Source organism: Gopherus flavomarginatus, chromosome 8 (assembly GCF_025201925.1).
Source record: "Gopherus flavomarginatus isolate rGopFla2 chromosome 8, rGopFla2.mat.asm, whole genome shotgun sequence".
Lineage (NCBI taxonomy): Eukaryota > Metazoa > Chordata > Testudines > Testudinidae > Gopherus > Gopherus flavomarginatus.
Window position 1 is genome coordinate 84,454,668 of NC_066624.1, and position 72,089 is coordinate 84,526,756.

General features: G+C 41.7%; 1 protein-coding gene across 4 annotated transcripts; it reads right to left on the reverse strand.

Annotated features, from left to right (window-relative positions):
- Positions 1-8,273: 8,273 nt before the first annotated feature.
- On the reverse strand, positions 8,274-44,825 carry PLSCR5 (phospholipid scramblase family member 5). 4 transcript variants are annotated; one of them, XM_050966156.1, is made up of 9 exons: positions 44,748-44,825; positions 35,852-36,008; positions 30,070-30,221; positions 26,678-26,720; positions 25,460-25,680; positions 23,667-23,828; positions 20,677-20,838; positions 19,409-19,491; positions 8,274-8,589 (listed from the first exon to the last, which is right to left on the reverse strand). In XM_050966156.1, exons 2-8 carry the CDS (start codon positions 35,862-35,864, stop codon positions 19,453-19,455), a joined length of 792 nt encoding a protein of 263 aa, XP_050822113.1. In that variant the 5' UTR covers positions 35,865-36,008; positions 44,748-44,825; the 3' UTR covers positions 8,274-8,589; positions 19,409-19,452. The 4 variants fall into 4 exon arrangements, with proteins under 4 accessions (XP_050822113.1, XP_050822112.1, XP_050822114.1 ...); XM_050966155.1 differs by lacking the exon at positions 8,274-8,589 and adding an exon at positions 17,134-17,239; XM_050966157.1 differs by lacking the exons at positions 8,274-8,589; positions 20,677-20,838 and adding an exon at positions 17,134-17,239.
- Between the last annotated feature and the right edge of the window lie 27,264 nt (positions 44,826-72,089).

Sequence of the window (72,089 nt, forward strand, 5' to 3'; positions counted from 1 at the left end):
TTTTAGAAGGTCTCTTTCTATAAGTCTATAATATATAACTAAACTATTGTTGTATGCAGGGGTGGCTCTAGGCATCAGCAAAGCAAGCAACTGCTTGGGGCAGCCCACTTGCAGAGGCAGCAGCTAGCAAGGATCCAGCCTGGGAGCTGAGAACCAGCAGGGGGTCCTGGGAGTCGTAGTTCCTTGGTTATCTCCCTGCCTATAGAACTAGCCTTGGGGCAGGGAAAGAACTACATTTCCCAGCATTCCCTTGGCCACTACCAACAGGAAAATGGGGGGAGAGAGTATGGCAGCTGAAACCTCATGCTGCAGCTTGCGCTCACTGCTAGAGCGGGATGGCACTTTGAATGGGGAACAAGTGTGACCAAGGAGTAGAAGGCTTTGGCCCAGATGTCCCCTTCAGAAGACATCCCCGGACTGGCTTGGGGATACTAGTGTGACCTCATCTTGCAGCCCCCAAAGAAGGAATTGGGTGGACTATAAAGACAGTGCCCCTCTCTAACTGAAGCCTAGCAAGGGAGGTATGTGGATCCTACTAGAATTTAAAATGAAAAGTATGGAAGGAGAGGCTCTGTTGGACCTGGGCAGCTTCAGATACAGTACCAGGCACTTAAGAGGATTTCCACTTCTGAGCCATGGAAGCAGAAATTGACTTTTCCTTTCCAGATTTAGCTAATATTCAGAAAGGGAATCTAGCACCTGTCTTCCAGATTTGAACACCTCAAAATTCAGAAGTGCTCAAGCTCAATTTGGGCAACTGTTACTTCATGTCTCCAAAACCAAATAGACTGATCCACTGTAATTTGCTGTAGAAAAAGTAGATAAAATTGAGCAAGAAATGCTTCCCAGTGGTTTTTAGGGCTGGAATTGCTATTTTCAACAGCCATTGCTTTTTTTTCTTTTTTTTTAGTTGTTTAAAAGGAAGACAGCGATATTGCATTGGCAAATTCCCCATAGAAACAAAGAGTGGAACAAAAGAATAATAAAGGCACCTTGACTTTTTCTCATTTATGGAGGAGAGTCTTATAATATGCATCCAGGTATCCTCCAATCACACAAGCTGAAAATTGTTGCACTTTACTGCAGTTCTGTAACCATATGGGAACCAATCTTGTCTGTGTTCTATGCACATCCAAAATTTCTGCTGAATGACCCGCCCTGGGAGCAAGTCACCAGTGACCCAGGGCTGGGGCAGAAGGAGGGTGCAGGTGAGGGTGGAGGGGGCAGAGCCCAGGGCTGGAGTGGCGGGGGGAGGGGGCACTGGTGGAGGGAAAGAGGGATACCCAGAGCTGGTGCAGCACGGGGTGTGTGTGAGCCTATGCCTAGGGTGCCAGAGGGTGCAGGTGCGGGGGGGAGCCCAGGGCTGTGGTGGGGGCAGCCAAATTTTATTTTGCTTGGGGCGGCAAAAAACCTAGAGCTGACCCTGGTTGTATGTAAAGTAAATAAGATTTTAAAAATGTTTAAGAAGCTTCATTTAAAATTAAATTAAAATGAAGAGCCCCCCGGACCAGTAGCCAGGGCCCGGGCAATGTGAGTGCTGCTGAAAATCAGCATGCATGCCTCCTTCGGCACGTGTGCCATAGGTTACCTACCCCTGGTCTAGATCGATGTAATCAATTTACCTCCATAACATAGATGGAAGTTGCCTGAACTACTTCACCCATGAAACTGGTTCCTTCATACACTTAGCCATAGCCTGAGTTTGTCAGATTTCAGGCCAAAATGAAGATGCAATTACTGTCCCCTTAACTACAAATTTTATTTATTACAGAAGAGAAGGAATGATAGGTCAAAACAGCTATTCCCTATAGGATATTTTTTCGGCCTGCCTAATAGGCAGTTTTATTGTTTATGCATTTGTTTATGTTTGAATTACTATTTAATTGTTGTAATGCCTCAGGGCCTTAGTTATGAACCAGGACCACATTGTGCTTGGCACTGTACAAATACAGAACAAAAAGATGGTCTCTGCCCTAAGAAGCTTACACTCTAGGGCTACACTAGAAAGTTTTATCAGCAGCGTTTCTGCTGACATTTAACAGTCAACAATGCAATTTTGTTAGCGCACATGCACATTTGAATACATTTGGCTGGTGCAGCACATCCTCACAGCAAGAGATTGTATCGGCAATGGACACCCTGCATTATGGGTGGGCATAGCAGGGTATCCCACATCACTGTCCAGTGCACTATCTTCTAGGATATTTTGAAAGTGCATTGTGGGATACTAGCACTCCTTTTGGGGAATTTAGAGAGCCTAGGGTCAGTTTTCCACAATTCTCTCTCTTCCATCCAATGATCATCCCCTTTCACACATTTTTTGTTTTAATTCCCACAGTTCCTGATGCTGGTTTTCAATCTCTCTGTCATCTCACTGACAGAAGCATGGATGTGAAGCAGATCAACAGAGTTCTTGTGTCTGTGTTAGAGACCGGCAGAATTTCTGTATTTGCTGTACTTCACCAACTACCACAGCACCTGGTCCTGCCGCAGTGAAGAAACAGAGGAGAAGAATATGATGCAGACAGTGAATGATGGTTGCCAGCCAGTGCAGGCATTCATTGACTAGCTCCCACAGTGTTTCTGGGCCTGTGAAATGAGCACCAAGTGATGGGGGATCTATGCATGGAGCTTGCCCCACCCTCTAGCACTGAAACATCAAAATGAGAGGTGCTTTGACAGTGGAGAAACAAGTGGCAATTGTACTGTGGAAGCCTACAATTCCAGATTTCTATTAGTCAGTGGGCAATTAGTTTGGTATTGGATAATCTATAGTGCAGGTGGTCATCATCCAGGAGTGCAAGGCCGTTAAGTCTATCCTGCTGCACAAGATTGTGACTCTGGGGCACTGGCAGGAACTAGCTGATGGATTCAATGAAATGGGTTTTTGTCACTGTGGTGGGGTGACAGGTGGGATTAATATCCCGATCCTGTCCCCTCCCCGTCTTGCTTCTAGTACATAAAATGAACAGGGGTCTTTTCTATGGTTATGCAAACACTGGTGGATCACTGAGGACATTTCACTGATATTAACATAGGTTGAGTGAAGAAAGGTGTATGATGCTTGCATTTTTAGGAACACAGGACTATTTGAAAAGCCTCATGCTGGGACATTTTTCCTGACTGATACATTCATATTAGTGAGAATGCAATCCCGATTATGATTCTTCGGGACTCAGCCTATCCTTTGCTTCCCTGGCTCATGAAGCCATACACCAGGTATGCAGCAAGGGGAGATTTAACTATCACCTAAGCAGGTGCAGGATGACTGTTGAAGGTGTGTTTGGTAGATTGAAATGATGTTGGAGATATGACTAGGTTGGATCTCAGTGAGCCAAACATTTCTACTGTTCTTTCTGCATGTTGTTTCCCCCTTTGCTTTGCGAATAAGCAAAACACATTACTGCCAGGATGGAGGAGGGGAAGTGGAAAGACTGGCTTCTGTTTATGAACAAACAAACACAAGAACAAGAACAAAAGGAAGCTAAGGCACTGTACAGCTGTGGGAGGCCTTGAGAGCCCATCATGACAGTATACAGTAGTCAGTGTACTGCTCTGTATTAATTTGTGTCACTTCATGATTAAACTGCAGGTGGCGTGTTATGAATGTATTTTTAATGTATTTTATTAATCTAGTGATGTATCCAGCCTCCCACCCACCCCACCTTAGGGTGAGACATGTATAACCTTGTACTCATGGAAGGTCAGCAGTATAGGTCAAAGCACGGATGTCTCAAGAGTTTACTCCTTCTGAGGTTATTAAAGGTCCTCCAGAAAGGAGGGAGGAAACAAAACAAAACAGCAGTCCCTTCAAGGAGGATCCAGCAGGTTGTAGTCTCATTCAATGCCCTTTGTCCAATCAGTACACAAAACAAATCTTTACTGAGCAGTAATAGCAATAAAAATATTTCTACAGAACATTTAAAGTCAATTAAGAAGGTACAAGGTGTTGACTGTTTATGCATGACTCACAGCTCAGTGTAAGTATCGTCAGAGCTAGTCTCCATATTTTCCATGGGATTGGCAGGGATAGAATGACATGTTCTTCTGGTGATTTGGTGGGGTGAGGGCTGGAGTGTGCATGGGCCAAGCCACAGAAACACAAAATTATCCATGTAGTGCAATGGCTGCCGAGGTGCAATGTTTTGCATCTGTGTTTGCCAGCTCAGGAGCTGTATAATGTTTTGGTGGATTTCCCTATGCATCTTCTGGTCCTTCCATCTCTCCTTCAGCCCTTACTCCCTTGTTTCGTGGGCCCTGGACTCTGAGCTCCTGAGGAGAGCTGAGAAAATATTCTTGTCTGTTTCTTCTTTCTCTTGAGCAAGGTCAGTCTTTCAGCAGGTGCATATGGGGGGGCCTTTCAAGGATACCCAAACTGAGGCCACTGATAAACAATAAGATGGGCAGGGATTGTTAGATTTAAAGGGTTAGTGGACAGGAAAAGATAAATGAAAAAAGTCCCTAAAAATATACCATAAGGATATTCATAAAAGTATGAACTGGGTTAGACTTGCTTCAGGACTGCTTGCTTTTGGACAGTTCAACTGCTCTTAGCGTGGTCAATAGATATGGGCAATTTTTCAAAATCTGTAGCCATGAGGAATGGGTGGTGGTTTGGCCTGTGTCCCAGATAAGTGGAGTGATTAGCAATGTTTCCTGCACTAACTTATTACATCAGTGATGATTCATAAGGGTGGCAAAGGTCCAGAGAACGTAACTGTTCCATGCGGCTGGAGGCCTCATTTCTCAATATGTGGCAACTTCTTTCATAGTGATAGTACTGCTGGACCTCGTTGGGGAGTGGTGTGGGAAAGTTTCCTATCATGGCGGAAGAAACAAAGCAGCCCTCCTGAGAAATGTTCAGGCAAAAATTAAAGAACATCTGCTGACAGACTTTATCAAGATTGTGGCAGATGACAAACGGGAGCGTTGTGCCAAAATCAACTCTGAAAGAGAATGAGGCTGCTCACCACTGCCAAGCCTTGCAAGCTAATTCAAAGCGAAGCCCCCTGAGCCAGCAACAGACCATCTCTATCTCTTTCTACCCCTGAATCCAAGCATAGCATGCGAGCTATTTGCTTTGGACTTGCATTTTCGGACTGAAAAATCAAAGCACTGCATTTTTTTGGTGTTTATATAATACATGTTGATTACATTACAATTTGAGCCATAAAATAATAACGAAGATTGAATGACCACTTACTGGATTGCTTGGAATGATTATTTTAAATTTTCTATGTATTTTATCTGAATGCTCACTTTTGTTTTCACTGTGTTTCTTTTTCTGCTTCTAGTGCATCTCTTTATGTTTGCTAGAAATTCACACACAACATTTTTTTCAAAATGGCCAACGGCACCAAACTTTGATGCCAGCGTCATTTTCTCTCTCTCTCTTTTTGATTCCACCGTGTGCTGTCTATCTTTGCCCTTTGCAAAGTGGGCTTCTCTTTTTTTTTTAAACCTACACTGGTATTGAATAGTTTCAATGCATTTGTACTCACTTTTTTTCCCTGTGCTTACCAAACAGGCTCTGCCTTAGTAAATTCCCTTTATAAACAATTTTTCTGCCTCCTCCTTGTAACAACAATCCTAACAGGTCATGTTTTCTAGACCTTTAATCATTTTTGTTTGTCTTATCTGGACTTTCTTCAATTCGTCCACATCTTTCCTGAAATGTGCCACCCAGAACTGGACACAATACTCTAGTTCAGGTCTAATCAGCGCAGAGGAAAGCATAAGAATTACTTCTTGTGTCTTGTTTACAAAACTCCTGCTAATACACCCCTGAATAAGGTTGGTTTGTTTTTGCAATAGTGTTACACTGTTGACTCATATTTACCTTGTGATCCACTAAAACCCCCAGATCACTTTTTGCACTTCTCCTTTCTAGGCAGTCATTTCCCATTTTGTATATGTGCAACTGATTGTTCCTTCTTAAGTGGAGTACTTTTCATTTAGAGTACTTTGCATCTGAGATGCAGTCTCAAATCATGGTACAAGTACAAACAAATAATTATAATTCTAAATAGCTGCAGTGCTGCTTTTTCTCTTTCTGAAGAAGAGCACCCCAACAACGCTTATGGCCTATGGCATATCTCAGTGCAATACACATCAGGTCAGATACTCCTGCCCCTTTACATTACTCTGGTGGCATAAAGAAACTGGAAAATCTACTGAAATATCCCCTGGGAAATACCCCTGGTGTAAGAGGGCTGCTGCGTGGTGTAAAGCTGCTAGAATAGCTTCACAGTACCTCCTCCTTCACATCCTTGAGATAGGGGACTAAGGAAGTATGACCAGAATGCTGCTGGGAATGGCTTCTTTGGGGCCACTGCTGGTTAGTGTAAGTAACAGCACCACCAAGGTATCTTAAACCAGGAGTCATGCAGCTCAATGGCAGAGCTGTAAATATGTGAGGCTTAAACAGGAGCAGCGCCAGGGTTTTTGGCGCCCTAGGCGGTGGCCCTTCCGCACTCCCGGTCGTTGGCAGAAATTCTGTGGCAGGGGGGTCCTTCTGCACTCCCGGTCTTTGGGGCACTTCAGCGGCAGGTCCCGGAGCAAGTGAAGGACCCGCTGCAGAATTGCTGCCAAAGACCCAGAGCGCAGCAGGACCCCCCCGCCGCCAAATTGCCGCCGAGGGCCACAAAATGCCACCCTCCCAAATCCTAAATGGAAGCGTCAGCCCTGGGCTTAAAGCCACCTCTATCCGTTCCTGTGGCAATCGTAGCTCTGGAGGAATGGAGACTCTGGCCCAACTTCCTTGGGATGTTCCAAATACATGCTACTCTGTACCTATGATATGTTCTGTTGTTCTGATTCTGTCATGTGGCCCTTGGGTTTTTGGTATGCCATGTCTATTATTTATTTATTTGTTTCACCCAGCAGCCCAAACTAAGAGCGAGATCCCATTGTGTTGGAAATGGTACAAATTACCAGTAAAAGATTGTTCATTCTTACTGTCTAATCCATGACATGATGTGACACATAACAGAGGAAGGGGGGAGGTTCTCTTGCTGAAGACACGCTCTCTGACTGCAGTGATAGAGTTCACATGGGAGCTACGTAACCTCATTTAAATATGGCACACAGAATGTGGTACTTGTAGGTATGCAGCTGACATTAAGACTTTGTTTTTCTACTTATTGCACCATTATATTTCCAAGGAGTCTGCCTGTCTGCAGGGTCAGCTGCCATTATGTGAGGCAGAGCTGATGCAGCATGTTACAAAGGGGAGAAATGCTGTGCTTTCCAATGGAGACTTCACTTTTGTTCTTTCTTGCTTCATTGCTCACTCTTGCAGGTATCTTTTTCTTCACTCAGAAGCAGCAACACTTCAAGCCCCCAGAACGATTTTTTTCTCTCTTTTTGACACTATATTTCACGCTGTCTCTATTACATGTTTGCCCTCATAATAACTAGTCACTCTTGCAACAAGTCTATCCATGCCTCCATCACTATGTTACCTAATCCATGCCTCTGGTTGTCTTCTGTCGCTTAATGCAGACCTCTAGTAGCATAGTCACTTCAGCATTTTACAATACCGGTCCCAAATGTTATAACATGCACTACAGTTTTGGGAATGTAGAATACTTTTGAGATTTTTTTTTTTAATGCAAGACCCATACCAGCTACTATCAACAGTAATTCCAGTGCTGGTCAAATTGTTTTGCACTAACAGTTTTGTTTTTTTTTAAAAAAGAACTTTTTCACAATTCTTGACCTTTGAATTTTTTTCAGTTTCTCTATGAAATTGAAGCAAACAATTTAGCTTAGCTGTTGTTTTCAACTTTTCAGTTTTTCTCTCTTTCTGTTTCCCTTCAGCTTTTTTCTTTCAGAATCCTGCTTTTCTTTACTGGTATTTTGTCTAAAATCATATTTTTTTATTTTGAAAATATAAGGAATTTTTTTGAAAAAAATTTCAAGAAACTTTTCTGGGGAAAAAATACATAGGGGTCTGTTTTGAACCTCATAAAATGTAGACGATGTACCAATTTTGAAATTTTTCACAAAACTTTTTTTTTAACGGGATCTAACTATTTCCACGTGTATTCGTGAATAGTCCCCTTTGTTTTAGAGCAATACCAGATTTTATGGGTGCCTCTAAAACATGATCTTTGTGCTCTCGAAAGACAAGTGTACTAGTGCAGGGTTCTGTGTATTCATTGGTATGATAATTATTAACTTTTATACTTGTGTAATATAATAATCTATTATGGAAAGCTGATTACAACATCTGACCCTTGTGGGTTAGTTTTTATTTTTCTATACAGCTATGTCTGTTTAACTTCCTGAGTGCCACTCGTTTTATATGTAGAGCATGAACAGCATTGCACAACACTTGAAAGACATGGGCATTCTATTCCAGAGAGCTATATTGCTGACATTATTTTAGATACTTGTCTATCCAAATAACACAAATGGCCTAATTTAAAGTTAAAGGAAAGACTTCTGTTGACTTCAATGGGCTTTGAATCAGGCTGTAAGGCTTCAATCTTGCATTATATTGCTGGACCACTTTGTGTGGGTCAGCTTGCAGGATCAGAGCCTGGTGGCACTCAGATGTCATGGTGATGGATGCAATAGAAGACCCTGAAAAGAACAAACCCATAGTCAAGGAAATGCATGGCTGCATGACACTGTACAGTACTGTGTATAGCAGGATCATTTGAAGGTCTTTGGGACAAATCTAAGTCTTTGCTACATATTATTTCAGAGTAGCACTAACTCACAGAACCGAGATGATAAGATGGCCTATGTATTCTGCACTGCTGCTTAAAATAATCATTAAAAGCCAACCATTAAGAGTCCAAGTACACAACAAAAAACAAGTAGTACCTTTTGAGTTGCCATTGAACCCAGAAACCTAGTATTTGAGACAGGGGAACCCCAAAAGCTCTGATTAATTTTGATAGAGAGTCACACCAAAAAAGGTTTTGATTAAATAATTATTTAAATTTAACACCTATGACTCACATGTGGTGTATTTTGCACATGAGTTAAATTTGTGGGTGAAAGCTGTGACTAATAGGCCTGTAATACAAAAAAAACCTCACAAGTTTTATCCCTTTCATGCAAGGAATTACTTGATTTCACCTTCCTACACTTCCCATTCCTCCCCCGTGCCCCGACCTCCACATCTTTTTCATGCAATGGAGTTCAAAAACATTTTTTTTACTGTTGAATGGTCTGCAATACTAAGTGCATCACAAAAATAATCAAATATAGATTCATAGACTCTAGGAGTGGAAGGGACCTTGAGAGGTCATCCAGTCCAATCCCCTGCCCTCATGGCAGGACCAAATACTGTCTAGACCATCCCTGATAGACCTGTTCTTAAATAGCTCCAGAGATGGAGATTCCACAACCTCCCTAGGCAGTTTATTCCTGTGTTTAACCACCCTGACAGTTAGGAACTTTTTCCTAATGTCCAACCTAAACCTCCCTTGCTGCAGTTTAAGCCCATTGCTTCTTGTTCTATCCTTAGAGGCAAAGGTGAACAAGTTTTCTCCCACCTCCTTATGACACCCTTTTAGATACCTGAAAACTGCTATCATGTCCCCTCTCAGTCTTCTCTTTTCCAAACTAAACAAACCCAATTCTTTCAGTCTTCCTTCATAGGTCATGTTCTCTATGCAATAATTAAATACATAGTGTCAAGTATGTCAGTGCTGTTCACATGCCTTTAGTTTACCTTCATTTTCCATTAAAACTACTTCTTTTAAAAAAATGTAATGGTCCCATAAAGCAAATAAAAACTAATGGAGCAGTATAGCTTAAATGTACTGCCAGTGTTTACATGACATTGTGGCATCCCTAAGTAAATTTGTACTGTATATAGGTTCATAATACTCTTCATTCCACTGAGCACATATTTGTGCATGAGCCCTGCAAACTTTAGTTACTAGAAACTGTTGTGCCTCACAGCCACATTTATAATCAGCTGTCTTAGGGTATGTCTACACTACGGGATTATTCTGATTTTTCATAAACCAGTTTTGTAAAACAGATTGTATAAAGTCGAGTGCAGGGGACTGGACTCAATGACCTCTCGAGGTCCCTTCCAGTCCTAGAGTCTATGAGTCTATGAGTCTATGAGTGCACGCGGCCACACTAAGCACATTAATTCGGTGGTGTGCGTCCATGTACCGAGGCTAGCGTTGATTTCTGGAGCATTGCACTGTGGGTAGCTATCCCATAGCTATCCCATAGTTCCTGCAGTCTGCCCCACCCATTGGAATTGTGGGTTGAGATCCCAATGCATGATGGTGCAAAAACAGTGTCGTGGGTGATTCTGGGTAAATGTCGTCATTCAATCCTTCCTCTGTGAAAGCAATGGCAGACAATCATTTTGCACCCTTTTCCCCCTGGATTGCCCTGGCAGATGCCATAGCATGGTAACCATGGAGCCTGTTTTGCCTTTTGTCACTGTCACCGTATGTGTACTGGATGCTGCTGACAGAGGCGGTACTGCAGTCTACACAGCAGCATTCATTTGCCTTTGCAAGGTAGCAGAGATGGTTACCATCCCTATTGCACCGTCTGCCATTGTAAATTGGCAATGAGATAATGGTTATCAATCATTTTATACTGTTTGCAATTGGAAATTGACGATGATGGTTATCAATCATTTTGTACCATCTGCTGCTGTCATGGGTGGTCCTGGCTGGCCTTGCTGAGGTCGGCTGGGGGCGCATGGACAAAAATGGGAATGACTCCGTGGGTCATTCCCTTCTTTATGTTTTGTCTAAAAATAGTCAGTCCTGCCTAGAATATTGAGCAAGTCTACTAGAGAGCCAGAGATCATGGCCTCTCCAGGTCAGAGCCCTAGAGATCCTGCAGAAATGATGAGCTGCATGCCATTCTAGGGGGTGCCCCTGCAACAACCCCACCTGTTGCTTTCCTCCTCCTCCTACCCTCCTGGGCTACCATTGCAATGTCCCCCCATTTGTGTGATGAAGTAATAAAGAATGCAGGAATAAGAAACACTGACTTTTTAGCGAGATAAAATGAGGGGGAGGCAGCCTTCAGGTGCTATGATAGTCCAGGCAGGACGTTAAAGGGTGGGGGAGAGAGGAGTGCAGCCTCTTGCTGCTTTGATAGTCCAGGGAGTACAGAATCTTTTCTTTAGATACGAAGGGGGAGAGAGGGCTAATGGAGCGCAGGCTCCAGCTGCTATAATGAGACAGTTACCAAGCATTTTGTACTGTCTGCCAGGAATGACAGGGAGTCATTCCCATTTGTACCCAGGCACCCCCCGGCCGACCTCACCGAGGCCAGCCAGGAGCACTCACGGGATGATGATGGTTTTCCACCATTTTGTACCATCTGCCATCAGGGAAGGAAGGGGAGGGGATGCTGCTGTCCAGCGCTGCAGCATCGCGTCTACCAGCAGCATGCAGTAGACATACAGTGACGTTGAAAAATGGCAAGAAACGATTTTTTTCCCTTTTCTTTCATGGGGGGGGGAGGAGGGGTAAATTGATGAGATATACCCTGAACCACCCCGGACAATGCGTTTGACCCTACAGGCATTGGGAGCTCAGCCAAGAATGCAAATGCTTTTCGGAGACTGCGGGGACTGTGGGATAGCTCGAGTCCTCAGTCCCCCCTCCCTCCCTCCATGAGCGTTCATTTGATTCTTTGGCTTTCCGTTACGCTTGTCACACAGCACTGTGTTGAGTCCGTGCTGTGGCCTCTGTCTATCATAGCCTGGAGATTTTTTCAAATGCTTTGTCATTTCGTCTTTTGTAACGGAGCTCTGATAGAACAGATTTGTCTCCCCATACAGCGATCAGATCCAGTATCTCTTGTATGGTCCATGCTGGAGCTCTTTTTGGATTTGGGACTGCATGACCACCCATGCTGATCAGAGCTCCACATTGGGCAAATAGGAAATGAAATTCAAAAGTTTGCGGGACTTTTCCTGTCTACCTGGCCAGTGCATCTGAGTGCAGATTGCTTTCCAGAGCGGTCGCAATGGTGCACTGTGGGATACCGCCCGGAGGCCAATACCGTTGATTTGCGGCCACACTAACCCTAATCCGACATGACAATACTGATTTCAGCGCTACTCCTCTCCTCGGGGAGGAGTACAGAAATCGTTTTAAAAAGCCCTTTGTATCGATATAAAGGGCCTCATTGTGTGGATGGGTGCAGGGTTAAATCGGTTTAACACTGCTAAATTTGGTTTAAACGCGTAGTGTAGACCAGGCCTTAGTGCTGAGCAGATTTTACTTTCCTTTGAGCAGTCCAGGCAATATCCTGCATGGTACGGATAGAGCCCCTGAAGTGGAGTTTTGAAATATGCTCTCCCTGTATCTGTAACAATGCATTCATGGGCAACCAAGTGCAACTTCAAACTGGACCCTCACCACTACTTTTAAGCACCCCTATTTCCATGCCCTGTCTCTTTTCTTATCAGCACAGTCACCCTGTGGCTCTGCAGTCAATCTCCATAATTAATCTCCACTCTTCCCCTTTCCTTTGAGCCCAAAGAAACACAAAACCCCTCTCCTCTCCTCAATAAACACCTCTTCCAATGATCACAATGTAACTCTTCTTGATCACGAGTAAAACGGTCCATGTTGCAATTAAAATATAAGGCTTCACTTTGACTTCAACAGGAGTTAGTCATATCCAGTGGGAGAGAATTGGGCCTCAGGACTTTACTAGGAAAGAAATTATGCTTATGCTGTTTCCTTAAATTATATAATCTAAAGTCAGGTCACATATATACTTTTTGGTTATTTTTATCATGAAATTCGAAATCATTTCTAGATCACAACTACTAATCTCAAAGGCCTTGTCTATACTAACCTTATTTCCAAAAAGCTCCCTACAATTCCTAACACTGGTGGAGCTCTGCTAGGCATAGCAATGACAGGATTGCCAGCCAGAGCCGGCTGGGTTTTCGCTGCCCCAAGCGGTGGGGGAAAAAAAAACCATCGATTGCGATCAGCGGCAGCCCCACCGCACTGCTTTCTTCTTCAGCGGCACTTCGCTGGCAGGTCTTTCCCTCCGAGAGGGACTGAGGGACCCGCCTCCGAATTGCTGCCGAAAAGCCGGACCTGCCACCCCTTCCCCTTGGCCACCCCAAGCACCTGCTTGCTGCACTGGTGCCTCGTGCCAGCCCTGTTGCCAGCATAGACAAGCTCTGACTGGCCCGTGGTGTATTAACCAAGTTCTGAGACCTGATTTGAGCAGGCTTAGATGACACCATAGATAAAATATCAGCAGCTTCTGCACTAGTGGAAATCTTTCAGAAAAAATAATTTAGTGTAGAAACAGGGAAAAGTTTCAAAGAACCGATTAACTTTGGAGAAGTATCCAGTAACCTCAATGTTTATGCACAGGTACACTGGCAATGTAGAACAAATGGCCTTTCATGTAGCACCTTGGTACATTTGGTTCTGGATCAGTGGTTTTCAATCTTTTTTCATTTGTGGACCCTTACAAAATTTTAAATGGAGGTGTGGACCCCTTTGTAAATCTTAGACATAGTCTGTGGACCCCACCGGGGTCCATGAACTACAGGTTGAAAACCACTGTTCTAGATGAAACCCAGGGGGAAAGAAACTTTTCCAGATGTTTCAAAAGGTTCAGTTTGAGTTCTGTCTATAAATGCATGAAGGCTTTATGTCATATGTGCTGGGACGTCAGATATTTTTTCCGATGCTGACTTCCTCATTCTTGTGTACAGCTGACATTTAGAAAGAGAGTTATCAAGGCTGCTCGGTACTAAATTTGACCTGATGTTTTTCTTATATCGGTTTGCAAAGTCAGTGTAATTCTTCATATCTGAGGCCTGGTCTACACTACGCTGTTAAACTGATTTTAACAGCATTAAATCGATTTAACGCTGCACCCGTCCACACTACACTGCTCTTTATATCGATTTAAAGGGCTCTTTAAATCGATTTCTGTACTCCTACAAAATGAGAGGAGTAACGCTAAAATCGATATTACTATATCATATTAGGGTTAGTGTGGATGCAAATAGACGTTATTGGCCTCATTATTTTACAGTAGCTACCCACAGTGCACTGCTCCAGAAATCGACGCTAGCCTCAGACCCTGGACGCACACCACCGAATTAATGTGCCTAGTGTGGACGCGCACAATCAACTTTATAATATCTGTTTTATAAAATCGGTTTAAGCTAATTTGAATTTATCTTGTAGTGTAGACGTAGCCTGAGATAGGCATCAAATGACAGTAATAAAATAATAATCATTGTAATCATTCACTTTGGTTTTTTTTCTTTCTTTATATAGAGCTGTGCCATAGAATGACCAGACAGCAAGTGTGAAAAAACAGGACAAGGTGAGGGGAGTAATAGGTGCCTATATAAGAAAAAGCCCCAAAAATCAGGACTGTCCCTATACAATCAGGACATCTGGTCACCCTACTGTGCCAGTGGCTCATGAGCAAATCCTATGATGAAAGAAAGAAATTCAGGAATCAATACTGCAGATGGACTTTCCATTATATTTGCTAATTTGAAAATACAGTGAAACACAGTTTCCAAGTATCATTTGTCAGTACAAGCAAGGAGCAGCAGTCACCTGCAGAATCCATTTGGGAATGTGAGAATAATTTAATGCAACTACAAGTTACATAGCCAGTGTATCTTGTGCAAAACTAAACAGGAACTAAAATAACTCTAGAGTAATTTTAATTTTAAACAAATAAAGATATGGAAGCCAGATACTACTATCAGGAAGAACCTTCCATAATTCTGTCTTGAAAACATAAGCATTCAGTGCATTTACCATTGTTTAAGTCCTGGAAACTAATACATACTGTAGATGAGAGACAAAAAGTTCAGATACATTGATGGATGCACTCTGTTATACATAAAGTGTGTGTGTGAGAGAGAGAAAGAGAGAGAGGGAGAGTATTTATAACTGTTTAACCAATAGAGCTATTATTAGGGCCCTACCAAATTCAGAGTCCATTTTGGTCAATTTCACAGTCATAGGATTTTAAAAATAATAAATTTCATTGTTTCAGGTATTTAAATCTGAAACTTCATGGTGTTGGAACCACAGGTCCTGACCCAAAGAGGGGTCATGGGGAAAATCTGCAAGGCTATCTTGGGAGGGGGCATGGTATTTTCCCCTTACTTCTGTGCTGCAGCAGGTGGCAGTGCTGCCTTCAGCACTGGGGCAGCCGTAGAGCAGTGGCTGCTGGCCGGGCACCCAGCTATAAAGGCAGTGCCACTGCCAGCAACAGTGCTGAAGTGAGGGTGGCACGGTATGGTATTGCCATGCTCACATGTGCACTGCTACTCATGGGTACACACAAGTGAGGGTGGCAATACCATACCATGCCTCCCTCACTTCTCTGCTGCTGCTGGTAGCAGTGCTACTTTCAGAGCAGGGCTCTCAGCCAGCAGCCAAATAGCTTTCTGCATCTGGGGAAGGTTCCTGGAGGTCAGGGCTGGCTCCAGGCACCAGCGCAGTAAGCTGGTGCATGGGGCAGCCCTTGGAAGGGGGCAGCACATCTGGGTCTTCAGAGGCAATTTGAAGGTGAGTCCCTCAGTCCCTCTGGGAGGGAAGGAGCAGCTTCTGAATTGCTGTTGAAGAACGAAGCGGCACGGTAGAGCAGCCACAGAAGTGCCGCCGATTGTGGCTTTTTTTTTTCCTCTTCACCGCTTGGGGTGGCAAAAAAGCTGGAGCCAGCCCTGCTGGAGGTGGGTCTGAATCAGCCCCAGGAGTGGCCCCTGCAGAGGAAGAGGAAGTCTCATTGCTTCCCAACCTGGCCGGGACTAGCAGCTGGCACCCGGCATATGGTAGGAGCCCCCAGCCCTGCCCCTCCACTACACTAGCCAGATTTCATGAGATCTGGTTTTCTAGGGGAGATCAGATATCATGGGTCCATGATGTGTTTTTCATGGCTGTGAATTTATTAGGCCCTAGCTATGATAGCATAATCTACTGTTTGAACTGTTTAAAAAAACAGTTATATTCTCACAGTATGCCACCCTGTGGTATGCTAAGGTTATTTCTCATTACCCATTTTTCTATGACACTCCCCCTGCCCTCAGATTGAGCCTGATCTTCAAACCTTTAATCACGTGAGGAATCTCACATAAGCAGTGTTCATGAAGGCAACAGGACCACTCAATGAGCCAGGACAGTCCACTTGATAAAGATTTTGCAGGATCAGTTGATGAGTTCCTGTTGGCATAGCTCCTCTTCTCAATCGCTTGGTTGCTCAGGGCTCAATTCTGCATGTTGCTGAGCTCTCTGGCCTTGATACACATACATACACCCCAAACTTTAAGCATGTGAATAACCTCAATTCTGACATGCTTAAAATTAATCAGATGTTTACGAGCTAAGCCTTAGGGCCAGAGTGCTAAGCAGAACTGTGCAACTACGAACAGATTTCTGCAGAAGTAGGAGATGTGGGAGGCAGCACATGAAGCTGGCACTTTTTCTCTTCCCTGCCAGTCAGACCCTCAGGCTAGATCTGAACTGGATACCCTCCACTTATGGAATCAGTACGGATAGTCAGGGGCCATCCTAGGTACTTCCAGGCTTGATCAGAAAAGCTCACCGTATGGCAGCGGTGGCCAACCTGAGCCTGAGAAGGAGCCATAATTTACCAATGAACATTGCCAAAGAGCCACAGTAATACACCAGCAGCCCACCATCAGCTCCCCCACCCCACTTCCAGTGCCTCCCACCTACCAGCAGCCCTGCTGATCAGCATCTCTCACGCCCTCCCTGCGCCTCCCAATCAGCTGTTTCGTGGTGTGCACGAAACAGCTGATCTGTGGGGGGGACGAATGAAGGCATGGCAGGCTCTGGGGAGGGGGCGGGAAGGGGTGGAGTAGGGGCAGGGCCTGTGGCAGAGCCAGGGGTTAAGCAGTGAGCACCGCCTGGCACATTGGAAAGTTGGCGCCTGTAGCCCTAGCCCCGGAGTCGGTGCCTATACAAGGAGCTGCGTATTAACTTCTGAAGAGCCGTGTGTGGCTCCAGAGCCATAGGTTGGCCACCCCTGCCCTATGGTATGCCAAATTTTCCCCAATGGATGTGAGAGCAAAGAGCTACAAGTTTCAGTTAGAACTTCCCCAGTTACTGAGAGTTCAGCGGCAACTTGCAAACAGTAAAACAATTCCAACATCTTGTGTCAAAGGTTTAATATCAAACAGCAAACAAAGTAAAACCGTTCTCTTCAAAAGGCTAGAAATCAATTGCAGGTTGAAGCTGTCCCTGGTGAAGATCATGCTCTGTGGAAAATATATATTGAATAATGAAGTGTTGCTGCCACCTACCGAACATACGTAGCACAGTTTTACTATTTGTACAGTGGTTGGTAGTGAAACTAGTCACCTTACTAGATAGTCTAAGATGTGTTAGCTATTTGCCAGCCTGTCCATTTCATGCAAACAAATCTCAGCCAATGGATGTTTTGTAAACTATTCACTCAGACTGAGAATTCTGTTATTTTTTGTGTGTGATTTGTCACCTATATTACATGGCATTGTTTCTGTTGCCTGAATGGATCACTGAAATATTTAAGCAAGAGTATTATGTTTAACAATTGACAAATAGCAAATAATGTTCAATGAATGTTATTTTTTTTTGCACAAACACTCTTGCTTGCATATAAATATACCCATATCTAAATATAAATATGGTTATGTCAGCAAGGCTGGATATTCCCCAAACAATTAAAAAAGCAAAAGCCTGAGAATGTGAATGTTCATGAACAATAAGTAGTAATGTATATGAACATGGTACAAATGAACAACCATTCAAAATCTGAAAAAGTGGTATTGAACACTCTTAGCAGGATGTGACTACCTCCAGCCTTAAGATATATTTCTACATTGCAATTTACGCCTGTATCTGAAGTGCAGCTAGAAAGCTTCTATTGCACAGTAATATCACAGAAAATATCTGAGTCTGCCTGATGCTTTGGTTTATTTCGTTGGTGTTTGGCTTCAGACAAATGCAGGCTTGAATTAAAAAGTTAACTGTATTAGATGTGGATAAAAGCAAAGGATCTTTTCCACAACAAGGTGGGAGAGTTGTTAGAGAGAAAAAGAGAGAGAAACTCATAAGTTTCAGAGTGGTAGCCATGCTAGTCTGTATCAGCAAAAACAAAAAGGAATCCTTGTGGCACCTTAGAGACCAACACATTTATTTGGGCATAAGCTTTCGTGGACACAAAAGCTTATGCCCAAATAAATGTGTAAGGCCATGTCTACATTTACAGTTTTGCTGTAGTTACAGCTGTGTTCGTACAGCTGTGTAGGGCCAGCGCTGCAGTGTGGCCACACTGACAGCTACCAATGCTGCAGTGAACTCCGAGCTCTCCCTTTCTTCCGGTTTGTTGTGGACAGGAATTCTGGGATACCTCCTTATACCCCAGAGGTCAATAAAAGCGCTGGTGGGCGTCCACACTTGCTGACCAGCGCTGGATCACCAGCGCTGGAATCCCTACACCCGAGGCTCAACCAGGTGTACAGCCAGCGCTGCAACCAGGGAGTTGCAGCGCTGGCCGTGCTTTGCAAGTGTGGCCACATCCTAAGTTGCAGCGCTGTAACCCCCTCACCAGCGCTGCAACTCTCTAGTGTAGCCATGGCCTTAGTCTCTAAGGTGTCATAAGGACTCCTCATTGTTTTTTCTCTCTGTAATGTGGCCAAGAAACTCAAATATGCTTGCCTGACTTCAGTGAAAACTCTGGATGCTCCAATCTTTTGAAAATAGGTCACTTGTTTATGTGACTAATTAGGGACTTCGAAACAACTTGGACTTCCATTTTTGAAAAATCTTTGTCATAAAATCACGTGATTTATAAACCTTAGCTGTGTTAAATCTCTCTTAAACCCAAACAGGAAGTTCCATCACCTCCACTGTCCCCACACAAACACATATACATCTTAAACTTCCCCACTGGGAAATGCCAGTACATTATTACTGTTATATTCAGCTTGTTACTGTTAATTAATAGTAGATCTGAAAGCTACTTCTGAAATAATGGAAAGTCCCACCTTATTCGGTTAATAACTAGCACCATCACTTGCAAAACTTCAAAAGATTCTCTAAACATAGACTTTTCATCAGTGATGCTGCAAGTAAGTTCTAATCTTTCATGCTTCACATGCAAAAACATGAAAGAGGAAAAAGAGAATAGCAGTTTCCAAAGCAACATCACTCTGTCTCAAAACTGTATGTTTAGCAATACATGCAATTCAAATGGGGAAATTATTATTTACATAAGAGATGTTTTAATAAATAGTATCATTAACTTTTTTCCTAAAAAAAAAATTGTGCAGCAAAATATGTCCAAAGCTCAAGGGATTTGTAGAAGAAAATGAAAAAGAATCAGAAAGTGTCTTATGTAGAAGCCTTGAAAGGAAGAAGATCAATTTATATTCTCTCTTACTTACTGAAACACATTCTGCATATTTTATTGTTTCTGTCATCTTGCTTGTTATAATCCATCCAATGAGTTCTCAAAGAACATTAAATCCTACAAATAAATAAACTGTGAATGTTAAGGAAGATACAAAAAGGCAACAATTAATATCAAAAGCCAGATTTGAAGGCTCTTATTAAATAAAATAAGTATATTAGGCAATGACTGTCTGCCACTGAGCAATGAGAGTTATGTAGGAGGAAATCTGAAAATCTTAAGTATCATGAGAATTATATTTCTAAGCTTGTTGCAGCCAAGAACTAGAATAAAATATCAGAATCACTGTTGTGTTTTTTTTCAGAAGTACAGTTAAAATAGCTTTGCCTGTCTTCCTGTCTCCTCTGATCAGAGGATCCAAACAGTTTTTTGAAATCATTCTGTGGCCATCATTGATGTACCAATGTGTAGCATATTAGATATAATGCATAGGGAGAAATAAATCAAGCAAGAACAGACAAAGATGCTGATTTGCCATGATTGTTGTGCACCTCAAATCTATGCACAGCCCTCTTTGCCCCTGTTCTTGAAATGTTTTAAGATTCAATGTTGGACAATAGAATCTGTGAAGGAAGAAGAATACGGGCTAGGGAAAATATTATGACCCACTGGGCAGAAATATAGATAATGCTGAATAAAATGAGTAGCTGTGGATAAAGCAAAGGATTCACCTTTTCACAGCCCTATTCTGCTCCTCAAGATACACATAAAACTCTCCTGTGAAATCAATGGGAGTTATTTATATCCTGCAAGAGGCAAATCAGGCCCAGGACCTTGAAACACTAATAAAGAATCAGTGTAATTGCTCTTCTCTCTTAGTTCACAGACAGGGTAACAAGTTCAAATTCAACAGTTTTTCTCATTGCCTCAGATTACCCAGGGTTCTATTAGGTTCTGTGAGGATCTTTTGTGATACAGGACAACACATGAAAATATCATTCAAACTGACAGGATGTTGGATGTGGTGTAACTTTTTGATAAAATGATGCAAATTTTAAAGAATTCCATATCAGTAAATGATAAAAGAAAAACCCATTAAAGTTACAGGTTTCCCAGCTAATAATCTTTTAGGTATTGACAATTTTAGGTTGGGTCCCAATCCTGCAACAGGTTCTGAACATACCCAAGGGTCCAGTCATGTGGATCCTGTTGTAGGACTGGGGTCTTACCATAGATTGTGGGTGTTTTGGCTTCACTTTACCTAGCTTGTGATGGCTTTTCCCTCTGGTTTTGTGTACTTACTATGAGGAAACAAGCTCCAATCATTATAGCCTTGATTTTCACGTCAAGATCTACAGGAACCTGGATCCCAAAGTTAGCAGCATTGGTAAAAACATCGTTTACAAACCCAGACCAATATTTGGAAATCTTGCCAACTGTTGACATTTCATTAAGAGTTTTTACCTACACAAGAGAAAAGAGGGATTAAAAATAGCCACACTAACGTATAGCCCCCTCCAATCTCTCCCTCCAAACAATAATTTATTGGATTTGTTATAATCAGTGCTCTGTAACAGACAAGAAAGTATTCTATTCTTAGTGGGCCAAATCTCAGTTGGTGTAAATCAGAATAGTTCATTGATTCCATTGGTGCTTTTCCAGTTTACACAAACTGAGGATTTGGCCTAGAAGGTGAAATGAAATCCACTCCCATGTAGGTAGCCAGAACCATTAATGTCCATGCTTACTAGACTTTATTATTATAATCAAAAGACAAAAATGTTTACTATTTTGAATAGTTTTACAACCTCTGCATTTTACTTTTCTGGGAAATTTTGGGAAGCCTCTTCTCCTTGTCGCAGGGGGAAAGGTTATTCAAAGTATGAGAATATGGGACACACCATCCTATTATTTTTATTGTTACTCCACCTCTCCCATCTTCACCTTGACTTGCTTGTCTCATGCAGTTATGTCTTGTCTTTCAGACTTTAAGCTCTTTGGGGAAGGAACTGTCATCTTCTATGTTGGTACGGTGCCTAACACAAGGGGTCCTAGCCTTTGGAGGCCTCATGATGCGATCACAATATAAAAAAACAGATGAAGAATAAAGCCACCTTTCCTTGACACTTCCTGCCTATGAAATTTCAAGTTGTCACAGAGAGAGGATCCATGTTCTGTCTGAGGTGTTTTAAATGTAATTCCAGAAAAAAATCAGTTTCTGACATGTGAAAAGCAGGCTATGTGACCAACAGCATCACCATGTATTACATTTGCCCCATTGTCTGAGATTATGATCCCAGAGGACAGAGAGAGGAGCTGGTCAACCATTCCCATCATCTCACCTCCCTCCATTTGTACACTGAATTGTGCAGTTTCTAATTGTGGAAACTGCACATGCACAGCATTTCACCCTAACGTTGCCCCTGCAGAATGGATACCCTTCTCTACACCTAAGTAACCCTCCCAAAAGCTGTCCCAATGGCTATTCACAATCAGGCTGATTCTATTCCCATTGGTAATCAGGGGCAAAATATCCATTAACTTCAATGGGACTGGTTCCACTGTTCCAGTGAATTGACAACTGGCATAGGTCCTCATGTGATTAAAGCTGGGACCAAAGCAAAAGAGCACATCTGAACATCCACAAATGTTGGATGTGAATTCAAATTTTGTGGCTTAGGCTCCTCTTTCATTTTGTTTGGATGTAAATTACTTTCTCAGACTTTTCCCATGGTCAGCATTTTTGTCAGTTTGGCATTAAACAATAGCTTTGCAGGGCATGTGCTGAAATTCAGTTTATGGCAGGCATGCTGGACACCCATCTGCAGCATCACACCACAACGAAGACCTGCAGCATTGACAACATCAGAAAAGCAGACAAAATTCAATTTGAAAATATATGTGCAATTGCACAAACAGAGCAGCTGCTGCCACAGCAGCAGATACAGTGGCAGCAGTTAGACACCTTCCTTTCATACCCCTATCCTCAAGCAGGATGTCATAAGATCATTTAATGTAGCCTATTCTCTGTACACAAAGAGTCAGAGGACTCTTGCTTCAGCCATGCTGCTGCTGAGAAGTATTGTGTCACTAGTGATGATGAAACAATGGAAAGAAAAGAGACAGCGGCAGCAGCTACAATAGATTCCGCAATAATAGCTTAGATGCATAAGACACTGACGCAGTTGCCTCTGACCAATGGAGTTACTTGCTCTGACATAAAATACTGAGACCTGGAATACTGAGAAATGAGATGGATTCCCTTCTATCTCTTAGCTTCCCCTAGCCACTGACTTCGGATTGCCACTAATCAGTACCCTCATGTTTGTCATCACTTATATGCTCTGGGGCATCATGCTTATCTTTAGCCATGTGAAATGACACACCAGAAAAATACTTTTTTAGAGATTTGGGATCAGCAGCAACACTGGAGCTGACTGGAAATCAGGGAAAAGAAATCGTGAAGATGTACACAATTCTCCCCTTTCACAAGGAAATTTCACGTTGACAAAAAAATTATTGACTAGCTGTAAATAGTAGTAGCATCATGTCTCGGGACCAATGCCCCCCTAACTTCTAGCTCAGAGAAAAGTGTCCCTGATTGTGTGGTCATCACAGTTATTGGTAAGATAAACCTACATTTGTGGGCAGAATCTCACTGAAGTCTTTTGGTATGGCTGTTTAGGAGGTAGCCAGTGTAGAAGGTTGCTATGATCCCTTAATCTTGCTAAAACAGAGAGAAAGTGAGAAATCCAAAGCACTGTGATTGTCATCGCAAATTTTGTGCATATTTTGCTCTCCCAAACCCCTCAAATCTACTGCTTCTAAGACTTAACTGTCCTTTTGTAGAAGCAGCAAAGTGGCTTTTCAATGGCAATACTACTCTTAGAATAGGTCTAAGGGTATTGAAGTCAGTGGAAAGCATCCCACTGAATTTAGTGGACTTTGGATCAGAACTTCACTGAAGGAGACTGAGATGTGATCCTGGCTCTATTCAAGTAGATGGCAACACTCTCATTGATTTCATGGGGTCCAGGATTTCACCCAGGAGAACGTTTTTTCCTGCATCTATTGTCACTCCTATCCAGGAAATGCATGTGGTAGACTCAACTTCCAGCCTAAGTTCTGAGGTTAGAAATATGAACTTTGATTTGTCACTCCGTGTTCTGTTGACATCTGGTTCCTACATTACAGTAGTTTTTTTTTTTAAATTTAAAACCTTCATTGAATGTGTCAGTCAAAATATTATATTACTTTTAAACAATGGGCGTTCTCTAATGTATGAAACATACCTCAAAGTCTACATCTCCAAAACAGCTGCACGTTGCATAGGGGCCAATTATTTTCAATACATCTTCTTTGCTCTCATTCAGTATAGTGAATTTAGGCAGCAGAGGGTCCCAGTTCTGGACAACGTAGCCGACTATTGTACCAGGAGGGGACTGAACTTCTAACTATTAGACAAAAGTGGCATACAATAATGTGTAAATTTACAAGATTAATTGCCCTATTTTTAAATGCAAAATTTTAAACCATAAACATGGTATGAAAAGACTTCATAGGATAGTTTTAAATACATTGAACAATATTAACTTAATAACTGCTGCTAAAGAATAAAGTTTTGTATAACATGAAAAACCATATGTATACTGAAGCTAATGTATTTACAGTAATTAGTTAAAATACCCAGGCCTATTTATATAGAGATGTTGATACTTCTGTACATCGATCTGCATCTCTAGTGTAAATCATAATGCACCACTGAGAAAGTACATGGGCGAGTACATAAAGCATAAAATGATTAAATCAACATGCTGGACTAGAATATTCACTTTTCATAGCCAACGCATCTCAGAGTCAGATGCTTTATAGTAATTAGTGGTGCAATACAGAAAGAAAGTATCTGTGTTCTTATTCAAATGGAACACGCTCTTAACACAAGATTGTGGATCCTGTGAAACTGTATAGGAGTGGTATTAAGACTTTCTGTAGCAGAATCCAGGGCAGTGCAATCTAAGTTAGACTGACTCACATTAATTGAGGACCTATCTTTCCATGTACTTTACTGTCACGCTATGTGATTTGCACTGTAAAGTTACTGTTAGTCTGTGACAAGTAAAATTATATTTATTGTGCTAATTGTTCCTATAGGATTGTGTTAAAAATGCACAAAAGCAAGTTATTCAAACTATACACACACACACACACATATCTCATAGGATTTATCAGGACTAATATGGACATTTTTGTACTAAGCATAGCAAATAGCAAGTAAACCGCCACCAAAAAGGGGTGAAATCTTGACCCCATTTGAAGTTAGGTATTGCCCTTGATTTCACCCATGTTTAATTTCTCATAAATATCAAAATGAGTGTTATGTAATCTGTAAGAAACGATAGTACTTTTACTATTCAGCTTGAAATTATGATACAATGTCTTGCATCAAACTGAAACTGAAACATACTACAAAAACACATACACTTCAAACAAAGCATGGCTCATGTGCACCAGTCATTGTATAAATTATTGCCCCAATCCTGCACTGAGGACTGACCTCTACATGGGCTTCATTGTAGCATTGGGGCTTATCTGAGCAGTGTTGAGTGCATGTTCTCTAATCATTTTGTGGGTCTGGACTTGCAGAGTCTAATCAGATCACTCAAACCCTCTATGTAAACATGGCAAAAACCCTATGGAACTTGCCATTCTGCTAGTCTGCATCATACCCGTAATCTGAATGAAGGCGAAAGTCAGACCTTCCTTGCCTGCCATAGGCTACCTGTAATTAATGGTCTTATTCATCATTAAGGAAGTATGTTCCTTGCCAGTTACTTGTCTTGACAATTACTATTTTTATGGATTTTTTTTTTAAAAGAGGAACTCTGGTCTAGCAGCCAGAGCCCAGCCTTCTGGTCTCTATGTCTCACCAGATGAAGATGGACAAAACACAGTCCTTTCTGTGCATTTTACCCATCTGGAAAGTGGGTATACTGCCAAACTGAGAGCGGCCTCATGAGGCTTAATGAAAGTTGGTAAATAATTTGAGATACATAAATGAAAGATGCTGTTGTTATTATTCACTGACCTCTTGCATGTAGCAAGGGAACCAGCAGCTGTTACATCTCAAGGGTCTATTCACTGTGATCACCTCTCGACCGGTGTTATCAGTAATCCTTATCGTGAAAGATCGTATAGGTGAACAGAAGTTACGATCAAAGCAACCATTTTCTTCCATTGCAAAGTAAACTCTTTGTCCCAAATGGTTTTTTATCTCATATTTGCTGCAGGTCTCTGTACCAAGTATGACTAATAAAGCAAAACAGTTAGCAAGTTATTTAGTATAATACATTAGAATTAAAGGTGGCCCAAAAACACCTGATCCAAGTTCACAGTCCAACCTCTGTCTCTAATGTATATTGTAAGCTCTTTGGAACAGGGACCATTTCAAAATTCCTTTAAAGTAATGAAACTATGCAATTATGCAACACTAATCAGACATTGGATTGAACCTGAACACCATGGAATCTGGAAAAATTCAGATCTATATTTTAAACCAAATTAGAGACTGCTCAGATCAGACTTTGGTTTGACTCACTATAGAATTATGAAGTTCAGATCTGGATCCAGACTTGATATCCAGAGTTCTGGTTTGGACTCATCACTAACTTAAATAGGTGAAAAGTAATTACATGATCCCGTTCAGTTTTGCTCAGTGGCAAAACTCCTATTCATGTCATTGAGGCAGGATCAGGCCCTATGCCAATCTGCAGTGAAAAAAAAATATCAAGAAACATGACATTTCATTTGTAGCAGTTAATGTTTCTAGAGTGCTTTGCAATATGAAAGCACTGTATACATGCAAAGTATCGTGCATTATTGTATCACTTACAGATATCTTCTGTTTCTTTAACTCATCTGATTAGAGAGCATTGCATTATTTGGTAGCATGTGAATAATTGCTAAAGAGAACAACATCTTCCCAATCCCGGAAACACTTATAAACATAAGTAGCGTTATGCATGTGAGCAATCCCACTGAACTCATTGATGAAGAAACTTCTATGGCTGGAGTAGAGACTCATTGACTTTTTCCTCTCCTTTTATTGTGGTAGAACTGCTATAAACAAAATGAACTTTCAGCATTAAACCTATCAGTGCATGGAGGACCTGATCAAATACCCATTAAGGTCAATGGGCGTGTTTTCATTGACTTCAATGGGAAAAGGTCAGGGCATAATTAATGTTACATTTACAAAGGTATCTACATGCTGGCATTGTAAAGATGAAACTCATAGACATGGTACCTTCAAGAAGCTCCACCTGCTGGTGAATGATTATCTGGTCCAGCTGTTAAAAAAATGAAAATAAATGAAAGTACATGGTGGCACTCTTATAATTTTAAAGAGATTTGGAGTTGCCACAGTAATCACTCTCGTATACCTGTCAAGGATACCATATGTTCCAGCAGACCTACATTTCCTTGCTCCCAGGCCAGCAGGGGCTGAGTACATTGGGGAGCATCCTGTGTCACTGTAGTCATCTTCTTGTTAATTCAGAGGAGTCTCAACCTGCTCAAGAGGGAGCTGGTTCTACTCCATGCCAGCTGGAGGAATATGATATAAGCTGTGATGTATTGTATGCATCCATTTGAAAGCAGTGACCCAAATGAGTTCCACTGGGGTCATGATGAGGCCAGCTGTAATTGAGGGAAATGTACAAAGGATGCAGAACCTGATTCTCTCTCCCACTCTGTCTCCTTTGTGCTGTTCTGATTATGCAAAGGTGTCAGGCCCTTTTTCCCCTGTTGAAGATTCACCTGATATGAATGAGTCATCAGAAGGCACAGACAAGGACTTGTTGGGGACAGGGAGGAGGCATGGCCAGTGCACACTGTGCTTAAAGTTATGCCGTAAAAAACCTGGAGATTCAGAAATGGTGGACATCACATGGCATTCTAGGATGCCAAAATGAGCCAAAAAAAAAATACTTCTCTATAAAGCCAACTTGTTGACCAAGGAGAAATGATCATATGATTGACAGATTAGAAACCCAATGATAAACAGTGAATATTTGCCATGTATTTCTGAATCTCCTCCCCAGAGCTGCTGTAATGGTTTATTATTGTCTCTCAGGTATTCTCTCTGTTTTAAGAAGGGGGTGCTAGTGCTGTAAAACTGACTGGCTATCACTTCAATGTCATTTTGACTGTAGGTCACCATACTAACAATTTAGCCTTTGGTCATTTCTTTCCCTTAAATATCTGATGGCCATCAAACATTTGGTACAAGATTTTCTCATTACTCATGGCTGAAGAAAGAAAACATGGGATGACCACATGGGATCATCGTGCCACAGCCCCCCACTATATATCACTTCTATATTTGGCAAACCTTGTGTAATACATATTCAGAACAAGTTGCAGCCATTTAGTTTGAGTCACTCTTGCAGCTCATCCAGTTTGCAAACAGAAGCTAGTGAGTTAGCCTCCATAGCCTGACACTTATCTCTGAAGTACATATGCAAATAAATGATTTCTGAATAAGGCCTTTCAACTTACAAACATTTTCTTAAGCACTTATGCTACTTGCAGCTTAAACTTCAGTAGGCATAACAAGAACCTCTTGCATCTGAAGGGAGTTTAGTATAGAGCTTTAGTATAGGTTGCCAAACATCTTGAACATTGCAGAAATGTCCCAATGTGTGAACATTGGTTTTGTACTCCAATTTGATCTTTCACAAGACAAAACATATTGAGTGATGTTAAGCTGGTAAAGCCTAGAGCTATTTTAATTTATAAATTAATTTATTATCAAATAAAAATATATCTAAGTTTGGAGAGGGCAGTAAGGATAGCAACATGTCATGCTTTTTTGTTTTATTGGATTCTGTAAGAATTCTCACATTGCATCTCAAAGTATTTTACACCCTAAGATTTATAAAGGTCTATGCAACTCGCTTGACCTTAGTCCTTTTAGCAGGTTAATTATCTTTTTTATTGTTGTTGTTGTTGTTAACGGCGGCAGTTTTGGCTGTATAACGTAAATATATCTCCGCTATAAAGGTACTGGCCCAACTTTGAAGGTATAAATGTTTGCAAGACACACTCTTTTCCTACACTTTCTTCTCTTTTGGGTACTGTCCTGTATATCTCCATAGGCTGTGAGCTCCTGGGGCAGCACAGCTGCAGAGCCCGGCCTGACCCGGTGCTCTGTGCTGTGTGGTGGCCCATCTCCAGCTGCGTGGTGCGGCCGTAGCACCGCCAGCTACCAGCATGGTAAGGGGGCAGGGAGCAGGGGGGATTGGATAGAGGGCAGGGGAGTTTGGGGTTGTGGTCAGGGGGCAGGGATGTGGATGGTGGTGGTGAGGGGGAACAGGGAGTTGAATGGGGGCAGGGGTCCCGAGGGACAGTCAGAAAGGGAAGGGTGGATGGGGGGCAGGGGGCAGTCAGGGGCAGGGGCTCCGGGGGCAGTCAGGAGAGAAGGGGTGGTTGGATGGGGCAGGGGTTCCAGGCCACGACCCCCTCCCTTAACTGGCTCTCCATACAATTTACAAAACCCAGTCCAGCTCTCAGGCCAAAAAGTTTGCCTGCCCCTGCTCTAAAATAAAGAACAGTTTCTGAATGGGGTGAAAAACAATTGCTATTCCCTTTAGGTGCCCAATTTCATTAGCAATCTAATACTGACAGTGTTTTCAATAACAAATAGATACTACACGGTAATTTAGGCTGCAAATGTAAAATAAATTTTTCCTAATGCGGATAGAAATAGTCTCATGTATTTATTTCAATTAAAGCCTTTATGGATTGAAACATTCCTTAGCTCTGTTACAATGTTGGAAGCCAAACTCAACATCTGTCTAGTGCATGAGACTTAGAGCTGCACATTCTAAATGATCAGACTAGTTTCACTGTCAGAACAGGGCCTGGTTCTTTCCTCCTCCCACATGCTACTGAGTGGGAATAACTGTGGAGTAAAGTACTACATGGTTTGAATAATGGTGGCAAAAGCAGGCCTTAAGTGAAGTGCAAACAGTACTCAAACAGCATATGTGGCAAGGTGATCAGACTTTAAAATGCTTTCATTCCGAATAGTCTCAAGTGTTCCTGGGAACACAGCTGAGAATGTTTTTTGTCAAATAGACTCTTTCGTTTGAAGTGGCCTCATGGCTATGATGTTTAAAAGATAAAAAACAATTCACAATCATTGAAGCCTATTATGCCAATTATTTTACAAACCACAATTTGCTAGAGACAAGGATGGCTTTGGACACAGTCTGTATAGGTAGCTATCTAAGATGCCATATACAGGGATATTTATGGCTCTGGGAAAAGTACAACTGTGGGCAGAAATCATCTGGCTAAAAGACCTTTGTGCTCTCAAAATGTGGGCTCCATTTTAGAGCCTTGTTTTTCTCTCTATGAAGTCAATGGGAATTTTGGTAATGATTTCCATGGGAGTAGGACCGGGCTCTTAATGAGCTGGAGGGAGATTGGGGAAAAGAAAAGAGAGGTAAGGCATGACAAGGAGAGGGGAAAGAGACCCGCTTTATTGAGTCATTGAGGAATGAAAGTGAAGGCAGAAGTAACCATCTTGCTCTTCCTGCAAGTCTAAATTAATTTCAAAGTTTTGTTTCATTTCAACACAAACATAAGCTATTGAGGAAACAAAATGTTATTAAAGTTGAGAGACAACAGGACCTGGCTCAGGTATTCCAGACCAGGAGGCAAGCTGTGAGGAGGTTGTACATGTTTCCAGGCTTCTGTAGGTTCAATAGGTTTACTTTGGCTAGGAAGGTCTGGAGAACCCGGAAGATAATCCTGAAATATTTTGTTAATTTGTCCTTGAGGATCTGCAAGAAGGAAAAAAAGACTTAATTAAGATTTAGATTATATAATTAGGATATGATATTGCTTCCTAGCTAACTTAACTGTTTACTTTTGTATCATTTTTATGTAGCTGTATCTATCAATGAGTGTCAGAATTTTGCAGGAATGGGATTTCTATCAACTTTGTGGTAGAATGTGGATGCTGATACACAGAGACACAAAGAGAGCAAGACCATGTACATGTACCCTATATTATGCTGGGAGCTGAGTGATACCTCACTGGTGGGGCAATAGCTGCCCCTCATTCTGGGTAAATATAACACACACACACAAGACTGATCAGAAACCTGAGTTATGTGGGCAGAAGAGTTTCACCAAGGGCTGAATGCAAAGGAAGGGGGATAGCTATTGTTTGAGAGAGCTGTGTGACACAGAGAAGGAGCAGAAGCACCATAGCTAAAGAAGGCAGCATCAGAGACAATCTGAGAAGTGCTTGTCATGTGACCCTGTGAGAAAGATATGAGAGAGCACTTTTGGGTAGAGTCCTGGTTGGAAAGGGGCTTGGAACTCTGAGCAGAGAAACTGTCTTCCGATCTTTGATTCCTGTGTGCAGGGAATCTGGACTTCATAGTCATTTTTTCTGTAAACAAACGGGATTGCATCAAAGAAATACCTATCATTAATTTCTCCTCCTAATGGAAACAACCCCACAATACTGCTTGGGTCAAATGGGATAACAGTTTATATAGTGCCTGTGCAGTATCCTCTTCAATGTTTATGGTTTTATTAGTGCATGATAGTTTCTTTCAGATTAAGCCTCTCTAGAAAGTAAATGACTTGTCTGGGATCTGTGGTTCCCAAAGCTGGCTTTTTTAAAAGGATATCAATGGCTGTATTCTTGTTACAATGGTTGGGCCTGATTCTCCACACTGACAAAATGGTTTTAACCAATGTAATTCCATTGATTTAAATGGTATTACACCAGGGTGAAATTAGAATATTAGAAGATGAGGCTTTATCAGTCTGTGTACTTAGGGATTGATCCTGAAAACACACACTATTACTATATACTGTTACTCACACCTTCTTGTCAACTGTTTGAAATGGGCCATCCTGATTATCACTACAAACGTTTTTTTCTCCTGCTGGTAATAGCCCACCTTAATCAATTAGTCTCAGAGTTGATATGGCAACACTCATTTTTTCATGTTCTCTGTGTGTGTGTATGTGTATGTGTATCTTCCTACTGTATTTTCCATTGCATGCATCTGATGAAGTGGGCTTTAGCCCATGTAGAAGGGCCGAGTCACCCCTGCAGCACCTCCTGCTGGTCGTCCTCAGGAATTCGCTTAATTTACAGCCTGGCGCGCCCTCTGCAGGCCAGTGATCTGACTGTCCTCTGGCCCCAAGTCCCTCCCTGGACCCCGGTGCCCTTTTACATGGGGTTCTGCTCCCTGGTAGTAACCCCTCAGTCTTAGGGTCTCCCCTGCCGGGGAATCCTCACCCACTATCCGCACCTCGCCAGTCATTGTCTAGCCCCACGCCCTGGGGCAGACTGCAGTATGTGGCAACGTTGGGTTTGGACCTGCTGCTGCCTTGGCCTACCCCTGGGCTGCCTTCTGCAGCCCCCAGTACCTGCTAGCCCAATGCTAGGCCACAGCCTGGGGCTTTCCAAGCTGGAGCTCCCCAGCTCCTCAGCCTTTCCCCAGCCCTGCTTCACTTAGGTACCTTGTGTCTAACTCCCTGCAGCCAGGCCCTTCTCACTCTACAGCTAGAGAGAGACTAACTGGCTTCTGGCTTCCTTGGCCTTCTTATAAGGCCCTGTTGCTCAGTTTGAGGCATGTCCCCAGCTGCAGCCACTTCCCCCAATCAGCCCAGCCTAAAGGCTGCTTTCTCCAGCCACAGCCTCTTCCCAGGCTGTTTTTAACCCCTTCAGGGCAGGAGCAGGGGACCACCCTGCTACACCCACGAAACCAACTGGTCCTGTCCATGCTCTGGTACTGGCTCAACACCCTGGTCCCGGCCCCGGGTTTCCTGGCCGACCTCCGGAAGGTGGTTCTGGAGTTCTTTTGGCCAGGACTGCACTGGGTCCCTGCAGGGGTACTCCACCTGCCCCTGGAGGAGGGAGGACAGGGCCTGAAGTGCCTGCGCACTCAGGTCCACGTCTTCCGCCTCCAGGCACTGCAGAGGCTCCTTTATGGCGTGGGTAGTCCAGCGTGGAGAGCCCTGGCGCACGCCTTCCTGCGCCGCTTCCAAGGGCTCCGATACGACCGGCAGTTCCTTTATCTCGAACCGAGGGGTCTTCCGCGAGATCTCTCTGGGCTGCCGATCTTCTACCAGGACCTCCTCCAGACCTGGAAGCTATTCTCTGTGACCAGGTCCGTGGCGGCCACCGAGGGGGCCGACCTCCTCGTGGAGCCCCTGCTACACAATCCCCAGCTCCGTGTGCAGGTGGCGGAGTCCCCCGCGATGCGCCAGAGGCTGGTCCTGGCGGGAGCCGCCAGGGTCGGAGACCTCCTGGAGTACGACCGGGGAGGCTGGCTGGATCCCCTGACGCTCGCTCACCGCATGGGGCTCTCCAGACCTTGCACTCCCCGGCGCGTACTGCAGGAGGTGGAGGCCGCTTTGCCACCCACTGCTCGGGCCTACCTCGAGCGGGTCCTGCGGGAGGGCACGCCCCGCCCACCCCCCACCCCAAGCCCTCCGGACCTTTTCATTGGGCCTCTGCCCCGTAGGCCCGACTGGCCCCCCCGTCCCTTGTCCGCAAGCCGGCTGCACGACCTGCAGCCGGTCCGTTTCCAAACCGCGCCACGGAAACAGCTCTACACGCTCGTGCTCCACACCCTTCACTTCCTCACCCTCGTGTCCCGCCCCGATACGAAGTGGCGGGACCTCTTGCCACCTCTGGAGGGTGAGGAGCCCCGGTGGGCCAGCCTCTACTCCACCCTGGTCCCAAGGCCCACTGGGGATATCAGTTGGCGGCTCCTCCATGGGGCCGTGAGCACGGGCGTGTACTTGGCGCGGTTTACCCCTGTCCCGGACACCTGCCCCTTCTGCGGCGTGAGGGAGACCCTGGCGCATGTTTACTTAGAGTGCGCCAGGTTGCAGCCCCTACACCGGCTCCTCACAGCCATCCTCTTACGTTTCTGGTTACACTTTTCCCCTCACCTCCTTTTGTATGCACTCCCTATCCGTGGCCCCACGAAGTCCCGGGACCTCCTGGTCAACCTCCTCCTCGCCCTGGCGAAAAAGGCCATCCACGCGACCAGGGAGGGGAGGTTGGCCGATGGAGACTCCGGTGACTGTGGGGCTTGCTTCCGCTCCATGGTCCGATCACGCATCCGGGCGGAGTTCCTCTGGGCGGCGTCCACTGGCTCCCTTGACGCCTTCGAGGAGCGGTGGGCGCTGTCCAGGGTTCTCTGCTCGGTGTCCCCGTTAGGTTCTCTCCTTCTGACCCTTTGACCTCACTCCTGTCCCTGTTCTTTTATTAGTTGTCCCCCGCACTCAGTGGGTTCTGTGGCCCTGTGGTTCCTCCCCTTAGGCTGGGGGAGGATCCTTTAGCAGTGGGCGGGCTTCGCCCGCCCACTTCCCAGACACCCAATAGATACACCCACAAAAGCTTATGCTCAAATAAATTTGTTAGTCTCTAAGGTACCACAAGTACTCCTCGTTCTTTTTATTACACACACAGTGTTTGTTACCTTGGGTAGTCCCATTTAAGGTAATGATACTACTTATACTTGAAATGGCTGTACGATTGGGCCCTATCTTACATCGCCAAACGCCACCAAAGTCAATAAGTGTGCATGTATATAACAGAAAGAAAAATCTATCTTATGAGCCCAATTTGGATCTCACACTGGTTTTACCACTGATTTCAGTGAGCTAAATTAGTTATACTGGCATAAATGAAAGCAATGCTAGGCCTATTGTGTTTAAATAACACAGCATTTTATTAAACTGAGCCTCCACACTTAGATACTGTGAGTGTCCCCAAACAAATCGTTTCTATCAAGTGTGCTACAATACTTATGCAGAACGAGGGTTTTAGCACCAGAAGGAGCTGTGGCTTTAAAGTTTTCCTTTGCTGTTATGGGTTTAAATGAGATCCTTCAGCATTATTTGAACATAGTGTAGCTGATTCATTGTTTAATCATATTTTGATCTTAATTTATCTTTGCAGCTACTGCTTTCTTTCAAAGTCTGAGACCACAGGACAAAGAAGGAAGCCCTTTGAATTTCTATCTGGCTTTTAAAAATGTATAACTGGGTTATGAATATTTTATAGGTGCTTCTGCATCATTTCACCTCACAGGCTACTGTTGTTGCTCTAACTCTTGTTACATGAAATGCCATGAAGTCTTATTGGCCAAGTGCTAGTGTCTTTCTTGAATAGTAATAAGAAATAAAATGACAAACTGCAGTTTTGTCCATCACATTTAAGTTATCAAAAAATCAAACAGCATACACATTAAATATTGATGGAAATCTAAAATACTTTGAAGCTTTGTCTATTTTTGTGCTTATTTTGTGAAGGTATTTTTCTATTTCACTTATGGTAAGTGAACATTTAAGATAAACAAACAGATTGGACAGTATAATCATAATTTGTAGAATTACTGGCCACTGTCTAGAAGTGTATTATCATGTTTCTTTACTGTGGAAACTCTAGGCTAGAAGGCTACATTATTCAGCTGTTTCTGCTAACTACTGTACATTAAAAATATACATTACAAATTCCCCATTATAACTTCAATAGAAATATGCAAGTCTTCACACTCCAAAAGAACAATATTTCAAAGCATGCAGCAATAATGCTATAAAAACTACTTGGTACCCAAGAACATCCTTAGTGTTAAGTAGCATTGCATTTACAAAGTTCTAGCAAAAAGATAGCCAAAAACTGACAATCCTATATAGCAAATTGTTGGAACTCTGCTAGACCCCCAAATCCTGCTCCCACTGCACCTGTACAACTCCATGGGGTATCTTCAGTGGAGTTGTATTGACATAAAGGAGATCTGAATCTTGGCTCTTTCTGTTCAGTAATATCATTTGATAGTATGTGCAAATGAACTTAGAAGGATTTTATGATTGACTGACTGCAATTTTCACTTGCCGTTCTGAGGAGTCAACTGGCTCCAGCTACAGACAATACATGTCAAGAATGAACCCAAATATAGCTAATCTGACTAAATGCAATTAATCTTCAAAGATTTCCTTTGTTATTTGGTAGCAGGACTGTGACCCATCTTGAAAATGAGCATCATCTGCTAACACACTATTTTCAAAGTAGACTATGGAAGAAGTGTGTGCAAAATATGTTAACCTTGGATCAGTGCATACCCTTTCCACATATTCAATGCCAACTATACAAGCACTGGTACACATAAAAATATGAACAAACACCTCACAGGTTACATGCAAATGCTACTTTTTATTTCATATATTTTATTCAATTAACATTTTATTATCAATTTTACTCTCCTTAGGAGCATCTCATATTCTGAAAAACAAAAAAGGTGAAACAATCATGCTTTGGATGATGTGGCTTTACTCTGAACCCCTCTCATTTAATAAAATTGCTGGAAATTTAAAAGACTGCAGTTTTCTGTAAACATGATATAAAAATACAGGCTATATATGCACTTACCTTGAGAGGCCATGAAGCTGCCTGAGTCACTTCTTCAAAGGAAGCCAGGTTAAAAGAAAAGGCTTTTCTTGTTGCAGCAAGGGGGGTGGAGGAGAAGAAGCACAGCATGCACAAAACTTCAGAGGGTCTGTCTACTTCATGTCAGCTTACAAAAGAACTGGAAGGAAATGTTATCACCTTTCTTATGTTCCAGGACTATGCATTTTATGTGGATGGACAACAGGGGGAGATGGTGCTAGCAAATAAGAAAAATATTACTCATTTTAAAGTCATTTTGAATCAATGACAACAAGAAAGGGGCATCACCAGTACAAAGAAGTAAACTTTACGTGCCCACTGGTTAATTTAAACACATGGATAAGACCTAAGATTCTCCTTTACACTGTACTGTGTCTGTTTAGGTATTTGTATTCTAAGACTAGACACTTCAGAGAGTTGGCTGCCCAACTCCCACTGACACTTTTAAAAATGGTTACAGAGGGTTAATTCACACCCAGACACCACAATAAAAATCACTTTTGCCTGTATGCAAAACCAGCTTTATTTCATCAACCAAATATACATAGAGCTATTTGGATTTTTTTTCTACAAAAGCTTTTGGAAACTCATCTAGTAAAGAAAGAAAAGATTTCCTTAAACTCCCCCCTCCCACCTCAAATGAAAAAACAAAAACCTTGACTCTAAAGCAAGAGGAAAGAAATATCATGGACAGTTGTTTCAAGCAGCTAAAATGCATTTAAGAAAAGATAAAAATACATGACATTTTTGGATTAAAATTATAACAAAACAGTCTCTATTAAAATGTAATCTACAATGTGGTCAAAGGGAAAGCTGACTAGGAACTGAAGGAGCAGCTGGACCTACAATGAAGAAATATGAGATGCCAGAACAGCTCACTTTCCAGCCACAGCAGTACCGAACCCAGGTACAGCATGCCTGTAATGTGCTCAGGAATCTCACCGTAATTTATCTCCTTGGATGTATGAGTGAGTGATGATGCTCTCCAATGGCTGGCTCACAGAGTGGATATGAGACTGTTAGCACTACTAGCTAAAGGAACTTTTCAGCTTGAGACCAATGTTTTAAGAGCTTGAGGATCAGCTCTCCATATGTGCTTTCTATAGTGATTGTTTCTGTCTGCAACACATGGACATTAGAGACAAGGTAGGTGATGTAATATCTTTTATTGGACCAACTTCTGTTGGTGAGAGAGATAAGTTTTTGAGCTACAGAGAGCTTTTCTTCAGATCTGGGAAAGGAATTCTGAATGTCCCAGTTAAATGCAAGGTGGAACACTTGTTTGGCATAAATATTTAGCACATATTCTAAGCTGTGTGTGATCTGAAAGTTTCTCTCTCTCACAAACAGAAGTTGGTCCAATAAAAGATACTACCTTGCCTGGTTTGTCCCTCTAATATCCTGGGACAGACTTGGCTACAACAACATGCAACGCATGGACTTGTCACAGTGAAACTTTGTAGTGTGAACAAATAGTCCAACTGGGCCAATTTTAGCCCCTGCCCAATCATCCATATGCCCTTGTGGCAGTGTATAGGGTGCTGTTCAGGAACTCTGAGGGTCTATGAGAGAATTACTAGGTGCAGGAGCAGCCTGGAGCCAATGTAAGTTTCCTAGATTCTCTCCACCACCTCCTCCTCTGCCAAGCCTTGGAGGAGACATGCTGAGAGGAAGCCGGGGGCAGAAGACTAGGGGACCGGCTTGTAGTTCTCTGCAAGATTCTTTGGAGATTCTGGGCTGCTCTGAAGCCCACAGGCAGAGCTGGGAAGGCTGTCATTAGTTGGAGCTCCCCAGGAGTTCCTCTCACTTGTGCTGGAGGCTGTTTCAGCACCTGAGGCAGCCCAGAATCCAACCAGCTCAAAGGTGGTGTAAAGTCACCTTTGCCTGTCTTCCCCACTCCTACTGGTACTACAAGTTTTGTGCAGGTGCAGCACAGAATCCAGCTCATTAACTCCAGGTGCAATGATTTTACTCCTGTGTTTATAGGAACAGGCCTCTGGATCAGTATGTATTTATTTCTCTTTCAATCATTTCGTATGAGGATTAGCTAAAGTAGTGCCCTCTTCAGTGTTTACTTATGGAACCTTTATCTGTTCTGCAGTAATTCCTCTGCCAGAAGTGGAGGCAAGAAATAAGTATAGACAGAGTCAGGAAATAATGGCCTTGACTTGCATTAAAAATGGTTCAGTTGCATGCATACAATCTACAGACGTCAGAAGGGAGGAGTCATTTTCATTACTGTTATTTCTAAAGTACTGTTGGTGTGGATGGTGCTTTGAGAGTCATAAAATAATATGTCCTTGCCACAAAGAGCTTGCAATCTACACTTCTGCTTCTGGTGTAATTTCTAAATACTTACCTCTTAGCATTTTCTAAAAGTTCTAAAACTGGGTACTTTGTTGGTTTAAAGCAGATCTTATTAGTTTGCTCTCTTCTTTCACAGATTTACCCATTTTTCTATGCTCACCCTTTGTCCTGTTTTGTTTCCCGTTGTTTTATTCTGCTGCCATCTTTCTAGTAAGTTTGGCTACTTGTTTTCTGTATTCACATTGGTTTTTTTGTTTACATAGTTCCTTTCATTCCAAAGAATGTTAATTTTTTTTCCAGACGCTAGGTGGGATTTTCAAAAGCACTCAGGCATTGGTCTGAATCTGCTCCTACTGAAGGGAATAAGATTTTCACCATTAACTTCAGTAGCAGCAAACTGAAGGCAATGCTAAGTGCTTTTGAAACCACCCCACATATATAGCAGCTGTTTTACCCAGCCATGAAATGCAGTCATTTCTGGGTGGAATGAGGCTTGGTCAGATTAGTTAATTGTTTAGAACTGTCACTCCCTTTTCCTTTTAAAATGGAAAATAATGTAAAATTGAAATCCAGGCTGGAAGCTAAGCAGATTTTAAAGTATTTAATTTTTCACTTTTTAACCTTTGATTGTTTTGTATTCATTTTAATGGAGGAAGGTGTCAGAGTCACACATCTATTCTTTCTACATCATCATTTTTCTGTTCCCCATCCACATGCCTCAGTGACACATATTTTTGGCTGGAGCATGGGAAAAGAATGATTATAATGCTGTTAAATGGTTTGAACAGCAAAGGGCATTATGGCTACAAAGAAATCTCCCCATAGGAGCCTACTTATAGTTTGAGTATTTCTACTAAATTTCACCCAGTTTTCTTTCTCGAAGGGCACTGATTATCTGTACTCTAATCAAAAACTGGGTTGCCAATATTTAAAAAGGGCTCTAGAGGTGATCCCGGCAATTACAGACCGGTAAGTCTAACATCAGTACCGGGCAAATTAGTCGAAACAATAGTAAAGAATAAAATTGTCAGATACATAGAAGAACATAAATTGTTGGGCAAAAGTCAACATGGTTTCTGTAAAGGGAAATCATGTCCTATTAATCTATTAGAGTTCTTTGAAGGGTCAACAAACATGTGGACAAGGAGAACCCAGTGGACGTAGTGTACCTAGATTTCCAGAAAGCCTTCGACAAGGTCCCTCACCAAAGGCTCTTACGTAAATTAAGTTGTCATGGGATAACAGGGAAGATCCTTTCATGGATTCACAACTGGTTAAAAGACAGGGAACAAAGGGTAGGGGAATAAATGGTAAATTTTCAGATAAATTTATGGAGGTTAAGTCCATTAATGGCTATTAGCCAGGACAGGGAAGAAATGGTGTCCCTAGCCTCTGTTTGTCAGAGGGTGGTGATGGATGACAAGAGAGCAATCACTTAATAATTGCGTTTTAGGTTAACTCCCTCTGGGGCACCTGGTATTGGCCATTGTCAGCAGACAGGATGCTGGGCTGGATGGACCCTTGGTCTGACCTGGTGTGGCCATTCTTATGTTCTTAACTCACTGAACAACTACCTCCAACATGCAAAGGCAAAGTCTTCTACTAAGTACTTGTCACACTCTTCACCTACAGCTAGACAGTGCACATGTGATGGCTGCCTTGTTGGCTGACACACCAGGGATTCAGCCAGGGACCTTCAGAGCTAAAAGCATGAGTTGCTACAACTTGAGCTAGAATTCCAAGGCTTTTTAACTGAGGCTTGTACCTGACTCATGTCCTCTGAGAATCAGCCACAGAAGGGAACCCGTACTTCATTCACCAATAGACTACATGTGAACATCCACAGGTTCTGCAATGGAAGCCTATGGTGGAATTCTGGTAGATTCATATTCTCTAATACAGGGGGATGTTGTTTATAGGAAGGTAAAATCTAAATACTGATCTGTTTCAGTGTATCTATCTCACTGTCCTAACTGTAATTTCACTTACAGTGAAACTTTGCTTAGAGTGAATGTCTGAAAAAAATGTTTCTTTTGAAAAGGCAGGCCCTGTTATCAGTGGGATGTGAAGGTTTGAAGCTGCAGGCCAGAAGCAGCTTTGTGGAGCTAGGACTTCTTTGTTGTTGCTTTCAAAGAAGGAAGAATGTTTTGGGATCATACATTTAACAAGCACTTAGAGCAGTCACTTTCTGTGCTCCACCTTACATTGCTCCCCTCCTAGGGAATAAAATAATGACAAAACCATGACAAATATACACAGCTTGTATAGATCGGATCAGCTGATACACAGGCTTTGTCTGAAAAATTATGGTCTCTGAACATGATCCCATGCTCCTGATGTAAGCACAATTCTCATTAACCACACAGGGAGTTTACCTGACTAGCAAGTGCATAACTCAGTAAATTGTAGACAGCTATGTCAAAACTCCCTTGCTTAGAAACACCAATATAGTCCGCAGTATCATTTAGAATCACAGTCATGTCTTCTTAGAACATTCCTGCCTGGAATTACTCATGTTCAAAATATAACTATGTTAATATGTTAAAATCTGTAGAAAAGATTTTTTAAATTATTAATTCTATAAGAAATTATATTGTGTTTGTTTAATGTGACATCCTGCCCTGCTCTAATCCCCAAGAAGATGTCAATAACAAATCAAACCTAATTTTAAAAAATCCACAGTAATACAACACTAAAACTTGATCTATAAAAAGCTTATGTGAACCTATAAGAAACTAGCTGATCTCCTTAAGTGTTGGCTCTTATAGAGTGCTGTGATGAGTTGAGGAACAAAGGGATTATGGAAGCTGGAAAGAAGCATAGAATCATAGAACTGGAAGATACTTCTAGAAGTCATCTAGTCCAGTCCCCTGCACTCAAGGCAGGACTAAGTATTATTGAGATCATCCCTGACAGGAATTTGTCCAACCTGCTCTAAAAAACCCCAATGATGGAGATTCCACAACCTCCCTAGCCAATTTATTCCAGTGCTTAACTTCTCTGACAGTTAGGAATTTTTCCTAATGTCCAACCTAAACTGCCTTTGCTGCAATTTAAGCCCATTGCTTTTTGTCCTACCCTCAGAGGTTAAGAAGAACAATTTTTCTCCATCCTCCTTGTAACAACCTTTTATGTACTTGAAAACATGTCCCCTCTCAGTCTTCTCTTCTCCGGACTAAACAAACCCAATTTTTTCAATCTTCCCTCATAAGTCATGCTTTCTAGATCTTTTATCATTTTTGTTACTCTTCTCTGGCTTTTCTCCAATTTGTCCACATCTTTCCTGAAATGTGGCACCCAGAACTAGACCACAATACTCCAGTTGAGGCCTAATCAGCATGGAGTAGAGTGGAAGAATTACTTCTCGTGTCTTGCTTACAATACTCCTGCTAATAAATCCCAGAATTATGTTTGCTTTTTTTGCAACAGTGTTACATGATTGACTCATAGCTTGTGATCCACTATGACTCCCAGATCTCTTTCCGCAGTACTCCTTCTTAGGCAGTCATTTCCTCTTTTGTATTTGTGCAACTGATTGTTCCTTCTTAAGTGAAATACTTTGCATTTGTCCTTATTGAATTTCATCCTATTTACTTCAGACCATTTCTCCAGTTTGTCCAGATCATTTTGAATTTTAATCCTATCCTCCAAAACACTTGCAAACCCACCCAACCTTGTATTGTCTGCAAACTTTATAAGTGTACTCTGTATGCCATTATCTAAATCATTGATGAAGATATTGAACAGAACTAATCCCTCCAGGACCCCACTCATTATGCCCTTCCAGCCTGATTGTGAACCACTGATAACTACTCTCTGGGAACGATTTTCCAACTTTATGCACCCACCTTATAGTAGCTCCATCTAGGTTGTATCTCCCTAGTTTGTTTATGAGAAGGTCATGCAAGAAAGTATCAAAAGCCTTACTAAAGTCAAGATATACCACATCTACCGCTTCCTCCTATTTAAAAGGCTTGTTTCCCTGTCAAAGAAAGCATCCCAAAAGCATAAGTTTTTCCAATTGAGATAAAGGAGTAACGCCTTTAGATGTGAGAAAAGTAGTGAACTATTACCATTGCTGAGGCCAGCCACTTGTGGGAGACATGATCACACTGACTAACCCCATGTACTATTACACAGCACACACAGTATTGCTTGAAGAAATCTTCTTTGGCAGTAATGAGCCTACCATTAGACATCTTACATGAAATAAGAAAACATCACAGACTCTTTTATAGCTAAGTGAATGAGGAAAAAAATCAGCTATATCAAATGGAGGACAAGAGGTTTAGGTGATCTAGTGCATACAAAACCAGGATATGTATGCAACGTATTTTGTACACTGATAATGATGGATGAACTGCAAAAGGTTTGCAATTCAGTTGCTAAGGCCAGGTTCCACAAGAGTGGAAGGGCTCAACGGGCCCTGTCAGAAAGGCTGAGTACTATTACAGTCCTCACACACGTTCATTAGAGACCAGCCACCCATCCATAATGCATTTGCTTAATTGTCCAATTTGGTTTCAAAGGGGTAGAGTTTTTCCTAATCCAATCTGCTAATCAGTGTATGACCTGAAGCATGAGGACCAACAACCTTTATCATTTTTATCCTGGTTAGCAGAAGCTCGCTTTGAATGGGTGGATGGGGGAGAAGACAGAGGTGCACAGTGAAATCCAAACATGCTAAGCACCATATTAAGTGTGGGGAGTGAGGAGTCAGGGGAAGCGGGAGGAAGTTGGGGTGAGTGCTCTGCTTGGGACGTGGGGGAAGTCAGGGTAATGGGGGATATTGTGGTGTCAAGGATAGGAAGGGGAATCAGGATGGATGCTTTGCATAGGGTGACTTGGCCCAATCACCTCTAGCTCTCTAGCCTGACCCAAGGTACCTCAGTGGCCACTCCAGCCCCTCTAGATCCTGCTCTTGCTTCTGCTCCCAGCAGCCATGGAGCCCTGCCCGGCCTGAACCACCTGAAACAACTTGCTTAAAAATGCCACCCAAGGGTGGAAACATAAAGCAGTCCCCATAACATTACCATTGGCCCCTCACCAGTTCTGCTGCCCCAGTGGCTAGTGTAACTGCAGAGAGCTACTCATCTAGCCTGCTAATCTCAATATTATTTAAAATTCAGAGAAAGAAATGTTAGAGGAACAAAACAAAAACTTTGACTTTTCTGCTCCCATCTCTCCTCCCACAACCTAATGTACCTACAAACCACAAAGTAAGGGATCAATCCTGTGATGTCTTGGGTGCCCTTAGTTACCATTCAAGTCAACAGGATCTGAAGAAGCTCAATGCGTTGAAGACCTGTACCCCAAGGGCTAGACAGTGGCTTTGTGACTGCCTTGTGTTTAGCTGCCCTGATCTAGCAGAAGAGTAGGGACTAGACTGTAATTGTGAGAGTCAAAGTCTGTTTTTTGGGTCTCTCACTTTGTTCTGTGGAGGGGAAGGGGAGTAATATGCACCATCTCATACCTGCTGCAGGGTATTTGTCCCTCTGTGCTGGATACAGGGGGAAGAGTCAAAACTCCAGGCTTTCCTCACCTCTGATTGCCCACTGACTGACTACATGCATGAGCGTGGAAGGTAGCAGCCCCACAGAAGCTGCTCTCCCCTTTACCCTGTGATCTGTAATAAGAGTACCTGACGTAAGGGAGTATGGTGTTGCCCCTGTATTCCCCTGCACAGGCCCATACAGTGGCTCACACATGACATGTTGTGATGTGCGAGCCAAAGGGCCATTGAAAACATTAGGTTATTTCAAGTAAGTGCTGTGAAACACAACGGAATCCTCACCAGGCAGATTATAATTAGGCTTGCAAGGATTAGATTTTTATTGGTAAATGTCAATTTCATTGGTACATACACAAACCAACAAAAATATTTCTATCAATAATAATCAAAATTTACAGCTAGGTGAAGAAAGAAAAAGACTATCTTCAAGCTTCTGAGAGTTAGATTTAAGGCTATATACTTTGTATGTTTTGACAAGATGTTGACAATTTTGGTTTTAACTGTTTTAAAGCTTTAACTTATTGAATCTCAATGCCTACTGTCATTAAATAATTATTGTTTGACGCTCCCATTGTCTGACTCCCCATAATTTCCTACCACTATGAACATTTAAATCAATAAAAATGTTAAAAAATGCTTAAAATAAAGATCAATATTATTCATCAAAATTATAAACAAATAAAAATTGAATTCTGCCAACCGTAATTCTAATAAGTACTCTGACAGCAGAGGAGAGCAGCAGTACCCTGGATAACATGCAGCTAGAGGACGATTATAAAATAAGCCTCAGTGCCATTTTATGTTCTATTTTCTTAACATACAAGTCCAGTTATTACCATCACCATCCTTAGGAGCATCTCCTGTTCATAGGAACCTATGTAACTTCTCTCCCTTTCCAGGGATAGGGAAAGCCGATGAGCATTGAAGTTAAGACTCAGACTGTGGCTGTGTAATAACAAGCTTCATTTTCAAGCTCCAGATTTTCACCCTTTCTGTCGTGCTTTTCTGAACTGGAAAAATCAATTGCTTAAATCTGTAATCATCTCAGATGGGTCTCACCTGGTTTCTGAGGAGTCTAGCTTCTGCGTGGGTCTACAGCAACTCCATCCCACTGAACATGCCTGCAGTTATGCTGGCATACTGCAACAAGCACACTAGCATCTGCAGCACCAGTGAAGCAGCTCTCTTCAATAAACTGACTGCCCTGGCAGCATACCCATTCCACACTGCACTGTGCAGCAGTTTTCAGTAGTTCATCCTTTGACCATGATGCCTGTAGTTTAGCATTGCAGTTCTCTGAAGCTAAATGCTGTGCATTTGTTTAAATAAAAATGAAGAAAACCTTTAAAGTAACAATTAACTGTTCAGTAACTAATCCACTGTTTATTTTGGCATTTAACTGAATTAGGAAGGAGTAGGTCAGCATAATTTAACCTTAAAATGCTCATGACAGAAAAGACTGGGAAATCCTTTAAAATCCCATAGTGAGTAATGATATTTGTATATTGAAAATTTATTGGATCTTTTAGGGTTTATCTTCAGAAATGATTGTATAGGTTAGAGTCTGAAAATACATTGGATGGGGGAGCAAGCTCCCAAACTAACACAGGAATGAATTGGTCAAAACCTAAAATGGCTTCTGCATTCCCCTACTGCAGAAACATCATATTTCTGTTGCACCAGAGGGGACAATAGAGGAGGTTCTTTACACTGCAACACTAAGTGGGAAAAAGGAGATTATGGCGCAGGTATGGAAAATCTATAAGGCTCACAACCATGTAGGTAGCTTTGTCTTCTATTTTCCCCCATTTCCTGGAATAGCCAATCACAGTCCCCATATACAGGATTGAAGGCCATGAAGAACCTCATGGCACTGAGAATTCTCTCTCTCAGCACCACTGCACCTCAGCACATTTTTCTTCAGAACCTAGCCCTTTGCTTGCTTTTCAGGATTTGGTTCAAAGGGCAGAGAAGGAGAGGAATGTTTGGCTGATGAGAGGAAATTGTTTTATCCACTAATTGCCAAAACTCTTTCATGCACCGCTTCCTTCCTTAACAAAAATATCCCTGTGCCTCTCACACTCTACAGCTTACAAATACAGTGCTAGAGGCTATTCTAATGTAACTTCTGGGCTGACTGGAACCAGGAAGAACCAGAAATCTTTCAAGAAAGCCTGTTCTTGTAAAATGTTCAGGCCAGTTTAGTCCACTAAAGATCTCTGAATACTTCAAATAACCACCTTATAAGGAATCAGACTTCTCAGAATTTATCTGAGCCAAGGGAAAACAATAAGCATCTGCTTTTCAGAGGTATGCAGTATCCACAAGTCTAGCTGAGCTCTAGGTGCTCTGCACCTCTGAAAATAAGGCCCAAGATTCTGTCAGGGGTTTGTCCAGCATTAATATAAAATTATTATACCAGTATTTCAGTGCAATGAAAAAATAATGGGGAAAACATACTACATTAATGTACAATGACTCTCTAAAAGGATATATTGAACTCCGCACCATGATCTCCTGTTCACTTAACAAATCAAATCAAGATTTTGTAGACCTTCCAATATAACAGTCTCGTCCTGAAAGCCAAACTGTTTCCTTTTTTTGCTTTCTACATGGTTACAGGTCATTGACTCCTGAAGACCATCACAACAGTGATGGTCAATTTCTCCGTCACTGTTTCAGTAACATATTTTGTTTTTTACGGGTTGTTAGCCCTGTGCCTAACCCCCAATCTGGAGGACCAGGGTGTCTGTTTTGTCTGCCCCTCCCCCAAAGACTAATCTGGCACGGTTGAACCTATCAGGAGCAAAAAGACTCTGCCAACATAGACTCTGGGGATTGTTAGAACATGCAAGCTGTCCCACCATGACAAGGCACGGACACCAGAGGAACTGTCTTCATTCCATACAACCTACCTCAGAAAAATCCTCTGTACCTTTTGGCCCAGAACAATCTCAAACCAAGATTTATTGACACAGTGCAGCCAAGAGGATCTGAGCACCATCGTTGCCAGGAGGCATTGGATATGGATTGGTCATGTGCTTCGGGTGGAAACTGATTCCATCACCAGAGCAGCAATAAGATGGACACCTGAAGGCAAGCGAAAACGCCGCCACCTGAAAACAACATGGTGAAGAGCTGTGAAAGCTGAGCTGAAAAACCTGAGGCACAGCTGGGGAAGCATTGAAAGACTTCCCAGAAGCAGACAGGAGTGGAGGAGCTTTGTCACTGCCCTAAATGCCAGAGGCATAAAAGGAACGTGATGATGATGATGATGACATGATTACAGCCATAAAAGTTCTGGTACTAGAATGAAGGTGGCTTTCTTGGTGAGGAGGCACAGAACAAAATATGACTCTTTTCTGAAGCCTGCTCTGTCCCTGAAAATCCTTTTACTTAGGTTAGATCAACTGTGGTTCCTCCTCTAGTTAGAGAGAAGATTAATATTTAGGCAGACTCTATACCCCACTAAATTGGAATATATCTCAGTTCTTTTTTGTGTCTGTCTGAAGATGAAATTAGTGTTCATGTAAGTTCTCTTAACAACAGCCCTGGGCACTGAGTCTTTATCAAGGCAATAGGAAAACATGGACAGGTACTGACAGTGTATGTTTCCCCCACATTACCCTAGCAATATCCCATCCTGAGAGGATAGTTCAATCTTCAAATGCATTCTGTCTTTGGCCTCTGGCCAGATGGCTCACAAGAAGGCCAGTGGTTGTGATAGTTGTGGTATGGTCACCCATTTCCTTGGAAGAAATGAACAGAGAACAACAACTTATTTCAATCAGCTGTTAGAGTTAAAGTTTGCAAATTAATCTCTACTGGTGGGGCTCACAACTCATCGGCCTTCCAAAACCCGGTAAAGACCCAAACCAGGCATCAAGTTACTGCCTGATATTGCTGCATTCTGTGTGTCTCAAGGTTCTAGAGTGCCTAATTTTACAGTGAATAACACCAGAGGTGGAGAACATCTTGAATGTTGAGGAAGCAGGCTTTCAACAAGGTCGAAGCACATGTGGCCAAGTACTTGTGCTAACTCCATTAATCAAAAACAGTTTTCAGAGAAACCTGAAAAAGGTGCTATTTTCCTTAACCTCACTGGAGCGTATGATACGCTGTGGCACCACAGGTCTACTTTTTAAAATATCAAGAGTCTTTCCACCGTGGATTACTGATGTCATCTAACTGCTACTCTGAGACCTGATGGTTCAGGGTGCATGTGGGTGAGAAAACAAGTGCTTGGAAAAAACATATGAATGAGTCTGTTCTAGCCCAACCTTGTTCAATCTATACATCAGTGACCTTCCACCAATCCAGTCACAAAAGTTCCTCTATGCAGACTACATCTGCTGCAGGCTACAGGTTCTGATTTTCTCTGAGCTGGAGAAAACCCTGAGTGATGATGCTGCAAATCTGGTCAACTATGGCAAGACATGGAGCCTTCAGCTTAGCACCAACAAGATAATCTCTAGCACATTCCACCTCCACAATGCCAACACAAAGAGGGAATTAAACATCATAATGAATGGTCAGAGGCTGAAACATAAAGCACCCCTTGTTTACTTAGACATGACCCTCAACCGAACACTGACTTACAAAAGCCACCTGAACAAGATAGAAGCAAACGTAAAAACATGTAACAACCTTCTCAGCAAACTGGCAGGTTCTTCATTGGGGAGCAGATGCCGTTGCCATCTCATACTTAATAGCAGTACTTAATGCGTCAGTATGAAGTCGATCAGTACACACCAAACTTGTTGACATGCAACTCAACTCAACAATGTGCATCATCACAGGAACTCTCTAATTGACTCATTTTCCATGGCTTCCCGTTCTGATCCCATGTTGCTCCTCCTTACATCAGGAGGGAGATTGCAGCTGGCAAGTTTCTTGAGAAGATACGTGCCAACCCTAGCTTGCCCTTGTTCAATGACCTTTTTAATCCACCAACTATATGTCTTTCATCACGACACCCATTGTGGTCAAGGCTGCCATGCCAGGATGTGACAGCAAGGAAGACTGTCCATTTCCTCTGGCGGGAAGACTGGTACTTCATATCAACCACCAATCAGTTCCTCATCACAGACCCTGCTGCTCGCATGCCCAGCTTCAACCTGCCACATCATCAGTGGGAACTTCTAACCATTTCAGGACTAGGGAAGGCCTCTGTGCAGCCAACCAGCACCACTGGGGTCTTCGAGACAATCCAAACTGCAGCTGTGGCACAGATCAAACAATAATGCATATTGGCGAGGAGTATCCGCTAACGAAATTCAGCAGTGGGCTCCGAAAGCTCCACTTGGCCACTAAGAATGCTATTGTTTGGCTTGGTGAATATGCAAACTCTAAATAAATAAATTAATTAAATACTGGACTAGTGACCTAGAGGTGGAAAGCACTGTATCCATTTTGAGTCCACTGAGCCATCTAGTGCTTTATGTAGGTCAGATCTACATTAAAATTATACTATTATACTGATCCATTTTTATGCCCTGAAGTAATGAGCCATTCCACATTTTTTATTGGAAATTCATATTAAATCAAACATTTATTCACTTTTTGGGGTGTGGTAGGGGAGCTTAAAACATCCAGAAGATTTAATAGCAAAATGGTAACTCTATTAGGATATCAAAATTAATTTCAGTTCCCCTGAGGTATCTTATTTTAATTAACAAATCCTTGATCCTGCTCTATTCATTAGTATACTTAAGGAATAATAAGTTTCAGATGAGCTTAATTCTAATAAAGCATTTCATCCCCTAATAATAAGTAATAATAATTAATAACGATAAAAGGAATTAAGGGTTTTAATCCATTTTTTTCCTACATTTAATAGCAATGTTTAGAAATTGTATCCAATGGTGTAGCACAACTATTCTTTTTTTTTTTTTAAACTTTAAGATGTTTCATTTTTGGTGCTTAATGCATTTGAAACATTTTTCTTATTGAATGGATTACTGTGTTATCCTGCAATAATGATTTATGCTTAGTATCAGTTCATTTTATTCTTTAGATTATTTTTCTACTACACCATCAATAACAAAAAGGAATAATATATGGACTTTTAAAAATCCTTCCCAACTGCTGGTTTTCCAACAAATCTACTCAGCTGTTATTTATTAACATTCCATAGGACTGAATGGAACGTTAAGTGTGACACTGGTACATTGAGCAGCACAGCAGCAGTGTTGTGGTGGCATACACTTGGAACATTCAGTGGTCATCAAGTGACTCTCATTTCCCTGGCCAAATCTCATATTTATGTGAATGTTTATATATGCATGGTAGCCCGTTAGTCCTCTTCAAAATAGCTCCAACCTAGCTGATTCATTCTTTTTAACTTGGCTATTTAAACCTTTCACTCTATTCTGAGCTCTCTGTGGGGAGTAAAAGCAAGCACATAATCAGTGGTGGGCACATCAGACCCAACATGAATTTGGGGCTCTTGGAGAACTAGGGAGAAAAGCGTGTGAAAGGATTAATAGGAGCAACCCCACTGCATGGAATTAAGGCCATTAGACAGAATTAGACATAATGCTTAAGAATCCTGGGGTCCCAGTGTTTGCCTGTTTCTCTCTAGGTTCAGGGCTGCTGCAATTTTAGAAAGTTTTTGATTTCCAAAAGCATGGTAGACTTCTGAGTTTCGATTGCTGTAAAGCATTTCTCAGCATCCCCAGTATTTGAAGTCACAGCAGAAAAAAAATTAACAGCAGTCCCCCAAAGTTCTAAGGTTTCAGCTGAGCAAAGGAACTGGATGGAAAATCTTACTTGGCATACATGAAAGCACACCAATGCTCAGAATTTCAGAACTACAGGACCATTTTCTTACAAACACAGCTTGTTCCTTAGATTTCAGAAAGCTCCCTAAAATAGACTTGAACAAGACATTGCTGCGTTATGCATACACAAAATTTCTGATGGGGATAAATGAGATAGCTATATTTACTTGCACATGTTCCTCAAAAACAAAACCAAGAAACCACAGCCCACTGAATTCTTCAAGAGTTTACCAAGAACTCCTCAAACACAAAACTAAAAAAGACTCATCTTTGCTCAAGTATAGAAAATGTCATAGTTAAAAGAAATAGCCAGAGACAGTTATGAGCAACTGAAAAATGAGGTTTGAAATGGAAGTTGCATTTGAACTTTAACTATAGCTGTCACCACAACTGTCACTATTAATACAGCCCCTTTCGTCTTTTAAGCTATGCAGGATTCAGAGAAGGGAAAAGCTTCCCAGTGCACCACAGTATGTGTAAAGTCAGTGAAATGATGGCAAAGTGAAACACTGCTATTCTTTCTCCAAGTGCCCTAATGGTAATGAAGTACCACATACCAAGTGCGTGCCATGTGCAATGCTGGAAAAGACATTGTAGTCACAAGAGAAGAAGACATAGCCAGAGGAATCAGCATTGCAACATACTATTTTCCTCTCCTCCTCTCTACCAGGCATTTTTGAAATGGTGTTAGAAGAGCTTACCAAAGGCAGCTTTATATGTCACAGGTGACAATGTACAGACAAGGAACTTGGCCTGAAGACTCCTATTGCTCCCATCCTCAAGAAAATGCTGGACGAGTGAGGGATCTGATGCATACCCTGCTTGTTCTGAGCAGGGCCTCGTAGCCTGTTGGTTAGATCTGCTGAATGTTTGCCAATGATCATGGCATGTGGGGAGGGAAGGACATTCTCATTATTTTATGTTAATGTGTAATGTGCCGTACCATTAAAAGATGGTCCTGCTAATACACTGTGTCTCTTCGCTCTTGAGTTTATTCTAGAGATTGTGTTTCTTCACCACAGACACTCACTGGAATTCTACATTGCCTGGTAGAGTGTTGCCCTTCTTTCATGCAAAAGATGACTGATATTCCTTAAGGTGATGAGAACTCCATGCTCCAGTAATCATGGACAGTCTCTATCTGCAAAATTGTTTTCAGCCCTCAGCCATATTTACTTTACTTTTGTCACAGTTGTCAACATCCCTATGCTGCGACTTGGAACATGGGCAGTACTCATAGCAGTCTACATCTCCAGAGGGCAGTTTGAGTGTAGTTTTCTTAGATGCTATAGGACACTTAAAATGCACTTGTTCTTTGGAGTGCATTTTTAGCACACCTTTGTCTCCTGCACATTAGAGCGGAAGAAGGGCTTTTGTCAGCAAAGCTTTAATAGCAAAGTCCTCTGGTAATCTCTGCTATTACCAAGAATTCATTGCTTTTGCTAAATGCTGTACAGTGCATTTGCTAGTTTACTTTGAAGTACTATCATAAATAACAGAATGTAAATTACAATTGCCACCACAAATAAAGACAGTCCTTTTAGTGGGGCATCACTCTCACTTTTTAATGATGTTTATTTACGTACTCACCACAGACCTGACTCTGTGAGATGCTGAGCCCCTCCCAGAAAGCAGTGAGCATCCTCTATGCCTACTGCGTAGTTTTTAGTGGCTCCATTATATAACAGTGTTGATGTACATAGGAATTGAGGGTTCTCAGCTTCTCGCAGCATTGGGCTCTCATTTGCAAAATTCAAGAATCTGCAGTGGGTCTCACCATCATTAGTGCAAATTACCAAGGCTTTGCTATAGTAAAGATTGGCACAGCTGAGAACCATTCCTTCTCTGGATAATTAGAATATTTTCTGAAAATGATTTGTTTATGGATGATTCAATAATAGACTAAATAGCATCCTAACGATCTTGTGCTTTGCATAAGGGACCTTTATCAGCTTTCATACTTACTGTAGGTCTGGTAAAAGTGAATAACTCTGAATTCCAGATTTGTCCAATACAGGAATGTAAAGTTAAAAAACCAGACTTTTTGTAACTAGAAACACATACCATTTCCATGTGGTAATTATGCTAATTTAGCTGTTAAAGCTTTCTGGTCTAGGAATTAGCATATTTGAAATTTAAAGGGAGGGGGGGGATTAGATACCCTTAACGAAAAGAAGAAAATACATTTGATGGACTCAAATAGCAAAAAATGATAGAATATTAGTGTTCTCTTTTTCAAATATTGGGCAAAATTCTGCTCTCAGTTACCTCAGTACAATATTAGTTAATCCTTGTGGATGAGAGTTGAATGTAGCCTCTTATTTTTTTATACAAAGAATTATACATTTTATAGACTTCAGCATTTGGTTAATGGTTACTAAATCTGGCATTTACAGAGACATTAGGGAAGCTTGTATTTATCTGCAATTTTATTTCTCTCACAGTGAAACATGGAATCCATACAGCTGTACAATGAAGATGATTACAATTGCTAGAAATGAAGGCCTCCTGGGAAAAAAAATATCAATAGCATAGTTTAAATACATGAACCATAATTGCATTATTAGCTCTGCTGTGCAGTACCACAGGAAAGCTAATGACATGATTCTGAAGAAGCTTTATAGATTATGGAAAACTAAATAACCTCTAGGGCTCCCATTGACCAAACAATTCATTTTGGTTCTCTGTTGTTATGAGTATGAAAACTGCCTCCTTATTTTTCACAAACCTTGTGAATGTGGTAACAGCCTTTTCATAGATTTTAAATATGTTAACTGCATATATGGCTTTGGATCAGTACTTGAAATAACAAATAGCCATTTGTTTAACCTTAGCAGTAGGAAATTTACCTGTAAATTGTGTTTTCAGTCCAAGCTTAGCTAATGAATCCACTGTGCCAAGGGGGAAGGGGAGGGGGAATGTGGCAGACTAACTGGTTCTAGTTATATTATGAGATGCTGCAGGAGGATTAATATCACAAACTGTCAGTGGAGTGAACTTCCCTCTCCCCCCTTTCCCCTTAACAGAGAGTTCCAAATTTAGTTGCTTCAAAGTCAGTCTGCCTTCAGTTTAGCAGAGAGATTCCAACTTAATAGCAGAAGGTCAAATTAATTTTCACTGCATCTTGACAGAACACAACAGTTATTTGCAGTGAGTTAGTCTCACCCCATCTCACCCTAGTTGAGAGAGATTTAAATATGTAACTCTTCACTGTGGAAAGCCATATGTTCATTCCATTTTGGTGATTTAGGGAGGAATTCTTGAAAAGTACTTATAGCCCAAGTAACCAGCCACATGCTATTGAAGTTGAAGAACAAAAGCATCATCTATAACCTGCAGTAGCTGATGTGCATTTGCTACTTTCTTATATTCATAGGGCAAAGAACACATTTACAGATCCACGGGCCATGCCTCCAGCCAACACACATCACTCCCATGCTTCTGTGTAGTAGACTATGATGGAGTCAAGCTTTATGGCATGAAAGTGGCTATGATGTCACCCTACAAAGCCCCTCTTCATATTTGTTTCATTGTTGTATAGGTCTTCTGTGGTCTCCATGATTTCAGCACTAAAATCCATTAGCAGCTGCTTTTTTATCTATCCAGTAACTTAATGTTAAATAAATTAGTAAATTGTATAGGAACTAAATAAGCTGATATACATTTGGAATACACTTACTGCAAATTTCAACATTTCTGAAGTGTAGGTAGAGGCTACTACCATGGTGACATATGTTCTCTTCCCAGGACCATCACATAATATTTAGAATTTCACACTGTTGTCCAGTGCATAATTTTGCATATGGGTCTGTGGTGATCAGAGTTTGCTGCTTCCATCAAAAATGATGCTGTAATTTCCAGAGAAAATTGACTTCAGCAAAAGTACAGTTTGGATAATACTGAGTACTTTTGACAATCCCACTCTTTATTCTACTAGGCTGAGATTCACCAGTGCATAGAAGGAAAGTGAAAGGCTGGGTGTGAAGCATTATTTAAGTCTTATATTGGTCCTCTACACAGGCTTAATTTCATCTTTAGTGTTCAACTGTAAGTCTTGGCTGGTATTTCTAAGACTTTTAAAAATACAAAGCCTGAGTAGTCCATATAAGACTGAGAAAAGACTGCTGTGAAGGGCTTTATGGCTTACATATTCCTGTTTGTTATGGGTCGAGTTTGGAATGTTAACAACCTGTATGGACTATAATCATCCAATTTCTGTATTTATAAAAAGTACTGCTCTTTGCATATTTCAAAATTATGATATTATCTCTATTGGTGTAATATTTGCTATTATTACTATGGAAATCTGGTTGTTATCAGAACTACTTTTTAATATTTGAAAGAAACTATAAGAAAGAGGAATGTCATGTAATCATGAATGTGCTACCAATTAAGAATACCTGCTCTTTATTCTTCATAAATTTGATCCCGAGAGTAGGCCAAAGGATATTGAAATATTATGCTGAGGTTATACAATCATATTAACATAAATAGTTTTCAGGCTGCAGCCTCTAACCTCCCATGATAGGAGGAGAGAGAGAGAGAGAGAGAGATTCCCACCCCCCTCACACACACACACATGCATTTGGAAAATTTCTCACTCCACTTTCATGAGTGGAAGGGACACTACTCAGCTGGATTCCCCTCTGCCAGCTGTTAAACCCAGGCAGTGACAGCTCCACAGCCATCAGTGCCTCTGCTGGATCACCATGGGGGTCAGTTTCTTTGGTGTTTCTAGAGGGTGGGAGGAAGATGAGGCATCCTCAGTGGCATTCTACCTATCAAAGACAGTGCAATTCCCAATGGATAGCCACACCTGGGTCAGCACTATTTCAAGCAGCACTAGCTTAGGCTCTTCACACCAGGTATTGTGCAGGTGTGTGGTGGTTGGTTCCTGTGCTCTGAGTAAGGACAGAAGAGCAGATTAGAGGGTGTGACCCATCCTGATACCAACAGGTTCTTTTCCTGGGTTTTGGAGTGTGCACCCTGTAGCTCTCCCTCTGAGGGGAAGCTCTGAAGGATACTCTCTGGGCCAGATCCTCAGTTGGTGTAAGCTGACAGAGCTCCATTTACTTCAATGGAGCTACAACAGTTTACATAAGTTGAGGATCTGGTTCAAGGAGGCAATCCCCACGATGTTTCTGCTCTCCCCCCTCTCAAAGTTTGGGCCCTACATTTTAAGCCTAGTTCTGGATTGCTTTTCCAGTTCTTAGGGTCAATAATCTTGATTGTGTCTCCTTCGTTGTTATCAAATGTACTTATTATATATTTTTCAAAAAACACTAGTCAATTTATTCGTATTTTAAAAATCACAATATTTTGCAGATACTACCATAAATTGACTTGTTTAATCTTCCAGTAAATAATAAACCTATGTTAATTCCATCCTTTATCTAGATAAGAGGCTGAAATCTGAAAACTATATATGTTAATATGGTTTTATAACGTCATAATAATAATAATTTCCATTTCCTTTCCTGGTACTTCAGTGTTCGGAAAATTGGTTGAAACTATAGTAAAGAATAGAATGATCAGACACACAGATGAACACGATATATTGGGGCAGAATCAACACCACTTTTGTAACAGGAAATTGTGCCTCACCAATCTATTAGAATTCTTTGAGGGGGTCAATAGACATGTGGACATGGGTGATCCAGTGAATACAGTGTGCTTAGACTTGCAGAAAGTCTTTGACAAGGTCCCTCACCAAAGGCTCTCAGGAAAAGTAAGAAGTCTTGGGATAAGAGGGAAGATCTCATGGATCACTAATTGGTTGCAAGACAGGAAACAAAGGGCAGTACATGGCCAGTTTTCAGAACGGAGAGAGGTAAATAGCGGTGTCCCCCAAGAATCTGTATTGGGACCAGTGCTATACAACATATTCACAAATGATCCGGAAAAAGGAGCCAACAGTATGGTGGAAAAATCTACCAACAATATAAAATTACTCAAGATAGTTAAGTCCAGTGCAGACTGTGAGGCATTACAAAGGGATCTCACAAAACTACGTGACTGGGCAACAAAATGGCAGATGAAATTCAATGTTGATAAATCCAAAGTAATGCACGACGAACAATATAATCCCAACTATACATGCAAAATGATGGGATCTAAATTAGCTGTTACCACTCAAAAAAAGAGATCTTGGAATCACTATGGATAGTTCTCTGAAAACATCCACTTAATGTGCAACGGCAGTCAAAAATATCATAATATTACTATATAAACCCACAGTACTCCCTCACCTTGAACACTGCGTGTAGTTCTGGTTGCCTCATCTAAAAAAAATATTAGAATTGGAAAAGACACAGAGAAGAGCACCAAAAATGATTAATGATATGGAAAAACTTCCATATGAGGAAGACTGGGACTTTTCAGCTTGGGAAGGAGACAACTAAGGGGGATATGATAGAAATCAATAAAATCATGAATGGTGTAGAGAAAGTGAATAAGGCAGTATTATATACTTCTTCACATAATACAAGAACCAGGGGAAATGAAATTTATAGGCAGCAGCTTTAAAACAAACTAAAGGAAATACTTCTTCACATAACACACAGTCAACCTGTGAACTTGTTGCCAGGGGATGTTTTGAAGGACAAAACTATAATGGGATACAAAAAGAATTAGATAAGCTCCTGGAGTATAAGTCCATCAATGGCTATTACCCTAGATGACCAGGGATGCAACCCCATGCTCTGGGTGTCTCTAGTGTCTGACTACCAGAAGCTGAAAGTGGAAGACAAAGGATGGATCACTCAATAATCACCCTCTTCTGTTCATTCTCTCTGAAGCACATACATTGGCCACTGTTGGAAGACAGGATACTGCTAGATCATCCATTATTCTGACCCAGGATGGCCATTCTTATATTTGTATCTGAAATTGGGATGTGAGGATGAGGATAAATCAAAAATAAGCTCTGCTTTAAAAATCAATATAAAAAGAAAGGAAATTTTCCACTAAAATAGTGTATAACTATTGCATAACTCTGTAGAAAGAGAAATAGTGTATCCTCACCATCTGAGCACACTGTGAATTATTAGCAAAATACATCCATTTCTGCCTTTTTAAATGGTTATTTTGTTCAATAAAATACTAGTAGTTTTCATGATCTAATACAGGAGTTCATAGGACAATGCTCAATCGGTGATGTACACAGGAATAACCTGAACACAGAAAGCTTATTGAAATAAGTCACAGAACTGAATGTTGCAGCTAAATCTGGAGCTTTTTAAACTGGATACTTTTGATACATGGACATTGTTTTCTTTAAATGTCATGGTTTCTACTGTCAAATGCAGCTGTATTTGCATTTGTGTGGTAGAACATTGCCATCAGGTGGCCATTCTGTCAATTACAGATGCTCCAGTCCCTTTGGGATAGGCTGGGTTAGCATGTTTTCCTTGAGTACTGATTTCCTACATAAAAGTCAATAGTCTGGCTGTTGTTTACATGTATTTGCATATTTTATTTACTAAAATCCTTCCACTGTTCTCAGTCACCTAAATGGGAAATCTGATCTGTTTGGACTTTACGCATAAAGTCTTTCTGGGGGGAGAAAGTGTGTGGTTAAGTTAGCAGTATTCTGATCCCAAGAAAGGATATCCTTTTTATTAAGCAAAGCCAGCTCGATTTTTCCTGTTCACTGTCTATGTGAGAAACACTAAATGTGCTCCCAACTCAGCTAAAAGAAAATATCAGGCAACCATTCCTTTTTGCTATTACCGTATATAACCCCTTATAAACCATAGGGGGCATTATGTTGCCATGGTTCTTTCTTCTAATCCATCTAATCCATTCCAAGGGTGAATACAGCTTTTTCATAGTATCTAACTCATTAAGATCTAAAACGTACTATTCTTAAAATATAAACTCAAGAAATATATCCAGGAAGACATCTAATATTATAGTTATATTTATTGATCTTAGTTCTAATCCTGTTGAGGGCATGTAGAGTACAGGATTGGTAATCCTCATTATTTAAAGTGTATATAAATAAAAATTAATAGATCCACTTCAGAATACATGGTGTAGCTAAAGGATCCTATGCAGATATCATGTGTGGTATATAGAACAGGAACCTTCCATGGAAAGAGACTATAAAGGTGTCATGCATAGTCAAGGTTTTGTCTTTTTAAAAAAAAATTTTAAGTGACAGACACTTGGAGTAAAATTTTATTGCTATCTATTGATTGGTAGTTTATTACAAAAATGGAAATAAGCCTATTTCCTCATTGTTAAGTTGGGAAGATGAAAAATAACATCTTTGGTTAAATACACTAGTGTCACAAAAACAAACAAAAAACCTCCAGCTCCTTTTATTTTTCAAACATGGACATTTACAGGTGGTTAGTCCATTATCTGGACTAGCTGCTTGTCAGTATTAAGACATGGACAATTTGTGCCTGGATCTTACTGGTGTGTTGGGAGGGGCACAAGTAACCTCCTCCTCATCACAGCCATGTCACAGATAAGGATTAGCCACAATTGCAGTCCTTGTGGTCAGTCAACCTGGGGGAGGTCATCCATCCCAGTGTGGATAGGGAGAGGGCAGGGCCTCACTGACCCACAGAACTCAAAGAGAGTGCCCACAGTCCTGAAAGAGTATAGCAGAGGGCACACTGTCTCTGCATGCTAGGGAGGTTGGAGAGGAATTCTTCAATTTCTACAGTCTACCTAAAATACTTTTGTTCTGCCACTGCATCTCCAGCAGTTCCACATGAAAGTGAGACTTAATACATGTTGTGTGTGAATAGAGGGGTCGATTGACACCCTGGGTCTGATCCAAAGCCCACTGAAGAGGTCACTCTGCTGACTTCAACAGGCTTTGGATCAGGTCCCATATGGGCAACTTATATCACTTCCTAGTGGCTCTTATGTCTGAGTAAGGAGCAATAACGATATATTTGTGCTATACACGCTTCCTCTGCGGCAGGTTTCTGGCTGTGATATGGAACCTAATGAGCAGTGGGGTTAATGGGAGTTTGACAATCAAATTACACTCAAATTATAGTCTGGTAAATAGAAAAAATGGAAAAAAGATTGCCAAATAAAGTATTCATTGCAAATTCTTCTCCCTGCTTTGGGCTAGTGTAGAGATTTGAGAATTTCTTTCAGTTTTAATAATCTAGAAAATAATTAGCAACATAGGCAAAGAATATCAAACATGCTATTTTAACATGTCTGTAAAAAAGGAAACATTAGTTGATTCTTCGAAGATCAGGACCCCTTGAAATAACAAAAACAAAACAAATCTTCATCCAGAGAAACTGACTTTCCACTGGGTTCAAAGTATAGAAGAGGCTCAGGTCCAGTAGACTTTGTAGATGATTTATATCTGAATAGCTATCTATGAGAGTACCCCGTCCCTCCACAGAAAGTTTCACTATCCCTCTTGCAAGATCCCTGGATCCCTTGATCCCCAGTTTTTTTGCTGGTTTAGTGGTGGACTTGCAGAATCAAAACATAAGGCTCCATCCTAAGTGTTTAATGTCAGGGTCCTATCTAAAATCCAAAGGCCTCATCTGTGTTCAAGAGGCACCTGTTTCAGGTAATTATGCGGTATTTTATTTACAATTAAATTAAAGCTACATTGTCACCACTAGAGGGAGCTCTCGTAGTATGATAATAGAATATTGCTTTATGTGTTTTTTACTACAACCTAGGATTTTCCTGATGGCTTAGTGTATGGAAACCTTTGACATCTATCTGGCTAGGCTGTGCATAATAAGGAGTTCATTACAGTACATGACATGAGGCTAAAGTCACCATAAGTAGCTACCTAGGAGTTTTAGTCTGCACTAAATCATCATGTAACTTTGACTTTAGGAGTCAGACCTTCCAATCTGGATGAGCTGCACTGAGTGAGCTGATATCAACTTACTATACAGCATAAAGAGCTGTCACCTCCCCTGAGGGCAGCTTGTGGCTTCAGTCCCCCTGGAAACAAAAAGCCAAGAGTAAGCCATTTTACTAGGAACAGTCACCCTTTCAAATGGCAAACTCAGCTCTCAAATGTACTGTATTTCTGCTGAATCAGAGGAAAAAGAGAAAGTTGAGGTGTTGTGATGATTGGGCCCACAAATTTACCCTAATTGTGAGCTCTACTGTAAAAAGCGAGTAAAAGTTCATAAAAGGTCACAATAGCCTCTAATAACAAGCGTAGATGGGAAAAGGTAAGAATGGGACACAGAAAAATGGAATTAGTCCAAACAAAAAGACCTACTGATGTAACTCAAGGACTATGTGAAGATTATGCTCGGTAAACAAGAAAAGCATGGAACCAGAAATCAGTGTACCAAAATTGGCGTGACAAAAACTAGGCCTAACTGTAGAGTTGCCAGACATTGTTTTTTGACCAGAATGCCAAGTCCAAAAGGAATCTTGGCAGCTCCGGTCATGACCAGCACTGCTGACTGGGCTGCTAAAAGTCCGGTTGACCGCGGCGGCTGGTTCTGTGCAGCTCCTGGAAGTGGCTGGCATGCCCCTCCAGCTCCTAGGCAGTATATTTTGTAACACTGATGTAAGCCTGTGATCAGGAAAAAGCAGTTAAAAGCAAATCGCTAAATAGCCCAATGCTGATATGAGTTTCAGAGATCTTGGAGCAACTAATAAGATTGCATGCTGGGCCTGTGTTTCTCCAGCAGTGAGGCTGCAAGTGAGGTTGCAACACTAGAGACAGAAGCTGAATTTTCTCTTTGCTGTTCTTTTGTGTCCGCTTTTACATGTGTCTGTTTTGTCTTATAGGAAATGGGATCAGACTTTAACAATAGATGTAGTCCATCTCAACTAGCTTCTTCTCTTTTCCTCAAGAGAATAGTTATTACTATCTTTGATACCATCTAAACGACTGCCAAACAAGTGGAGGAGGAGGTTCCTTCTCCAGTGAAAGGGAAAGGGAACAATATGCGTAGTTAAAATGCAAGCCTTACCGAATACCTTACATTTCAAATACTTTAATTGTTTTTCCTTCTGTTCTGTATCTTTAATAAAATGTTAAAAGAATGCTTAATGGCACGTTTGCCATGATAATGAGCAGGCTGAGGTCTCTGTATAACAAACCCTGAACCTTGTTTAAAACTGTTTAATGTTAGACAGTGATTGTGTTATGTTAACATCTTTGACTCTTTGGGTCCATTTATTCCATCTAAATTAATTTAACAGAGGTCTCCATCAAAATGTCCGCTAGCCTAGGACAGAGCTGCTCAAATTCATTGCACCATGACCCCCTTCTGACAACAAAAATTACTACAGGACCCCAGTAGGGAGGACCAAAGCCTGAGCCTGCCCAAACCCTGCCACCCCAGTGAGCGGGGGAGCGGGGGAAGAGGGCAAAGTCAAAACCCCAGGTTGGGGGGCAAAAGCCAAAGTCCAAGGGCTTCAGCCCCAGGCTGGGGGCCTGTAATCTTAGCCCCACTGCCCAGGCTGAAGCCCTCAGGCTCAGGTTTTGGCCCTGGGCCCCAGCAAGTCTAACCCAGCCCTGCTGACCCCATTAAAATTGGTTCCTGACCCTTCAAACAGGCACCAGCTACACAATTTTATAAATAGGCTGTGACACACTGCACAATAGCACTTTAGAATTAGAATTCAGGTGTCTGACATGACAGACTCCGGTGTCCCCCAGTTAGCTACACTGCCTCTCCGGAAGAATCTACCAGTTCTGTATGGTTGGCTTTGCTGGCTGTAACCATTTACCACACTTCTGTCTCAGAGGTGGTAACATAATCTAGAACTCCTGATTCCCAGGATTTTACTGCTAACTAGTAAGCAGGTGCCGAATCCACTTGCAAAGTGTATATCATAACCCCACCTAGTGGCTCTTCCTGATAAAAAAATAAGTATTGAAGTGGTAGAAGTACGTTCTGGGGGGGTGAATTAAGATTTAGTGTTAAAACTCTGCTGATGACCCTGGGTGAGGATGGGGTGGGAAAGAAATTGTCCCTATAGTTGCATATTATAGAAATCATCTTCAAAAACAGGTTTTATAGTGAAAAAACATTATTATTGTGAGATGTGCAACAAAGCACAGGTGTTCCACACTTTGGTAATTTGTCACCCATTTCAATGGCTGGACAGACTTATAGATTTCGAAGAATGATAGCAAAGGAGAAATGGTGAATATCTCCCCTAAGAGCAACTTGAGGCTTCAGCCCCACCCCTGGAAACAATGGAGAATAGTGCTCTTCTTTAATAAGAGTACCCCCACTCATAAAGTAATGGCCGTCTTTACTGAGCAAGTGAGTAGCTTCAATATAATTGCAAGTTAGAGGAAGTGGCAGCCATTTGAGAAAGGGAAAATAGTTGATTTAATGGAAAAGACAGGAAAAACTAATAATTAAGTAACTGCTTACTCATAATCGTATTTCTTCATATTTTGCATTTGCCAGTAGCAGACAATGTGGTTTGACTATATGAAAAGTTTCTCTTTCAAATTAATCATTTGTTAGCAAAAAGATTCCAGACATTCATTAATTTTAACTCAAACTAAGTAACAGATTTAGTTAAAAATATACAGATAATGTAACCTTTACTCCTATGTGCCTATCACTAGAACAACACTCCCCCTCATCGTGAAAGGAGCTCCAGGAATAGGCAGAAATTGCACTAGTAATGTTGCTTGACCTATGTTGCTGTGCCAAAACCATACTTCATCTAAATCATATTTGGGATTATATGCACTGGACAGGAATTTCTAATGAAAAAGGCAGCTGCATCTTTTTTCTAGCCTCTAGTTCCAGCTCTTCCCAATAAAACTCAGTCCTTAGCAAGAAAATGCCTCATGAATGTGGGATTTCAGAAATCATTCATTAAAAAAAGCAGTATGGCATCGCAAACAATTCAGGTGACAGCCAGTGGCATAGAAAGAGTGCCAGCAGTGGTAGCATCCAGCATAGTGCTAGTTGTGTTCCACTGAGCCATAAGTGATTGAACAAGTAGATAGTTCAGTGCTCTTGACACCTACAAAAACATTATCAAGAGAAAGAAAGAGAGATGGAGCCATCTAATTGTATAATATTGGACGAATACTTGCATAATTACAGAGCTACTGTGACAGCTGCTTACAATGTCCGCTATCATGCACTGCAGGTGGTAATTTATCCATGGGTTTCCCATTCACTTGAATGGGAAACAGTGGGAGGGTGGCCTCTTGGCATCCCACATAATCACATACATTTTAAGCAACTACCATTTCCTAGGTCCCTGTTTTAACTGGGGGAGGGGGGGCTTGCTATTCCATACTGGACTTGTCTACTGCTGAGTGCCAGTTTTAAGGACATATAATATTTATTATTAAAGATGTCACAGGGCAAGTTGTAGATGGCCCAGGAACTCAAGATAAGTTCTTAAGACTGGTTTTGCTGAACTGAGTTTTGGAAAGTTTCCTTACGATGCAACCCCTCTGGCTGCATATCACATGACAAGTTGGAGGACAGCAATAGCAATGTCTTTTAAAATTTAAAGATGTGAAATACTGTTGAGTGTGTAAAACACCTGTTGGAGGCTGAAAAAAAGTAAATAGAGATAACTGAATATAAAGACAGAGATAAAAAGGGAAATTCTTTTTTTAATCTCTGTTATATCACTTCTAAAATACAAGTTGGCAAGGAGGACATGTGTCACAATATATCCTTTTACTTCATGGGATATACAAGTGAACCACAAGGACAGAAACAATTGGTCATTATGGCTTCAGACATGACATCTCACATATGTTTTGTGGTGCCTTAAAATATATTCTCTATCTCTTCAGTTACCATCCACACCTATGTTACTAAGCACTGAGTACAAAACCAAATGTAGCCTTAATCCCAGGCCATCTTCAGGTGTGACTGTGGGCCAGCCTCATCCACTTGCCCTACTGTTCTAGTGTTGTACATGGGGTCAAGCACTGGTAGTTGCATTTGCTTTATTTGTATTTGCATTAACTGGTGCACATGTTCGCAAGTTCCTTAAGCTCTTGTAATGCCTTATTTAGTTATAATACTTACTGTACAGTAGAACCTCAGAGTTACGAACACTTTGGGAACAGCGGTTGTTCGCAACTCTGAAATGTTCATAACTCTGAACAAAACGCTATGGTTGTTCTTTCAAAAGTTTACAACTGAACATTGATTTAATACAGCTTTGAAACTTACTACGCAGAAGAAAAATGCTGCTTTTAACCATCTTAATTGAAATGAAACAAGCACAGAAAGTTTCTGAACGTTGTCAAAATTTTTTTTTAAACTTTCCCTTTAAATTTTAGCAGTTTACATTCAACACAATACTGTACTGTATATGTGTTTTGGGGTTTTTTTTTGGCTACTGGCTGATTGCATACTTCCAGTTCCAAATGTGTGGTTCACTGGTCAGTTCGTAACTCTGCTGTTCATAATTCTGAGGTTCTGCTGTATTGTATCTGTGTGACTTTCTACTGGCTTTATAGTCAACATTTAACTGTGTTTGTGCATTCTGTGTACCACTAGAATTGTTAACAGAATCCATCAGTAACAATGCCTATTACCCCTTGTGCCATGAGAAAGTGCTGGAAGACTCACTTTGTCATTTTTGTAACTGGGTGACATTGTGAGGTGTGCTTCCCATGCTTACAGTATTAACCTGCATTACAGAAAAACAGAAAACTTCCATTTCAATTGTAGCAATCATAGGTATCATTCTCTCTGCTGTCTATTACATTAAGTTAATGAATTTTGGAAGATGCACTTGAACAGATCATCATGTTCAGCCCAATTTATTATAAAGGGTATGCATCATTTACATGGGCTTCCAGTCTACTTTATGGGGGTTGGGGGGATGTGGATCACTTCTGCAATCAGCTCAACATGTGTCTCCAGCATGAAAATGATCACTTCTGGGAAATAGACTGAAGACAAAACAAAACATGAGTTTAAGTACAACATAAAGGAAATGTGTCCTGGTCACAGGGTGCATCGTTCAGATGAAAGTAGAGAATGTGAGGGAGCAACCATAAAATGTGGCTTGTATGGCATGAGTGCACTTGAATTGCTTTCACTGTAGTCCACCCATCACCAACAGGCAGTCATGCACATACTCAGATCATATTCACACAGCCTGGAGAAGACACCACTTTTGAAGCTTTATGTTTGTTTGCTTTTTTTCCTTCTGAGGCTGAACCTGACTTTTCAAAGAGTTTTCTTTACTGACCTTGATAATAAGCTCTGTCTGATTGGTGGAAGGAGACCAAGGAGAGCAGTGCAGCAGAAGAAAAGCTAAGAGATTTGTGTACCCTGCATGCACCCTTCACTTCATTTGGATACAAAGAAGCTTTCTCACCACAGTCCTTCATGACAATTTGCATATTACCTTTCCTTCCCTCTCCCAATATGGATTCCTCTCTCACCTTTCAGCACTAAGCTTCACATGCTACCATTCTTTCTGAATCAGAAAACACTTTCTAAGTGTTCTCATCATACAACACACCTGATACAGTCATTACCAGACACCACATCTAAGGCCACATCAGAAACAGGAATAAATCTCATCAGTTCCCTCTCCATCTGGTTTTTATCCTTAGACCCAGCAGCTGGGCCACCTGGAAGCTCCCTTGCTTTAGACTCTCCCTTGAGTGTCTTTTTTCTTTTACAGAGGTGGGAAGGTAGTCAGGGTTCTGTAACTTGTCCAAGCCCTACATTTGCTCGTTAATTAAAGAAATTTTTTAAATTGCCCTTCAGTACTATAGTGTGGCTAACTGTTCCAGGAAGGGATCGTTCATCAGATCTATTCCAGCAATTTAACAGCTGTGTGTGGTTCTCAGTTCTGTCTCACTGGTATGCCTTGGCCCATCTCACAACTGAGGCCATGTCTACATCTAAAATTTTGCAGCGCTGGTTGTTACAGCTGTATTAGTACAGCTGTATAGGGCCAGCGCTGCAGAGTGGCCACACTTACAGCAACCAGCGCTGCAAGTGGTGTTAGATGTGGCCACACTGCAGCGCTGTTGGGCGGCTTCAAGGGAGGTTCGGGGAACGCGAGAGCAAACCGCGGCGAAGCTGGTCTCCTTTCCCGGTTTGCTCTCTCGTTCCCCGAACCCCCGAACAAGCAGGTCTCCTTCCCTGCGGTTTGCTGGGTGGTTCGGGGAACGCGAGAGCAAACCCGGGAAAGGAGACCAGCTTCGCCGCGGTTTGCTCTCGCGTTCCCCGAACAAGCAGGTCTCCTTCCCTGCGGTTTGCAGGGTGGTTCCGGGAAACGCGAGAGCAAACCGCGGCGAAGCTGGTCTCCTTTCCCGGTTTGCTCTCGCGTTCCCGGAACCACCCAGCAAACCTCAGGGAAGGAGACCTGCTTGCTCGGGGTTCGGGGAACGCGAGAGCAAACCGCGGCGAAGCTGGTCTCCTTTCCCGGTTTGCTCTCGCGTTCCCGGAACCACCCAGCAAACCTCAGGGAAGGAGACCTGCTTGCTCGGGGTTCGGGGAACGCGAGAGCAAACCGCGGCGAAGCTGGTCTCCTTTCCCGGTTTGCTCTCGCGTTCCCGGAACCACCCAGCAAACCTCAGGGAAGGAGACCTGCTTGCTCGGGGTTCGGGGAACGCGAGAGCAAACCGGGGAAGGAGACCAGCTTGATTACCAGAGGCTTCCTCAGGTATGCTGGGATACCTGCTTATTCCACGGAGGTCAAGAAAAGCGCTGGTAAGTGTCTATATTTGATTACCAGCGCTGGATCACCAGCGCTGGATCCTCTACACCCGAGACAAAACGGGAGTACGGCCAGCGCTGCAAACAGGGAGTTGCAGCGCTGGTGGTGCCCTGCAGATGTGTACACCTCCTAAGTTGCAGCGCTGTAACTCCCTCACCAGCGCTGCAACTTTCTGATGTAGACAAGCCCTGAGAGTGAATGAACTATTTAGTCTCTATGCCCATTTACAACTTGATTTTTCGGATGAGACTGTCCATTGAAGTTGGTGATTATAACTGGGGGCACCTTTCCACTAATGAGCTGACATACTGACCAAGACTGCCAACTCATTTCATGTAGACTGTTTCCTGGTATGGCTAGGACATTTTTTTTAATTTAGTGACTAATCTACAAGTGTTAAAGAAATAATCAAGAAAAATAAGCTTTTTCCATGTTTTCCTGTTACTTTATCTATTTATGGTGGTGGTGTATCCATGCTGATCCCAGGATATTAGAGACAAGGTGGGTGAAGTAATATCTTTTATTGGCCCAACTACCATTAGTAAAAGACACGAGCTTTTGAGCTACACAGAAAAGCTCTCACAGTAAAACTTGTCTCTTTTATCAAGAGAAATTGGTACAATTGAAGATATTACCTCACCCACCTTTTCTCTCTGTTTCTTTACCTCAATGATTCTCAGCCAGGGGTATGCATACACAGAGGTCTCCCAGGTGATATATCAACTCATCTAGATATTTGCCTAGTTTTACAGCAGACTACATAAAAAGCTATAGTGAAATCAGTACAAACTAAATTTGCTTACAGGCAATGACTTGTTCATACTGCTCTGCATACTATACACTGAAATGTAAATACAATATTTATATCCCAACTGATTTATTTGATAATTACCTGATATACATGAGAAAGTAAGCAATTTTTAGTGTGCTGTGACACTTTTGTATTTTTATGTCTGATTTTGTAAGCAAGTAGTTTTTAAGTGAGATAAAATTTGTGGGTATTCAAGACAAATCAGAGTCCTGCAAGAGGTAAATCAGTCTGGGAAAGGTTGAGAGCCACTGCTTTATCTGACAATCTGCACCGCACATACCCTCTGCTGTCAGACTTGCTCACATATGTGACCATATCTTTTTCTACTTGTTGGCCTTTCCATTTAGCTCAAGGGACGGAGAACTGTGATTATATCTATACTATAGATCACTCACCTATGTAGAGAATCACTAAAAACCATGAAGTCCTGTGCTGGTTAAAAAACCGACCTGGGTTAGAAGGCAACTGAAGGCAGCTATAAAAAAATAAAATTATAATATATAATAAATGGAAGAAAGGGGAAATTGATTGTAATGAATGTAAATCTGAAGTTAGGAACTGTAGCCAACTGATAAGAAGGGCCACAAAGAGATATCTATGGCTAGGAAAGTTAATGACAATAAGAAGGGATTTTAGATACATTAGGAACAAAAAGAATCGTGACAATGATATCGGTCCATTATTAGATGGAAATGGTAGAATTATCAATACCAATGCAGAAAAGGCAGAAATGTTCAAGGAATATTTATGTTGTATATTTGGGGGAGAAGACATAGTCTGATCATATGGCAGAGGTGACTGAGGATCATACTGGACCGTTACTGTTGATTTTCAGTAATCTTGGAGCTCTGGTGAAGTTCCAGAAGACTGGAAGAAACTTCGTGTTGTGTCAATTTTTTTTTTAAAGGGTAAATGAAATGTTCTGGATAGGTCTATGAGCCCAACATCAGCCTTGGGCAAGATAATAGAGTGCTGATAAAGCATTCGATTAATAAAGAATTAAAGGATTATAATGTAATTAATGCATATCAACATCTGTTTATGGAAAATAGATCTGGTCAAAGTAAATTGATATTTCTATTTATGAGATTACAAATTTGGTTAATAAAGATAATAATGTTGACAGAATCTATTTAGACTGGGGGTAAGATGTTTAACTTGGTAATACACTACATTTGGATTAAAAATAAAATTAACATGGCACACATTAAATGGATTAAAAACTGGCTAACTGATAATTATAATGTAATTGTTAATGGGGACTCTTAATTGAGTGATTGTGCTTTCACTGGGGTCCCACAGAGATCAAATCTTGGCCCAAGATATTTCACATTTTTGTCAATGACCTGTAAAAAATAACATAAATCATCATTGATAAAATTTGCAGAAGACACAAGAATTGGGGAAGTGGTAAATAATGAGAAGTACAGGTCATTGATTCAGAGCTATCTGGATTACTTGGTAAACAGGGCACAAGCAAACAATATGTATTTTAATATGGATCAGTGTAAATATATATATTTAGGAACAAAGAATGTAGCCCATGCTTACAGCATTGGAGGCTGTGATGGACTATAGAAACCCCTCATTAGATAATAAGGGGTTAAGATGATTCTCTGAGTTCAGCCAGCTTCACCCTACCAAACCTGCGAGGCAGGTACAGGCTGGAGGTGGGTCTGAAAAGGAAAGCAGAACAGCTCACTTGCAGGCAGACCAAAGAAGAGAACAGACTTTCAACCTTCAGCTTCTGAGGAAAGGGCTGACTGAAGGCAACAGCTTCTCAGACAACCACTGCCTGAAAGCCCCTCCTTGAGAGAAGGGAGAGCCAGATCCTGATACAAGCTGAGAGAGAGTCATTCCCCTATCTCTTTTACTAACTCTGTTTTTTTGCATCAATTCCCTTTGCTTTGTGTTTATGGATTACCCTGGAAGGGGAGAGACTTTGAAGCAATCTGGTCAGAGGGCCAAGTCACAGGAGGAGGCAGGCTACTGCAGAAGTGGAACAGCCAGCGTCAGCAAACCCCAGGGGAAAGAGAGCTACCACACCACACCAGACCACAAGGAGATGCCGGAAGCAAGCTGACTCCTGCACAGGGACTCAACCCTGAGAAGCAGCGACTCTGAAAAAAATCTGGGGGTTATAATGAATAATCGACTGAACATAAGCTCTCAAAAGAACTAATGCAATCCTGGGCTGCATAAACAGGGGAATCTTGAGAAGGAGTAGAGAAGTTATTTTACCTCTGTATTTGGCAATGGTGTGACTGCTGCTGCACTAGTGTGTCCCATTCTGGTGCCCGCAATCCAAGTGGGATGTTGATTAACTGGAGTGGGTTCAGAGAAGAGCTGCAAGAATGGTTAAAAGATTAGAAAACATGCCTTACAGTGATAGACTCAAATAGCTCCATCTATTTAGCTTAACAAAAGAATGGTTAAGGTGTGAATTGATTAGCAATCTAAGTATCTACATGGGGAACACATTTTTAATAATGGGCTCTTCAATCTAGCAGAGAAAGGTATAATAAGATCCAATGGTTGGAAGCGGAAGCCAGACAAATTGACTGGAAATTAGGCATTTTTTTTAAATGAGGTTAATTAAGTATTGGAACAGCTTATCAAGGGTTGTTGGGGATTCTTCATCAGCATCAATTTTTAAATTAGATTGGATGTTTTTCTAAAGGATTTGCTCTAGGAATTATTTTGGGGAAGTTCTAAAGCCTGTGTTTTATAGGAGGCCAGACTAGATTATCATAATGGTCCCTTCTGGCTTTGGAATCTATGAAACCATGAATTACATGACCTCCGCTTCTTCCTCAGTTAAAGGAATATATTAAAAACTAGTGATGTAGTGGTCAAAAATGCCTTGTTCCATGTGGGAAGAAAAGTCACTTTCTTCTTTTGTGGTTGGGCTCCTTCCCCTCTTACCTAGCTTGTTCCAAACTCCTGCAGCCTTGAGGGAGGCAGGAATTCCCCCAGAAATCACAGAAATCTGTAATGCACAGACTTATTCCAACACCTTCATCAGTATGGACAGAACCCTGATTCCACTGAAAACAATAAGCAGGCAGATAACAATAATCCAAGATGCTTATCAGTGAAGTTCTTACTCTATCAATAAGAATCTCAACTGCCTTTCCAGTTTTGGTTCCTCAGTCTCATATTATGGCACCCTTTGTGCAACAGCTAATTCTTACATGCAGTGGAGGTGCATGGGTGGGGAATAGCCTGAGTGCATAGTCCCTGGATTTTCACTCCGTTTGGAGCTGCTGTGTATGTTCCAGCAGCAGCATATGTGCCAGGTTGTGATCTTGCCCTCTAAGTGGCATTCCTATTCTCCAACCACAGAAGATCAGGCATCTGGAAGTTAGGTGTGGGATTTCTTGCCTGCTGTCTGGATAGCCATGGCTCTGAGGGGGAATGGAGAGGTCAGCACCTCGCGCTTTGTGTCTAGCCTCTAACCAGTCAGGGCTCTGGAAAAGGGAGGGTTTTCACAGCTCTTCTACAGCTGTGTGAAGTGAAGGGGTTCCACCCTACAAATGTATCTGCAAACATTAGAGACGGGTACACTTTAAAAAGCAAACTATAAAAATAGTACATTTAGAGAGCTTTTAGCAGACAGAGACTCTATCTTCCAATTAAAAATTAATTTGTCTCTATTACCATAAGCATTAAGGGCCTATTCCAATGAATTCATTAGGGGTCCTTCCGTTGGTTTCAATCACTTGGCTGAAGTCCTAATTTGGCATATGGATGTTTGCAGAGGTTTTGTGTGAACATACTGCAATGTTCTGTCCTGTTCACACCTTTGAAAGACTGTAGTTAGTTAAATACTATAGCCGTCAGTCAATACTAACATTCTTCCAACCTAGGACACAAAATCTGATAGTAGTTTTATGATCACCTAGATTTTTTACTTAATCAAGATGCTTTCAAATTTCTCACTTTTTTTTTTGAGAGAGAGAGACAAGGTGGGTGAGGAAATATCTTTTATTGGATCATCCTCTGTTGGTGACCTGAAGAAGAGCTCTGTGTAACCTCAAAAGCTTGTCTCTCACACCAACAGAAGTTGGGCCAATAAAAGATATTACCTCACCCACCTTGTCTCTCTAATATCCTTAAATCTTTTCCACAGTTTGAGGAATTATTTTAAAA

Excerpts from the sequence above, each read along its gene's own strand:
- PLSCR5 (XM_050966154.1), bottom strand. Across the intron at positions 26,721-30,069 it reads GTCTGGAATACCTGAGCCAG|CTGGACCAGATAATCATTCA; the intron begins GTCCTGTTGTCT and ends TTTTTTTAACAG. Across the intron at positions 23,829-25,459 it reads TCCCTTGCTACATGCAAGAG|TTAGAAGTTCAGTCCCCTCC; the intron begins GTCAGTGAATAA and ends TTTGTCTAATAG.